A 72089-nucleotide genomic window follows, 5' to 3' on the forward strand; every position below is an offset into this window, starting at 1 on the left:
GTGAAGCTTCTTTTGATGAACCTTCTCGTCTCGCAAGGACTCTGGAAGTTATTCAGAAGAACCAGGCTGAGCTATCTTCTCGCATGGATGAGCAACGCACAATCAATGCTGAATTCCGCACCTTCATGGAGAGGCAGACTGAGAGCAACAATGGGATTCATGACATGCTGGCCAAGATCATGTCCAAGCTAGGGTCATCTTAGTCTTTGAGTCTTAGTTGTTTTCTTTGTTTGCTGCATCTGTTTTCCTAGCATCTCTCTTGTACTTCTATTAATTTCTCTTTGGCAAATTAATGAAATCTATCTTTTCTTCTCTCATATTGTTTGTCTTGTTTTTCATCTGAATCTTTATGTTTTTGATGTTATGACAAAAAGGGGGAGAAAGATGTGATAAATGATCTGATTTATTTTATCAGTTGCTGGGAGAAAGGCTCCACATTTCTAACAGAACTTGCAAAGTTCTATTTCTTTGAGTGTTTTGCAGGAATTGAAGATCCTCTTTAAAGCTCAACATGAGAAGCAAAGACATGGGGAAAAGCAATTCTGTATAGAAACAAGCTCATGGAACTTGAAGCAAGCTGAGTGCTACAAAGCTTCAAGATCAGAAGCAAGAAGGGAGAATGTTCTGATATTCTAACACATTCCTATTCCTTATATGTTCTGATGCATGTTTTTAGTTATAAAATATGCTCTGTAACATTACTTGTTTTTGCTCTGATACATAATTATATGTTCTGATACATATTTTATGTTCTGATTCATTCATGTTGACTTTTGTCGTTTAGCTTGTTCCGTAACATTTCAGGATGTAGAGATGCTCTGATGATGCTCTGGTACATTCAACAATGTTCTGATATAATCTAGCATGAAATGATTCAAGAAGAAATTCAAGCTCTGAAGCTGTCCAATGGAAGCAAGAATCAGAAGCTGAATGTTCTGAAGATCGAAGAAATTCAAGTTCTGAAGCTGTCCTATGGAAGCAAGAATCAGAAGCTGTGAATGTTCTGAAGATCTAAGCATATGTGATCGTCTCAACTGAAATGGAAAATACTCAGGGAAGTCCTTTATTATTTAAAATTCTTCCAGTATTTATTTCAGGGGGAGATTATTTATCTCAGGGGGGAGATTGTTAATCTCAGGGGGAGACATATTCACACACTATGTTTATATGCTTATGCTATAGCTGTGTAATTGTCTTTAGCCGTCTGATATTCTGATCGTAAATTCATATCATTTATGTATGTTTTTGTCATCATCAAAAAGGGGGAGATTGTTAGAACAAGATTTGTTCTGATCAATATTCTTATTTTTGATGATAACAAGCATATGAATTTTGTATGAGATAATGTGGTACTCTAATACTATGCAATTTCCATTTCAGGAATTATATAAAGAGTATGCACAAAATCAGCGCAAGAAGCACTGACTCGGAAGGTTCAGCATGCAACATCAGAACATGGTCTGGCAAGACATCAGAAGGTGGTGAAGCAGAATCAGAACATGGGTCTATGAAAGCATCAGAAGAACTTGAGATCAGAAGCAGAAGCACTGAAGTTCTCATGGTATCACGCTCAGAAGCACTTCAAGGTCAGAAGACAAGAAGATGCTCTGCACCAAGCTGTTTGACTCTGATGACATTCAAACGTTGTTTACACAAACATCAGATCAGAAGCAAATACTAGCTGGCAGGCTACGCTGACTGACAAAAGGAACGTTAGAAGCTATTAAAGGCAACGTCAGTAGACACAGCGAAAACAAGGCTCGAGGTAGTTGACAAAAGAGTGAAACATTAAATGCAATGTTGTACGGATTACGCAAAGCATTAAATGCTCCCAACGGTCATCTTCTCAAGTGCCTATAAATATGAAGTTCTGATGAGAAGCAAGGTTACAACTCACGAATTACAAACTCTGAACCAACTTGCAGAAACGCTGTCAAATTCAAAAGCTCTCAAACTTCATCATCAAACTCACTACATTGCTGTTGTAATATCTTAGTGAGATTTAAGCTTAAACTTAAGAGAAAATCACAGTTGTGATAATAGCTTTATAAGAAGCATTGTAACTCTTAGAATTTGTTTACATTAAGTTGTAAAAACTAGAGTGATCAGGTTGTTGATCAGTATACTCTAGAAAGTCTTAGAGGGTATCTAAGCAGATTGTTCCTAGAGTGATCAGGTTGTGATCAGTATACTCTAGAAGACTTAGCAGTTGGCTAAGTGGAAAACCATTGTAATCTTGTGTGATTAGTGGATTAAATCCTCAGGTGAGGTAAATCACTCCAAGGGGGTGGACTGGAGTAGTTTAGTTAACAACGAACCAGGATAAAAATCATTGTGCAAATAATTTTTATCTTACAAGTTTTAAAGCTACACTTATTCAAACCCCCCCCCCTTTCTAAGTGTTTTTCTATCCTTCAGGCATTGCATGTGTTGTTCATTACTTAATTCCATTTCATATTGAATATCTCATCTTGATTGTGATTTTTTCATATGTATGTGATATTGTTAGCTTCCATGACATCAAAACCTATGTCATTTACTCTCATGAAATTGGCATAGTTTAAAGAATGGAGGATGATCTTGCTTGAGATTAGGCTGATGAATCCTTTTCCATATGGTTGATTTCTACTTTATTAAACACTAATTCATGTTAGAATGTGTTTACGGAAGGATTGGTATGTTTAAATGATGATATTAGGGTGTTAGAATGGTGAATTTTCAGAGTTTCATGCTCATGAATCGATTCAGGCACCCTTCGAATTGATTCAGGAAGTGTTAAACGCAGAAAACTAGATTTTTGCATGCTCGTCACTCGAGTCAATATTCTTGTGAATCGATTCGTGAAGTGTCTTAGAAAGTTCATTTTGGTTTTGTTTGCTCAACTCGATTCAGGTTTTCTTCTAAATCAACTCAGAGACCTTGTTTTGGCTTGAAACTTGATTTTTCTTCATTCTAACTCCTCCTTTCTTATATTTAATGACTCTAATAATTTATGAGAATATTTTTACATATTTTTCCACTCCAATCGTAATGAACTCATACCAAACCCTAATCCAGTCGATTCATCGAAAACATTATTGGTTGATGATAATACCATAACCCTAATTGACTTAATAAAGGAACTCTTAGGATGATAATAATAATAATAATAATAGTAAATCCTAATGTATGTGTATGTGTATATGTATATGTGTACTTTCCTAAAAACCGGTACTTGGTGAGCGAATAAACCTAGGTATCCTGATAACCAGAAATAAGTAAGCGTAGAAGTGGTTACTCTTCATAACTGATCGAGTACAATCCACCAATCCAAGTTACCAGAACTACTATAGTTGTGAGTTTAGGAAGTAGGTTGTGTTGAGCTTGACCTTTTCATTTTGCGCGTTTCTTCGAGCAACAACTCAGTGTAGTCAGTTTCTCAAGTCATTCAATGTGAACAATGTTTAAGTTGATCAAGTATTAGTGAACTTCTGATAACTCCAGTGGAGAATGCTGCTTAACAGTAGGGAATTCTTCTTTGCTTATATTAGGCATATGGTTAGTGTATCACAACACAGTGGATTATCACATACTAAGTATGTGTTTCCTCTTGTGGAACTTCTGATGCATGGTTTCTTGAAGATTCTTATATGCTTTTCATGCTCAGCTTCTTTTACTAATTTTCTCTCAAGATCTCTCATTTTCTTGCTCTCTGTAGATGTATCCTAGATACATACTTTGATGCTCATTCTGGATGCATACTTCAGATGCATACCCAGACACATACTAGAACGCATACCTTCACATTTTGAAGCTTGGTCTATTTATAGAGCTTGGTATGTTACCGTTTGGATCTAGCCGTTGATATTTGTTTGAATATTGCTTTGAATGCTTCGTCTAGATTGAGCCTTTTTTGACAAGTGTTGTTCTCGGCAGAACCTTATCTTTAACTTGATGATTATAGTGGATGGCGTGTTTCTTTTGGTTAAGATTGTCTTTCCAATGCGCTGCATGTGGGTTGCTTCTTCTTTTCACCTTGGGAGTTGTTCCTTTTAAATCGCTGCAACTGTTTTGCATGTGATGATGTTTCCAACGGCTCTCCCTTAGATTCTAAGCTCTTTGTGTTTGACTCAAATTGTATGTTGAGCTGTAGATTCTTCATTGGTTTGTATATGACTTCAACTGATGTTTGTATCTGAAATGTCGCAGTTTTGTGTCTTCAGAACTTGTAACTTCAGAACTTCTGATCTTCATACTTGTGTGATCTTCTGATGTTTTCAAAGCTTCTTGTAGTTGATCTTTGTTGTTTATTTCCTTGCAGCTTCTGATGTACTTTCTGATTGAGACTGTTGTATGTAGGCCTTGATATTGCTTGTTCTTCTGAACGGTCTTGTTCTTCATTATTGCTTCTTTACTTCAGATTTGCTGATCTTGACTGGTTTGACAAATTCTTAGTCATGACATTTGATGAATGATGTTTAGTTTTATCAATCTCCTGGATGTAGTTGTTGTATTCTTTTTTTGATGAATCCTGTATAACATAGTATCTACACACTAAATGAAACCATTAGTAGTAAAATTGTTATTCACAAAATATATGCTTGTTATCATCAAAACTAGATTATGAACATAGATTCTCAATCTTGTTCTAACATTATCGAGCTCACTTTCAAAAAAAAAACTTCTTTTCCCATCCCCACACTCTCTTTAAACAAGTTCACATATGATTTTCAAAATACATGTACACACAAACAATAATATTTTCAAAGAGGTTCCCATGGAGTACCATGGATATGAGGGGTGCTTAAAACCTTCCCCTTGTATAACAAACCCCTTACCCAAATCTCTGATAAGTTTATTAGTTTTGATTTTAAAACTTATGTGGGTTTTATTCGCTCTTTCTCCCATTGCTTTTGGAAAAAATAAAGCGCGGTGGTGACTCTATTTTAAAACAAATGAGCTAAGTCTTTCCCATGGATTTAGTCTCACCAATTTCACCGATATAGCTAGTGAGCTTCTAAACTTTGAGAATTAGCAGTGCATAGTTGTCATTCGAGATATCCAAAAAGAGAAGACATGAGACATCAGTAGAGTGCGCTTAGACGAGCGGTAGCACGCCAAGTAAAGATAGGAGGACGACGAATAACCAGCCTGGGTAGGGTACAACGACTTACAAAGCTTCATAAGCTCATTACAATGAGGTAAATGTTCCTTAACCAATCAGATCATGGTGGCGCACCAAAAGAGGTTGAATTTGTAGAAAAGTGGATACCCAAAAAATCATCAAAAATAGAAGAATCGATAAGACCCAGAAGGATTCAAGGAATTGTGTAGGAGTAGAGTTATCTAATGAGGAGGCATTAGAATACAAGTATATCAAAGGTTGTTTAATTGGCAAAAATTTCATCTAGGCGGGGTCACGTGTTATCCAAATAAGGAAATGTAAGAAGTGTTTCACCCTATTGTTTAGATGAAATTTGAGGACGAATTTTAATTTAAGGCGTGAAGGATTTAATAAGCTAATCCTATAAACATATATATCATTCCAATTAGTGATTAGTGGTAAATATTATGATTAGAAGGATTATTCTTGAGAAAGGTATTATAGTAAGTCCCATTAGTTAGCAAGGGCAAAACTGGAAATTTTCCTAGAGGTTATATAAACCCATCACTACAAGGAGAGCTCGTTTTCTTCCTTACATTTCTCTCACTAACAAGAATAATTTTCGGAGAAAAGGGAGAGCTAGATTGAGGGATAAGGGGCCATATAAGAAGGAGAGAAGAAAGGGGAAAAATTCTTGAATCAACACCATGTCCCTTGTTGAATTTCAGGCTTTAATATTCAACAACTACCAATTTCAGGCTTTGACTCAAATGTGGGTTCCATTAGTTAGACATAAGGGTTGGGATTAAATGTATGTATGTGGGAATAGGGGCATTGCATGTGTTGTTGATTACTTGATTCCATTTAATGTTTAATATCTAATCTTGATTGTGATTTTGTCATATGTATTTGATATTTTTACCTTCCATGACATCAAAACCTATGTCATTTACCCTCATGAAATTGACATACATTCAAGAATGGAGGATGATCTTGCTTGATATTAGGTTGATGAATCCTATTCCATGTGGTTGATTTCTAGTGTATTAAACCCAAATTCATGTTAGAATGTGTTAATGAATGAATTGGTATGTTTATATCATGAAATTAGGGTGTTAGAATGGTGAATTTTCAGAGTTTCATGCCCATGAATCGATGCAGGAACCCGTCGAATTAATTTAGGAAGTGTTAAACGCAGAAAACTAGATTTTTGCATGCTCGTCACTCGAGTCAAGATTCTTATGAATTGATTCATGAAGTGTATTAGAAAGTTCATTTTGGTTTTGTTTTCTCAACTCAATTTAGGTTTTCTTCTAAATCAATTCAGAGACCCTATTTTTGCTTGAAACTTGATTTTTCTTCATTCTAACTCCTCCTTTCTTATATTTAACGAGTCTAATAATTTATGAGAATATTTTTACATGTTTTTCCACTCCAATAGGAATTATCGGTTGATGATAATACCATAACCCTAATTGACTTAATAAACGAACTCTTAGGATATTAATAATAATAATTATAATAAATCCTAATGTATGTGTATATGTGTACTTTCCTAAAAACCGGTACTTGGTGAGCGAATAAACCTAGGTATCCTGATAATCAAAAACAAGTAAGTGTAGAAGTGGTTACTCTTCGTAACTGATTGAGTACAATCCACCAATCCATGTTACGAAAACTACTATAGTGGCGAGTTTAGGAAGTAGGTCGTGTTGAGCTTGAATTTTTCATTTGTATGTTTCAAGTGTTTTGAAGGTTTGAGGTGTTTTAACACATATGCCATGCCTAAGGTTTTGGGTTGCTTTGACATAAATGCCATGCATAAGGTTTTGAAGTGTTTTAACACAGATTCCAAAATTAATTACTTAAGGTGTTATGATACAGATGCCATGCCTAGGATATTGAGATGTCGTAACACTAATTCTGATCCTATAGTTTTGAGGTACCATAATAAAAAGGCCAAGTCTAAGTGATGTAATAGGAGTATGCCTTCACTTGAATTTACTTGTTAATCATGATCGGATAATGTACACTCATGAATAATTTTAGTCGAGGGGAATTACACGTAAGAAAAGGGATAATCTTCATGGACTGGCTTCCACCAATCGAAGTTTCGCGCATTTCATATGGTTGTTGAAAAAATGGTTACAGTGGTAAGAAAGCCACGACAACCATAAGGGTAAGCCTATTAAGATATGTCCATTTGGTGAGTGAGCCACCCTAAAACATAATGAACTCTAGTAATGAATGAGAATGTTAGATTAATACGTTAACTGCCTGATTTTCTAAACCTCAATCAGATAAGTCCCAAAAGTAGAATTAAGAGTAAGAATTATTCCTAATCGTTGTTGGGAATGATAAGTCTTTAGATTCTGCATGGTTAAGGAGTTTCAGATGCCTCCTGAGAATGGTATGCCTTCAAAGGAGATGGAATTGAATCACTTAGTACTTATTCCTTGAGGGCAACGCATAAAGGTTTACTCAATCGTGTTACAATTATGAATCTACAAAGCTTCCTTTGATAAGTCATTCATTATATAATAATATAGTGACATATAGGTACCAATGATAGCCTTCCTAGTAGAGTCGGGTGACCTATAAGATATAGGAACCCGCTGAGATTTAGTAATCTCACCCTAATCATGTTGTTGTTTTTTAGGTACACTATAGAATCTGGAGGATTCACTAAAAGGCTTATGGAGTGGAAGCTTTTGTGTTTCAATGGCATGAAGATGTAGACCTGACTTCTGTTCTGCTATTCATTTCTTTGTATCTTTGTGTAGACATTTTTGTTGTATACATATATTAGCTGTAGTTTTGTAATGTATACGTTTTGAAATTTCCTTTATTTGTTTTTGTATGTACTCAGTATCAAAATTTTAATATCTTACTGATATGATTCTAGACACATATTGGTTGGATATTACATATATAGCCAACCCATTTTCCTAAGACATGTCATTTCTGTTCTAACTTATACATTTTATTTCTCTTAAGAACAATACAACATTAAATTCCTCTAATATGCACCATTGACTTTTACTTCTATCAAATCCATCCATATTTTCCCATTTCTGTCGCTACAACATTAGGAATACAAATTTACTATGTAAACAAATGTTTCTTCCATTTTACACTAACACCTAAAATCCATCTTTTGAGAAACTAAAATTCAAGTTAATTAATTGAGATTTCCACTTGGTAATTAATTCTACATAGAGCTCATCTTGTGGCTTAAAGGCTTGCTTCACATCCTTATTTTCCCATAGGTTTTCTACCATATAATCTTCAAAGAGTTGTTTTTTATTTGTTGAAATAAAAACATATCAAAATTAATTGTTTCGATAAAGTTTGATAGTCTTCTTCTCTTTGAATTATCCTTTCTCTCATGTTAAAGGTTGTTATCTTCATAACGCAATGTTTGAGTTTCACTCCCTCTTTTCCTTGACTTTTTGGTCTCATTTTTCTACTTCTTCAATCTTTGTGAATTGTGAGAAAGGCCTACATCTTCCTTTTCTTTTACACCTAGTTATTAAGTCTTTCTCAATATATTTGTTATTTTCTCTAAAAAATTTCTACTCCAAAATTTTTTGTTTGCCATGGCGATGTTTGATGAAGAGATTGAATTGCAACATTAAATTGCTCCAGTGGACTTGATTGAGCTTTTTTTAGATGAAGATTTCAATGTGGAAGTTGCAACATATTTCGATAATGAGCAGAGGTGGTAAATTTCCCTCTTTTCCCCTATTTGTTTCGAAGGAATGTTATTTTATCTACATTTGAATTGACATTTTTGTTTACTCCAAAATATCTCTTGTGGTAATATCGTGCTCTCTTCGTTTTTGCACATATGATTAGATATTACTGTTTGTTTTTAGAATATGTCATTTGCTTCATCCTAATTTACTGACCCAGTGACTTACCTATTATTTTTTATTGGGGGCGTATCTTCCTTTTTACTCTCATGATTTTTTTGGTAAGAATTATTCTAATGATTTGTTTGACTATTAATATTCATGTTTTAAGTATATATTAAATGCTCCTAATTTGTTATCACATTAATAGGAATGAATGTAGATCCTCCATACTCGATTTCCTTATTTTTCTCATCCATTTTTGCGTATACTTGATTCATTGCTTGGTCAACTTATTCCACTTCCACACGCGTCTCCTTTTCAATTTATTTTTTGAAACGGAAAAATAATACTATACTAATGCAAAGCTCTTCCAAGCACAAGGCATGCTAAGAGAATCTACACATTAATTCAAATTCTTGTTATACTTTATAGAAAACATCACAAACCAATAAAAAAAGGAGAAAAAAAAAGGAGACACCTAATGTCACATGAAATCTAACATCCTAATCAAACACATAAACTCCAAACTCGTACAAAATAAATAGAAAAACAATCAACATAAACATATGTCTCTCCATTTTTATTAAAAGGTCCTCTTTTTATCTCCCTTTGATAAATTGGTATTAAATTTGATGATATGACTTCCTTGTCCCTATTAACAGATTCATCTAGTTCTTCCTGCAGATTTTTTAAAACACGCATGTTTCATCTTAATCATCTTTCGATTCATCATCTCACACAGAAATAACTGTTCATTTTTTCTCATACATTCTTACTTGACATCGTGAATGTTCATTGTAGTAACTCTATCTATAACTACGTGACTACAGAATCTGACAAGAATTCGATCCATTTTCATTGTACTTTTCTTTCATTTTTGTAAGTCCTCAATCATTCATTAAGTCCTTCTTTCTTTGATCTTCACTCACACTCTTTTGAAATCCTGGTATGTTTATAAAGATTCATTCCCTTCCAATAAAATTGTCAAGTTTTACTGCAAATAGTAAGATTGATACCATAAAATCTTACAAAGCCGGAATATTTACCTATTTTGTCCATTTTTGAAAGGATGGTTATTTCTCTTTCATTTCCATATTTTTAAATATGTTTAGCATAGACTTAGCCCAAAAACTTTCAAGTATTTCAAACAAAAAAGAATGTTGATTGTCCTTCTTTTCCACTCTCCCTTCCTTCATTGGTGGAATTTTTTAGGGACAATTTGTTAGCCTGGATTTTCGACCACGGTAACCTCGGTGTATGAAAGAGAGGTTCAGAAAAAAATTAAGTAACAATTGGAGAATCAAAGGAGCATTTCTACGTAACCCCTTAAAATCAAGAAGTTTAAGTTTAAAGCATAAGATAGAAGCGAGGACTTAGCGTTTTCCTCAAGAGTAATTGTCCAAGGATTTCGACGACGAACAAGGCAGTCAAGATTTTGACGGAAAGGTTGGCATGAGTTTTTGAAAGCAATGGATTGACACAGATAAGAGTAACATAAGTGTTTTTGGTCTTATCCAAAAGTACACATGGAAATAAATCCAAGGGTGGAATGCACGCAGCGAAGACGTGTCGAAATCTAAGGAGAAAGTTGTTGAAGACAATTAACTCTTGTATTAGTATAAATATGATTTTTAGTTTTAGGATCCGGGGTCTAAAAATATTTACAAAAACTCACAAACTCAAAGTATCTAGGTGTCAAGCGAGAAAAGAGTCAGTCAAGCGAAATGTATGATCTTGAACACCATGTTCTTTTACATTTTAAGCAATTTTCCTTTATTTTAACTTGTCTTTTTCAGCATTTTGTCTTTACCTTTTTTCCTTACTTTTTACTAAGATTTCGACCAAGTCAAAATCCTTCATTTTCTACAAAAACTTTACATTTCAAACTTAGTTCACACCAAACACTCAAACAAAGTCACACGTATTTATGCACATATATCTTAGGATCAACTAGTCGATCATGCAAGTAACCATTTTAGAAGACTAGCGCTTGCTTACTAAATTTCACGGTAAACAAAGACAGATCAACCAAATCCGACTATGATCTGATACATCTATATCACCAACCCATTTTCTTGAGACTTGTCATTTTTTTCTATTCTAACTTATACATTTTCTTTCTCTTAAGAACAATACAACATTAAAGTCCCCTAATATGCATCATTCACTTTTACTTATATTAAATCAATTCATAATTTCCCTTTTCCATCACTACAACATGAGAAATAAAAATTTACTATGTAAACAAACTTTTCTTGCATTCTACACTAACACCCAAGACCCATCTTCCGAGAAACTAAAACTCAAGTTAAATAATTGAGTTTTCCACATGGTAATTAATTCTCCATAGAACTTAACTGCTGGCTTAAAGGCCTATATCACATCGCTATTTTCCCATAGGTTTTCTATCATATAATCTTCAAAGAGTTTTTTTTTGTTTCTTGAAATAAAAAATATTAAAATTAATTGTTTCGGTAAAATTTAATAGTCTTCTTCTCTTTGAATTACCCCCCCCCCCCCCCACTCTCATGTTAAAGGTTGTTATCTTCATAACACAATATTTGAGGTTCACTCTCTCTTTTCCTTGGTTTTTTGTCTCTTTTTTCTACTTATTCAATCTTTGGTTTTCACTAACAACTCTTCCCAACTTACCATTTTGTTTGTCCCAAAACAAAAATTCACAAGAGTAGCAAGAGCAACACAACAAGAGAATGATGACAAGGTAACCGGACACTCAAATGGCTCAAAAGTATAAGTTCTTTCGAAGTACACCCACCACAATACTAAAACAAAGCATGAGAAAGAATGATGGCAAAGTGCAAATTATTATCAAGAAATTCCAATAAGACATGTCAAAGTTGAATCAAACCTACACACACATCATAGTAATGATGAATACAAGAGGGTTTACTTTCACTCATCCGGGCATTTAAATCAATAATAACTTAAATAATGCGTTTACCACAACAAGTTCAAAAATTATGTGCAAAGTGAGAATCAAGAGGGCTTTCATAGGTTGTAATGTGGCTTGGGTTACAAAGAAAGGGTTTTATTAGAGGGAAATTAAACAAAAACGCCTATCCTAAGGGAGCACTCCTATCAATTCACTTAACAACAACACTTGGTTGAATCCCCTTTTCTTTCTTTTTCTTTTCTTTTTCTTTTTCTTTTTCATTATTTTTCAACAACACATAATGGGAATGATTTTATTTCTTTTTCTTGCTCCATAATTCCAAAATGTGGTGTTGTTCTTTTCTTATTACCACAAAACTCATAAGTACCACTTTTTTATTTGTTTCAATCAACTCTCCCCAACTTTAGGATTCAAACCATATTAGATACAACAATGCTCACTACATAGACATAGGCACAAGGCAAAATTGCAACCATAGTGGTTGAAGGTTTCAATGAACAAAAAAGATTAGGATTCACATATAAAACATATTCAATAATCACATGAATCCTAATATAAGCTCAATGGGGTTAACTAAGAATCACTCCTCACAAGGTTAATTGACTTAACTTTTTGGTCAAGTGGTTTTTCTCAAATTCAAACAATGCCTCTATCACTTTCACACTTTTCACAAACAAGAATAATGCATGGTTTAGCATGATAAAAATGAGTTAAAATAAATTCCGGTATCCCGCATTTAGTGTACAATGGAAAGTTTACTTACAATTGGTTAAGTTCTAAATTTTGATTAAAAAATGACATGTGACTCAAGGAATTTATGCTAAGCAATTTGCACACACCATCAACTAACCATGTTAAGTCTAGAGAGCGATAAAGTGTACCTTAATTTACCTTGATATCGATTCTCATCATTGCCACTCGAAGTGTTCACAACATCATCTCTTGTCCGTGCCCATTGATTCCTCATGCTTCTCTTTGTAACAAGAACAATTAAACAAAAACAATTTGAAAAGTTGGGCTAATCACTTTCCACCCAAACACACAATTAAACTACAATAATAAAAATGCAATTGTAAAGTTGTTCAAATGGTGAAACGAGAGCCACCCTAAAGTACACAATTAAGAACTGAAAAGTGCAACCATAAATAAATAAATCAAAAGAGAATTAAGACTAAAATAAAATAAAAATAAACTACAAAAGTGCTACAACACCACTTCAATCTTCTTCTTCATCACCACCACCAACTGTCCCGATCACATCTTCCATTGTGTCATCCTCATTTCCGGTACCGCTGCTGTTGAAAGTATTTTTGGGTAAATATTTTCGGTATATATCGTATCCACAGAGATTGGTTTAATATTACTACCGTTCTATAGTTGTTTATTTTGAGTGAGAAAAATAGTTGAGTTTGCTTGTTTGTTCTCAAATTGCATCTAACAGAATAATAATTGACTGATAAAAAGCTTAAAGATGATTAACAATGGTAAACGAATATGTTGAGTTCTAGGGTTCATCAACCTATTCCTATACAATTTATTAATTAATCCTTATTCGAACAATCATTTGACTTATTATCTTCACTTATCCTCAAATATGATTCCATGTCTGCAAATCAAATTAGATAAATTTTTACCGGTATGAGATTCGATCTCTCCAAATATCAATATCGATAATAGTAATAAAGAACGATAATTATGAAAACCCAATCACAATTCCATCTCTGAAAATTTAGATTGAATCAATATAGTAACCTAGGGCAAAAGTTAGAATCCTTTCTTTCAATCAATGACTCCACGATGATTTAAGATAAAATCAAGGTTTCTTATTGATAATAAATTCAAACAATTGTTCATAATAATTAACAACGGTATTGTATATTCATAAGTTAACTACTACCTTAAACTCAACAAGAAGGATTTAGCTCTCCATAGACATGAAGAACAAACAAGGTTTCATGGATGGATTCATCTTCATCAAGGGAATGTCTTCAATTGATGTTGAATTCTCCGTCGGATGTTGTTTGCTGTTCTGGATTAGGATTGCTCTCTGAATTTCGCTCACAAAAAGTCTCTCTTCCAAAGTTATGGTTTATGAGGATTAGGGCTTGTATTTATAGCATTTTCCGTTATAACGCAGTCACCGCGGCGCGACATGGGCTGGCGTGGCGCGAACCCAAGTCAGAGGGTTCTCGCGCGTCTCGCCTATGATTGGCGCGGCTCGCCACTTGCTTTAGCTCAAATCTTTGTGATTCCTCTTCTTCAGAGCTTCTCCGCTTGCGTGTTCCTTCGTCTTTGCTTCTTAACTTCAATATCTGCACAAATAACACCCAAAGTGACGCAAGTCGTTCTACAATTAACATCGAACCTCGAAAGTTCAATTCTAACCATAAAACCCTTAAAAATCATAAGATATATTCACTTTTAGCTCAAAAGGTAGTTAATGTAACACATGAAAATACCATTAATTCACTCCTAACAAACTCTCCCCAACTTAGAGTTTTGTTTGTCCCTAAACAAAATTACTTACCTTAACAAAACAACAAAAACATACCAACAATCATGCCACAAGTTTTTCAAAAAGGTTTTTCAAATGGCTCAATTCAGCAGCCAAATCAGATACTCCTCATCTCCCTGCAAACTCAGAACACATACATGATACAGATTTTGAAAGAAAATTACCTCCAGAAGTTCAAAACACTACACAATTGCAATTGAATCAGCACTAATCACTCTCATCAAAAAGTATGATGAATAATAGAGGGGTTAAACACTCATCCAAACAATTAAATCAACAAAAATCCATATCATACGTTCACCATATTGTTAGCATCAAGTCCTGTGGAATCTGAGAATCAGAAGGTCTTTCCAGGGTTGTAGTGTGGTTTAAGATTCAAAGAAAAGAAGGCAAACGAGGGTTGTTCCTATTCTAGGGAAGCATCCGAATCATAACTCCTTTCCTTTTCCTTTATACCTCCAACTTTTTTTCACCCCTTCTTCTTTTTCATTCGTAGCTCGCTGTTTCTCTTTTTTTTTTTCAACAATTGTTTTCTTTCAAACATTGTTTTTCTTTTGTTTTTTTCTTCAAGCTACGAATCTCTTTCGTTCTTTGCAGATCACCACCTGCAGACTTACTCTTCTTTTGATTATGACTCTCCCCAACTTGGAGATCAACCTGTATTTAGATTATATGAATGCTCCCCTACTTTCTATGAAGGTCAAAAGAGAAAACACATCACCAAATTTTGTGGTTGATGGTCCACAACAAAAAATTTTATTGAGATCAAAACTCACCAGGTTTTTCCTTGGTGCATATGATGAAATTTACCTTACCCTCAGGCTCAAAGAATGATTAACAAAGGATCACACTCTCACAGAAGAAAATAAGTTTTAAGATGGAATCGGCTCAAAGAAACTCTCAGATTCAAACAAATGCCTAAATCACTTCCACAGATTTCCACAAACGATGCGACAGATGGTTTAGCATGATACAAACAAGTTAAAATAATCGATGGTTTCCTGCATATAGTAAACAATGGAAAGCTTTCCTCACAATGGTTAAGGCTAAGCTGATCCAACAAAAATAGTGTACCATAAAGAACTTTTGCCAAGTATTTACTAACAACCTACGTTTCATGCACACACTAGGAGTTTGAGTTTGAAAATTCATACCTGACTTGTTACTTATTGAAAATTCACTCACTACCATTTTCACACATGTTGCTCCATTGTTGGTACTTTGCTGGAGATTTTCTTTTTGTTGTGGTAGTACTCTTTCTAAATTGGGGACACATAAATAAAATAAAATAAAAAAATTTGCAAAACAAAATCAACAATAAGCAAATAATATCATCCTATCTGTTAGCAAACATAGAATCAATCTCATCCGCTTTCTCTTGTGCTGGGTTATTGGTTTCAACACCTGCACCCCCCTTACTGGACAAAGGTTGGATTCCAGCCAACCACAATATGTGCCTTAGGTGCAGCAGATTCACGAATGCTGAATTGCACATTGCCGCGGCTCGCCTAGTTACACCCGCGGCGCGCCAAACTCTCTGTTTGGCTTTGCGGCGCGCACGTTTACACTCTCGGCGCGCCAAACTGTCTATTTGGCCTCGCGGCGCGCCTATTTTACTCACAGCGTGGTTTTACAAATTAAAACTTATTTGCGAAGATATGATGATACATAGAAATAATAAAAGAAAAACAAAATAACTTATTCCATTGGGTTGCCTCCCAACAAGCGCTTCGTTTAACGTCGCATGGCTCGACGGTTGAGATCTTTCTCTTATGTGCTCAAAAGTGAGATTGTGCACACTTCTCTATCAAATTCTCCCCCAAGGTAGTTCTTTAACCGTTCTCCATTAACGGTCCAGCTTTCTTTAGTCTTACTATCCTCAATAGTAATGGCTCCATATGGTTTGACTTCCTTGATTACGAACGGTCCTGACCATTTAGACTTTAGTTTTCCTGGGAAAAGCTTGAGTCTAGAGTTGAATAGTAGCACAAGGTCTCCCACTTTGAACTCTTTCTTCTTGATTCTCTTGTCGTGATACCTTTTCATATTTTCTTTGTACATCTTGTTAGACTCATATGCTAGGTACCTGAATTCCTCAAGCTCATGGATTTGATTCTTCCTTTTCTTATAAGCCAAACTATCATCTCTATTGAAGAATCGTAAGGCCCATAATGCTTTGTGTTCCACCTCTACCGGGAGGTGACATGCTTTACCATAAACCATTTGAAACGGAGATGCACCAGTTGGTGCTTTGTATGCTGTCCTATATGCCCACAATGCATCATCAATTCTTACCGATCAGTCTTTTCGGGATTCTAACACAGTCTTCTCTAGAATATTCTTGATTGCTCTGTTTGAGATGTCTGCTTGCGCGTTGGTTTGGGGATGATAGGGTGACGTTATCTTATGGTTGATATGATACTTGTCCAGCACTTTAGCTACCTGCTCGTTAACAAAGTGAGATCCACCATCGCTTATAATCACTCTAGGCATCCCAAAACATGTGAATATGTTTCGATTTAAAAATTTTAGTACAGTTTTGGCATCCGCTTTTGGTGTGGCGATGGCTTCTACCCACTTGGAAACATAATCCACTGCAACTAGAATATATTCATTAGCAAAAGATGGAAGAAAGGGCCCCATAAAATCTATGCCCCAACAATCAAAAACTTCTACTTCAATAATGGTTTGAAGCGGCATCTCATCACGTTTACTTATTCCTCCAACTCTTTGACATTTGTCACAATTCTTTGCATGATGGTGGGCGTGTTTGAAAATAGTAGGCCAGAAAAATCCGGATTGGAGAACTTTTGTTGCCGTCCTCCATCCGTTGAAATGCCCACCACTAGGTGAATTATGACAGTGCCACAAAATTTGTTGAGCTTCTTCTTCAGTAACACATCTTCTTAAAATGCCATCCTTACCTATCTTGAACAAATATGGGTCGTCCCATACATAGTATTTTGCATCGGCTAACAACCTTTTCTTCTTGTTCCAATCAAAGTCTTCTAGTATGATACCGGTTGCTTTATAATTAGCAAGATCGGCGAGCCAAGGTCTTATTTGGAGTTGAAAAAGTTGTTCATCCGGGAACTCATCATTTATTTCAGCTTCTTGATTGGTGACATTTACATTGACCAAACGGGATAAATGATCTGCTACCACATTTTCTGAACCTTTTTTATCCCGGATTTCTATATCAAATTCTTGCAGAAGAAGAACCCATCGAATGAGCCTTTGCTTCGAATCCGGTTTAGTAAGCAGATATTTAATGGCTGCATGGTCTGTGTAAATTACCACTTTTGACCCAATGAGATAAGATCTGAATTTCTCAAGGGCATACACTATAGCTAACAATTCCTTTTCTGTGGTGGCATAATTGACTTGAGCATCATTTAGCACCTTACTTGCATAGTGTATGACATGAAATATCTTTCCTTTTCGTTGGCCTAATACCGCACCTATGGCATAATCGCTAGCATCACACATAAGTTCAAAATGGTTTTTCCAATCGGGTGCTACAATCACAGGTGCAGTGGCTAGCCGTTCTTTCAAGTCATTGAAAGCTTGTACACATGATTCATCAAAATTGAAACCTGTACCTTGGTTGAGTAAGTTACTCAAAGGCTTGGCAATCTTTGAGAAATCTTTCACAAATCTTCTATAGAAGCCTGCATGCCCTAAAAAGCTTCTTACTCCTTTGACATTTATTGGAGGTGGGAGTTTTGAAATTACCTCCACCTTGGCTTGGTCCACTTCAAGTCCTCTGGAAGATACTTTGTGTCCGAGTATAATTCCTTCAGTCACCATGAAATGGCATTTCCCCCAATTTAATATCAAATTGGTGTCAATACATCTTCCAAGTGCCACATCCAAATTATTCAAGCACATATCAAAAGTTTTTCCAAATACTGAGAAGTCATCCATGAATACTTCAATACTTTTTTCAATGACGTCTGAGAAGATGGCTTGCATACACCATTGGAAAGTAGCTGGAGCATTACATAACCCAAATGGCATCCGTCTATACGCGGAAATTCCAAATGGACATGTAAAAGCTGTCTTTTCATGATCTTCTGGGTTTACCACAATCTGATTGTACCCGGAATACCCATCTAAGAAGCAATAGTAATTCTGCCCTGATAACCTCTCAAGCATTTAATCCATGAACGGTAGGGGAAAATGATCTTTCCTCGTAGCTTTGTTGAGTCTACGATAATCGATGCACATTCTCCACTCGGTTACTGTTCTTGTTGGTATGAGTTCATTCTTGTCATTACGGATTACTGTCATGCCTCCCTTCTTTGGCACAACATGTACTGAACTCACCCATGCACTATCAGAAATTGGGTAAATCATACCTGTTTCTAGAAGTTTGATCACCTCTTTCCTCACTACCTCTTTCATTGTTGGATTTAGTCTTCTTTGCGGTTGAGCTACCGGTTTGAATTCTTCTTCTAACATAATCTTGTGCATGCAATAGGCAGGACTTATACCTTTCAGATCCGCCAATACCCATCCAATTTCAGCTTTGTTCTTTTGGAGAATATGAATGAGTCGTGCCTCTTCGTTTGGAGTTAACTTAGAACTGATAACGACAGGTTTATTTCCTTCTTCATCTAGAAAGACATACTTCAAATGAGGTGGGAGTAGCTTTAATTCTATCTTTGACTCTTTAACTCCCTTTTTTAACTCCGAATCTTCTATCTTGTCCTCCTTTGTGACCGTGTCGCCACCTTTCTCTAATTCCTTTAAAAACAACTCAATTTCTTTTTCTTCTTCTTGAGTAAGTACATTGAATGATTCAACAAGAGATCTCTCTAAAGGGCTAGATAGATGAATTTGGTTTGCCACTTCCACTACACTCTCTTCAGTAACATCCATGCGAAAACAGTCATTCTTGTCTTTTGGTTGCTTCATGGCATCGAAGAGATTAAAGCATACCTCTTCATCTTGAACTCTTAACTTCATTATACCATCATTAATATCGATCACCATTCGGGCTGTTTTCATGAATGGTTTCCCAAGAATGATAGGTGACTCCTTGTCTTCTTCCATGTCAATCACAACGAAATCTACCGGAAACAAAAATTTGTCAACTTTCACTAACATGTCTTGTGCAACACCATAAGGGAGAGTGGTTGATTTATCTGCTAATTGTAAAGTCATTCTTGTTGACTTCATCTCAATATTTCCCAACCGATTCACTATTGATAGAGGAATTAGATTGATACTTAATCCTAAATCGATCAGTCCATTCCCGATATTTTGATTGCCAATTGTAACCGGCAATGTGACTCTTCCGGGATCTCTCGCCTTTTGAGGAAGGCGTGATATTATGGCACTACATTGTGCATCAAGTAGAACAACTTCTTCTTCTTCCGGTCTTTTCTTTGTCAAGATATCTTTCATGAATTTTGCATATTTTGGCATTTGAGCAATTGCTTCGGAGAATGGAATATTAATTTGTAGCTGTTTAAAAATTTCCATAAACCTTGCATATTGCCTGGCGTGGTCCTTCTTTGATGGAGCAAGGGGATATGGAAAATGTTGACTTGGTATCACGTTGCTTGCCATCTTTTCTCTACTGCTTTTTCTTTTCAGCTTTTCTTTCTTTTTAACTTCTTTATTCACATTCTCTTCTTCAGCATTAGTATCAATAATTTCATATTCTTCATCTTCTCCATCATGTTTTTCAACTTCCTCTTCCGTATCATCTTCAACTACATTCCTTTCAACTTCATTATTACTTCCTTTTTGCCCAGTCCTTGTCACCACCGCTTTACAATGCTCTTTTGGATTCTCTTGAGTGTTGGCTGAGAATGTTGCATTTGATTGATTAGCTGCAATTTGTTTAGCCTATTGGCCCACTTGAGTTTCCAGATTCTTTATAGCTGCCTCTTGATTCTTGTTATTCGTTATTGACATTTGTATGAACTGATTCATGGTCTCTTCCAACTTAGATTATCCTCCTTGTTGTTGTGGCGACGGTTGAGTGTAAGGTTGAAAGGCTTGTTGTTGATATCCTTGATTATGTGGCCTTTGTTGATAACCTTGATTGTTATTCCTTGGTGGATAACCTTGTTGATACGGAGGATTCTGATATTGATTCTGCCTTTGTCCTTGATTGTTGTTCATGTAATTGACTTCTTCTTCCAACACAGGCGGGCAAAATCCTGTCTGATGCTCTCCCTTACATAACTCACACTTCGCGACTTGATAAGAATTAGATACACCATTCAGCTCCTTGAGTTGTTGTGGTAATTTAGACATTTTTTGTTTCAAAAGTTCCACTTGCGATGTTAGTAACTTATTTTAGGCCAGCAGAGCATCACTGTTATTCAATTCCAAAATTCCGGCTTTCTTATCTCTGACAGTTCGATCATGATTCCCCTGCCGATCATTCAGAGCCATTCGCTATATTATCTGAGTAGCTTCAGCAGGTGTCTTGGACATAAGAGAACCACCAGCTGTGGCATCCAAGAGTGTCTTGTTTGTAGCTGTGAGACCATTACGGAACATGTGGATTTGATCAACTTTTGCAAAACCGCGTCCTTTGCACTTTCTCAACATAGCTTTATACCTTTCCCATGCTTCATTCAATGATTCATTACTGCCTTGAGAGAATACTTTTATTGCTGTTTTTGCTTCAAAGAATCGGTTTTGAGAGTAAAACCTTTCCAAAAAAATTTCTTCTAAGGTATTCCAGTCAGTCATCACTGTTTCGGGTTGATCCAGATACCAATCTTTTGCCTTAGATAACAAAGAATGTGGGAACAACCTCTTGAATAGTGTTTCTTCATCAGCTTGAGCTACACCAGTTGTACCCGCTAACTCATAGAACCGAGTAAGATGCGTGTACGGATCTTCATGGTCCAATCTGGCGAAAGGACTTGCACAAATCAATTGTATGATACCGGTCTTCAATTCTGTCGGTCGCCCGTTGGCGGCAGTTCTAGCGAACTGCGCGTTGAGTCTTGGACTATTTGCACATGGACCAGTAACAGCCATGTTGACAACAGTTGGTTGTATAATAACTCCCTGTTCTTCTTCAGCAAATAGTTCGTGAAAGAAAAATCCTTTTTGTGACTCGTCAATTGTTTCAAGTTGTTGTGACGATGTCGCGGTTTCGTTGTCTCTTGCTCTTGATATCTTTGCTCTTCTTCGTGTTTTGCTGTTTAACCTCCTAGCGGTCCTTTCGATCTCGGGATCAAAAAGAAGTTGATCACTGGGAACTTTACTGCGCATACACGAATTTCTGCAAAAACTAATAAACGAGTGAAACAACCAAATCGATATAATAGTAACAAAAACTCAAAATAAAAACTATTGCAATGCATGCAATATTGACACCAATCCCCGGCAACGGCGCCAATTTGTTGAAAGTATTTTTGGGTAAATATTTTTAGTATATATCGTATCCACAGAGATTGGTTTAATATTACTGCCGTTCTATAGTTGTTTATTTTGAGTGAGAAAAATAGTTGAGTTTGGTTGTTTGTTCTCAAATTGCATCTAACAGAATAATAATTGACTGATAAAAAGCTTAAAGATGATTAACAATGGTAAACGAATATGTTGAGTTCTAGGGTTCATCAACCTATTCCTATACAATTTATTAATTAATCCTTATTCGAACAATCATTTGACTTATTATCTTCACTTATCCTCAAATATGATTCCATGTCTGCAAATCAAATTAGATAAACTTTTACCGGTATGAGATTCGATCTCTCCAAATATCAATATCGATAATAGTAATAAAGAACGATAATTATGAAAACCCAATCATAATTCCATCTCTGCAAATTGAGATTGAATCAATATAGTAACCTAGGGCAAAAGTTAGAATCCTCTCTTTCGATCAAAGACTCCACGATGATTTAAGATAAAAACAAGGTTTCTTATTGATAATAAATTCAAACAATTGTTCATAAGAATTAATCAACGGTATTGTATATTCATAAGTTAACTACTACCTTAAACTCAACAAGAAGGATTTAGCTCTCCATAGGCATGAAGAACAAACAAGGTTTCATGGATGGATTCATCTTCATCAAGGGAATGTCTTCAATTGATGTTGAATTCTCCGTCGGATGTTGTTTGCTGTTCTGGATTAGGATTGCTCTCTGAATTTCGCTCACAAAAAGTCTCTCTTCCAAAGTTATGGTTTATGAGGATTAGGGCTTGTATTTATAGCCTTTTCCTTTATAACACAGTCACTGCGGCGCGACACGGGCTGGCGCGGCGCGAACCCAAGTCAGAGGGTTCTCGCGCGTCTCGCCTATGATTAGCGCGGCTCGCCACTTGCTTTAACTCAAATCTTTGTGATTCCTCTTCTTCAGAGCTTCTCCGCTTGCGTGTTCCTTCGTCTTTGCTTCTTAACTTCAATATCTGCATAAATAACACCCAAAGTGACGCAAGTCGTTCTACAATTAACATCGAACCTCGAAAGTTCAATTATAACCATAAAACCCTTAAAAATCATAAGATATATTCACTTTTAGCTCAAAAGGTAGTTAATGTAACACATGAAAATACCATTAATTCACTCCTAACAGCTGCCTCTTGCACCCCCCATGAAAGGTGGCCAGCCCACAGGCCAATTTGCGTAGGCATCATACTCTGCTTCCAAAGAGGTGCGCTGAAATTGTTGAGATAATGTTTGCACCAAGAACCGGTTTGATCTTTGAGTCGCCTCAAAGTTCTCTGCACAGTAGGTGGCAAAGGCCATGTGATCAAAAACAGGTGCTCGACCACCTCTGGACCTTGAAGTAGATAATCCTCCTCTTTCAGTTTTCTTTGTTTGGCCTTCACAAAACCTGCTCACAAAAGCTTCATTAATAACACTAGTGATTTTGAAATGTACCTCACTCGGGATGGCCACCCTTGCATTGTAACAAAGCCCCATGATTAGACCGGGGTAGATAAGGACACCGGCTTTGCCTCCATGTCTTGTTCCCATAACCGTTACCCTCCTCATTTCTTCAGAGATAATGCTGGCCAAATCAATTGGTACTCTATACAAAATGCAAAACAACATGTATCCTACTTCGAGTGAGATGTGTATCGTGTGAGTTCTTGGCCTGATGTTGTGTAATACCACCACTAGCAAAGCCTTAACCTCCACTTTAAAATCCTCTCTTTTCCATCCTTTTGGCGATCCCGCCTCATTCAACTCATAGGTCTTTCCTTCAAGGCATAAGGACTCACTAACAACTTGAATGTTCCTATCATTAGTGAGATACCTTCTGTGGTACTCACTTCTTACTCCTTCTGCTAGCTCCAATGGGGACCCCAAATATTCATTAATAGTGCTCCTCTTAAAAGAGATGGTCCTTCCCCTCACCACTGTTTTGTACATAAATTATGCCCCGTCTTCTACCGGAATGGCATTCGCATAGAATTCGCAAACGATATCATAATTGATCTCAGCTACCGGTTCGCATATCTTCCCCCATTTGAGTGTTTCCAATGTTCGAACCAAATCCCGCATTGGGTCATTCGGTTTGAACTGGATAAGCCTTTCAGCCTGGACAGTTCGGTTGCACAAGTAAGTATATTGCTCTCCTTGTTCCTCTCCAATGAACCGTGGTATGGAATGACTAGGATTGGTGCTTCTGGTTTTTATGCGCTTTGACATCTGTAACAAAATTTAACAACCCAACCATAGCAACCAGACTGTTAGTATTTAAAAATAGGAGCTTGTAAAACAAAACCCAGTTTGCGGCCCCATCAGTGTTTGCAGCACAAACCTGATGTTGCAAACCCAGTTCGCGGCGCAAAGGAGGGGTTGCGGCGCAAACTGTGTGAAACTCAACAAATATAGCACAGAACAGAATGTTTGCTTGCAACACATAAGAACCCACTCAAGAACTTTCAAACTCAGTACATTATGCAGTAAAATTAACACATGAAAGTTCAATTTTGACATTTGGTTTGCATCTACTATGTTAATCAACAAACCCTAACCTAGAATGATTTGAACAATAGAGATTGGAGAACAGAAAAATTAAAACCATACCTTGAACTTGAATTAGGGTGAATGTAGAAATTTAAGAGAGGTTGTGTGTGAAAGTGTTGGTGAGACTAGGGTTTGAAAGTGGGAGATGAGAGTTTAGTGAGAGAGATAGTGTTAGAGTGAGAGGAGAGAAGTAAGTTGTAGGAATAAAGGATAAAAATGAAAATAAACTAGGTTAAAATAAAAAAAACTAAGTGTAAGTGAAAATCCTGTCCCGCAGTGTTTGCGGGGCAAACAGGATAAATTTTCTTTGTAAAATGGGCTTACTCCCTGTTTGTGGTCTATTTGCGGGGCAAACAGTGATTGCGGCGCAATCACTGATGAAATTTCTTTTTCAATATTGGCTTACCTGTTTGCGGGGCAAACAAGTGAAATTTTCTTTGCAAATTTGGCTTACTCCCTGTTTGTGGTCCATTTGCGGGACAAACACTGATTGCGGCGCAAACAGACTTGAATTTTTGAAAAAAAACCAATTTTTACACTTAACTTTCACTTCCTTATAAAAACAAGTATCTAAATGTCATACCCCAAAATTTGCCCATATCATTCCTCTAATTCAAACTCAAATCAAAGTACAAAGCTCAAAGACATCTGTCGCACGCTCGCGAAAAATGAACAGAGTCGCCACCAATATATTTATCCCATAAGGGAAAGGAATATCAGAAAACCTAGCAAAGGAAGGAACAAGGTCTTGCGACTAGAGGATCAAGGTACGGAAGTCGGTTACGCAAGGGGAAGGTGCTAGCACCCCTCGCGCCCATCGTACTCGATGGTATCCACCTATGTTTGTTTCTATCTAAAGGGTGTATCTAATGTCTAAACCTAAATGCGAATGAATGCAAAAGAAATACGGGGAAAAGGAGGAATTATTTACAAGTGTGCTCGTTCAAGCCCCGCGACTTGATGCCTACGTATCCTTTTCAGGAATCAGAGCGTCGTAGTTCGGCTCACATGTTTCTGTTTGTTTTTGTGTTTTTTAGTTGGGCGGAGTTAACGCTCACGCTCTTGCATAAGGGATCGACCTAGGATGCAATGGAGCGGAGATAACAATGCCCTTAAGAAAGGAGAGGAGAGAGAGAGTTTGAGTGTTTCGAGGAAATCCCTAAAGCAAGGGAAACTCGAGTTACTCTTTGGTTTGTGTTTTTTAGAATTTGGGAACTTACGCCCGAATGGTTCCCTAAAGCAAGGGAGATCCAAGCACTCGAATGATTCCCTAAAGCAAGGGAGATTCAAGCTTCCATTCCCTTTTTAATGATTTTCACTTTTTTATTAATGTTTTAAGTGTTTTCTTTGTATTTTTTAAAGGGATTTTATTTTGATATTTATTAGATGTTTTAGGTGTTGTAAAAGAAAAGAATGAAAATGGGGGAGACTAGCCTAATTTCTAAATCTATGTTATGGATTATTCTAATAGAAAATGAGGAAGAAAAGTTTTAGATGGATTAAAAAACAAAATTAAAGACCAAGGGTATTCTAGACATTTCACAATGGAAAATATTCACAAAACAATTCAATCTATACAAACCCAAATATCAATTAGGAAAATTATTCACAAACTATGTCATTTTTATTTATGAAAGAAACTAATTTTTGAATTAAACTAAGAAATACTATGATTCTTGTTTATGGTCTTTATGTGAAAAAGTCTATTAAAAATTCTAAGGAATACTAATTAAAAGTCAATTAAAAGAAATTAAAGAAATTCTAAAAAATCTAATTAGTAGAAAAAATATTTGTTGGAGTTTTTATTTAAAAGAAAAAAAATAATTAATCAACCAAAAAGAATAAAAGAAAGAAAAAACTATTTTTATTATTGTTAGGAAAGGGGGGGTAAGAGTAAAAGGAATGAACTAAAAATCATTTGAAACATAAAATGGGCCAGAAATGGGGGTGTGGAAGTAGCAGGGGCGCCTGGCCCAACCCATGAAGCGCTGAGGTGTATCAACGAGTGGGGTGTGCATTCCAGAAAAATGCTGGGCCTATAGCAGCGCGGCCCAACACCATTTTATTCCCACTTGTTCTATTTTATTCATTTATTATGTGTCTTTCAAAAAGAAAAAAACGTGACATGACCTCATTATCAATTGGTCACCTTTGCTTTTTAAATGAGTAAGACAAAATAAAATTGCCAGACCAATCACAATAGCACACCGCACCCACTCATCATGATAAAGAGACAAGCCTAGGATAATATTTCATAAAAGGAGAGAGAGGCAAGCCATGCGGACGTGAACAGTACCATGGAGGTACTGTTCATCGTCTTCCCCAACTCGACGTCGTACTCTCCTCGCGGAAGCGCCGGCGCTCCAGCCACCACCACCACAGCGGCCAAGACCACCGTCCCCCTCGGTTTTGCGCACTGAATCTGAATACGAACTCTGTTCTTCCTAAAAACTGCTCTATCATGCAAACCGAGTTCAATCTTAAGACTCTAATGGAAATAAAACCTGAACGGATACCATCATTGCACTCACAACTGACATAGCAATCATCCACAAAATCCAAACACTGGAATATGGGTGCATTTCACGTGAACAGAATATGAAGCCATGAGTTGAATAAAGATCTCGTAGCAACAGCTTGTACACGAACCGCTACATGCTCTCTAAGGTGTGGAAGAGATCGAAAGACTAACCTGAAAACGCTTTAAACTCAGGGTCACACACGATCCATAACTGGATTCTACGATTCTTGGAGCTTATCCTCGAAGCTTTGACCTCAACTGTGGTGCGGGGCTGTAGAAGAAAGGAGCACGGTTGAAGGAGCTAAGATGATGATGATGCAGCTGCAATGGAAGAGTGAGACTTGAGGTAACTAGTTGGGGATCAATGAAGGTCGAGATGGATGAGGAAGAGAGGAGAGTGAGAAAGAGAGTAGAGAAAGAGAATAGAGAAGTGAGAGAGAGAGAGAAGAGAGTGAGGAAGAGAAAGAGAGTAGAATGAATGTATGTACTGAGAGTGTAGTGAGAAGTGGAAGTGTGTAATGATTGTTGTGCTGCTTTGTATTTATATTGCCAATCATTGGTTTGTGAAAAAGATTCTTGAATGTGGGACTTGGAATAGTTTGTAACATGCCCTTTTTTATTTTCTTTGATGTGGGACTTGCATGAGGTGTGCATGGTTGTAGTTGTTGCTTTTCCTCTTAAGCTAATGAGCAATCTTGCGACATGGAATAATTCTTAGGCATGCTTTCAATATGATAGTGTTTGCATGGCTTGTTATGGTATATGGATGGTATTTGTGACACAAACTCATGCATAATGCTGCAGCAAATGCGTTCTCTTAGGCATGCCCAAGGTAGCCACTTTATGCCCTCATATCTCATGCCATGGGTAACCAAATGATGCAACATTATTGTCATAGCAAAGAGGGCATGGAATAGAACAAGATTGGTGTTGGAAATATTTCAAGATGAAGCCTAGAAGTGTGATAAAAATGGCCTTGAACTCATGCAATTCCTACTGCACACGCCCAGCAAGGTGCTGTCCCATGCGTATGGTCAGATTGTAACTTTGTGAGGGTGGTACTTTGAGCCTCTCTATCTTGATCAATACATGTCCAAAATTAGTGATACTGGTCTCAATGAATAGAGGACATGGCAAAGAGTAGCTTAGAACCAGGCTTGTTTAAGATAGTGACTTGTGGAGGAAGAAAGAGGCCTTGACATTTGGACCACCACGTGTTTGCTGAAATGCCAGGTCATGACCTGAATTGTGACCTGGATTGTGACTTGGATAGAATGAGTTTTCAGCAACTTCCCAGCACTTTAACTCTTCATACAAGCTTCGAATGAAAAAGTTTCCAACTACAAAATTGTTCTCCTCCATGGGAGGAACAACTTTGATGTTGGAGTTTTCTTCAAAAAATGCCATTTGCCACGTGTAATCTAGCGCTGAAGTGGACTGCTCAACAAGATTTAAAGCATCAAAATTTTTCTAAGTGTTGGAAATTGTCTTTTTACTATTTTTTGCAACTTTTTGTCGAACTCTCGATTTTATCCATTCTTCGACTTTTCTTGATTGATTTTCCACCAATAGTCAATATTTGGATAATTTTCCCGATTTTGACCCGAAAGTCAACTGTTCCGATTTTTCCGACTATTGATGAAATTCCCGATTAAATCTCTTCCAATCAATTCCAGTCAAACAAACACCTCCACAAGGTCAGCATGAGAAGTTTTCCACACATAGAAGCCATTCCTGATTAAACGTTGACCGGAAAGTCAACTGGTTGACTTTGGTCAAAGAAACCCTGATTTAAGGAACCTGATGATTTGCAGGCCAGTATCCTTCAATCAATGCCTTGACTTGAGATTGAGAAAAACCCCAATCTAGGAGGACTTCCTTGAACATGGAACCACATGATTATACCTCAGTCTCCTTATTTTCTGGTCAAAATTCTTTGCCATAGAGCTTTTTCTTGCTAGTCTTTGATTGACCAATGATATGCATGCATGGGTGTGAGTTATGACCTAAGTGACGTATGTACATGAATGCAAAGCCTAAGCCAGATAGAAGTTAAGGGGTAGGATAAATTTGGGGTATGACAGCTGCCCCTATTTAATCGTCTTAGACTCGAGGGTGAGATTGGCGCCAGCCTTTCGAACGTTCGAAGTAGAAGAAGATTAAATACCGAAGACCTGAAATTTGTCCCGAGGAGGTGGAGTGGTCTTTATTCTTTTATTTTTGTTTTGATATCTGCTGGGGAAAGAGAATTTTTGTTTTTCTGATGGAAATATTTACAGCGAATCATGGGATGAATGGTGAGAGCTTGTAACGTAGCCCAAGGTGCCAATACAAGGTTCTCAAAGGGAATGTTTACTACATGGAAGTGGTCGGAGCGGAAGTATGTCTGGTGGGAAGGTAAGATAGACAAGTGTTTTAAAGGAGATACAGACGAGTATCGACAGAATGATACGTACGAGCATCAAAAGGGAGATACAGACGAGTATCGAAAGAATGACACATACGAGCATCAAAAGGAGATACAGACGAGTATCGAAAGAATGACACATACGAGCATCAAAAGGAGATACAGACGAGTATCGAAAGAATGACACATACGAGCGTCAAAAGGGGATACAGACGAGTATCGAAAGAATGACACATACGAGCATCAAAAGGAGATACAGACGAGTATCGAAAGAATGACACATACGAGCATCAAAAGGAGATACAGACGAGTATCGAAAGAATGACACATACGAGCATCAAAAGGAGATACAGACGAGTATCGAAAGAATGACACATACGATCATCAAAAGGAGATACAGACGAGTATCGAAAGAATGACACATACGAGCATCAAAAGGAGATACAGACGAGTATCGAAAGAATGACACATACGAGCATCAAAAGGAGATACAGACGAGTATCGAAAGAATGACACATACGAGCATCAAAAGGAGATACAGACGAGTATTGAAAGAATGACACATACGAGCATCAAAAGGAGATACAGACGAGTATGGAAAGAATGACACAGACGAGCATCAAAAGAAGATACAGACGAGTATCGAAAGAATGACACATACGAGCATTGGAAGATAATACAGACGAGTACCAAAGGAATGACACGTACGAGCATCAAAAGGAGATACAGACGAGTATCGAAAGAATGACACAGACGAGCATCAAAAGAAGATACAGACGAGTATCGAAAGAATGACACATACGAGCATCGGAAGATGATACAGACGAGTACCAAAGGAATGACACATACGAGCATCAAAAGGAGATACAGACGAGTATCGAAAGAATGACACAGACGAGCATCAAAAGATGATACAGACGAGTATCGAAAGAATGACACATACGAGCATCAAAAGGAGATACAAACGAGTATCGAAAGAATGACACATACGAGCATCAAAAGGAGATACAAACGAGTATCGAAAGAATGACACATACGAGCATCAAAAGGAGATACAGACGAGTATCGAAAGAATGACACATACGAGCATCAAAAGGAGATACAGACGAGTTTCGAAAGAATGACACATACGAGCATCAAAAGGAGATTCAGATTTAAGATTTTGGGCTATCGGATCCACTGGGGATTGGGAATTGGATTTGAAAATGGTGTGCCTGGACGAGAGGCGAGGGATGCACAACACAGGGGTTGGATCTGAAAAAATTTCCCGTACGAGGGGAGGAATCACGGAGACTAGGGACGACTAGGCTCGGCAATAAGATGACAGTAACCACGGGGGATTACGGGGATATTGATGCTGACGAAGCATAAGAGTTACATTGATCCCTCAGGCCAAAAGGCGGGGTGTAACTCTTCAAGAGTGGCAATCGTTCGAATCGCCACACACCAAGTATGATTATTCAAACGATTGAAAAATGAAATGGGTTGAATGCCCACCCTCATTCGCACTCTAATTTTCGCGCGGCACACAGGAAATAACCACGACAAGACTAGGGACGACTAGACTCGACAAGAAGATGATAGTAACCACGGGGATTACGAGAATATGGATGCTTGCGAAGCATAAGAATTACATTAATCCCTCAGGCCAAAAGGCGGGGTGTAACTCTTCAAGAGTGGCAATCGTTCGAATTGCCACACACCAAGTATGGTTATTCAAACGATTGAAAAATGAGATGGGTTGAATGCCCACCCTCATTCGCACTTTAATCTTCGCGCGGCACACGGGAAATAACCTCGGAGACAACGATTCTGACGAAGAAAGACATTGCATCCGATCCATATTGGGGAGATTTCTTTTGGGGTTGAGGACACCAGGTATCGGCACTATGGCTTGAGGAGATTTGTAGTGTAGTAGCAGATATCAATCGGAGTTTGTAAGGATAACCTTTTATGTGGGGAAGTATCGTCGGCTCGATTGGGTGCTGATTTATATTATCTGGCTTATGCTTTGTATGCATGTTTGAATTTTTCTATGGCGTAATGATCCGCTTTGACGGATATGCTACGCTTTTGAGGATGCAATGTTATATGCAGTGAACACTATATGCAGGATGCCAAATAAAGGCATTAGTGAGGTAAACACCAGGGAGAATCCCCTTAGCGTTAAGGACCATGTAGAGTTGCCAAAAGATATTGGACTTTGACTTGTAAGGGCACACTCTTGTTGTTGCCTTCCAGAATGTAGAATGACTTCGGACTTCTCACCATGTGCCACTGCTTGGAGGATTTTCAACTTGAGGAGATTCCCTCAATTCCCCATGTTGGGGATGAGAGATCCAAATAAGAAGCCCAGGTGGGGGAAGTAGAGCAACTCCTAGGAGAAATAAACTCCTATGCTTGAGGAATGGAACAAACTCTCGGGAGAAATAAACTCCATGCTTGGGGAGAGATCAAGGTTCCAGGAGGAATAAACTCCTATGATTAGGGAGAGGACAATAAAACTTAGACGATCGTGCCCCAAGTTTAATGACCCATGAAGGAAATTGCCCCACAGGATCCTTGGAGAGATTTGTCAAATCTCGACATAACTGCCCCAGATTGGTTGAATTTGAGAGAGATTCCTCGACTTGATTGCCCCTGATTAGGTACATCTTACTAGAATCCTTAAGCTTTCTTTGTTTTGAAGTTAAACAACGTGGAAACAACTTTACCACGCTCAACGGAGTCTTCAAACTCTTCCCCTCAAGGTAATCAAAGAAGGCATTAACTGTTCATGCCCAACGGAGTTTTTTAGAGAATCTGCCCCTTGATGGTCAACATTTGAGATGATTAGCTTTTACTCCTCGGAGTTCTCGAGTCTTTTGTACTTTGACATGATCAAGTTGCTCACTGATTCTCATTCTTGAAAATTTCCTTGATGTTAAGCGCATATTTTGTATGCAAAAGAATGTTAATTCTAAGAATGATAATTCTAATGCAAAGTGTATGTTAGTCTTGAAGTTTAAAGAAACTTTTTATGAAATGAGGTTGCGACCTCTTGTGACTGAATCACTAGTTGACACAACCTCGATTTTTGCATATGGAAGATAAAGCAAACATACGATACCAACATGGATATGAGTCTCGCTTCATTGGGAGTCAGCTAAGCGCTATCTCATCAGGGTGCGCTTTCAAAATAAACCCCACTTCAATTAGGACTTTTAAGGGTTGTAACTTGGGCGGGTTCACGGTTTTCAGAAAACAAAGGATTTTTAGGCTCCAAATTATTTGTACCCACCCCCTTCATGATGTTCTCCAGTCCTATGTTCAGTTAACTCGACACGGGTGTTCATCCCTCACAAGGAATTTTGAAATGGTTGAAGAATCAATGAGGTTTTTCGGACATGGCGGTCGCTCACCTTTTATTCTTCTGATTCATTATCACACGACTTTGTTCTCTTGCTTGGCAATTTCATCATATTTTTTCTTATGTCATTTTCGTTTCATCTTTTTTTATTATTTTTTCGCCATTTTTTTTTGCTCTTTTTTTTTTGAACAAGTCGTGTGACCTCGCATAGTCTTTGATTCGTTGGAGGTGATTGCGACTTCCTCGCTCCTTTGATTTGATGAAGGATTACCATTGTGGTATCGTCATCTCTTGATCTCTTGATGGAATTAGGATAATCATTGCGGTTTTGACATTCCTCAACCTTTGGAAGGATAACCCTTGTTGTATCCTTAGATGCACACCCTTTTGGTGAGTTTCGAAAGCTCGATCAAGTTAAATGAACACTACCCTGCCCCAAGGTTAAGATAAGGGTTTTTTATGATTAGAAAAGAAACTCCTACTTCAAGGCTCAAAGGGGTTGACGAGGGTCGCACTCCCTTATATCTCCGGTGCTTGGGGATTTGAAATAATGCCTGTACATCCTCAGTAGGGTTTTATTCAAAAACACACGATTAGAGATTTTGCATTTTTATTTTTCATCACTCTCCCTCGGCTCTTTGCCTAAGCAAGTGACTAGTAAAGTTGGTATCGTAATTCCAAAAACATTTTATGAGTGAAAACGAATGGGTTTCTTCAAGAAAAACATAAACAATGCATTATGATTTCCATTCAGAAATTAACAAGTTTTTACATGCCATAAATGCTTAAACAAACAATGAAATGTTACAAATGAGAATGCAATAAAGAAACTAAATGAATGTCATTGTTGAGGAGACTTGACTCCGTCTGGACTTCTTGATCTTGAATATTTTTTTGCAGTTCTTTCCAAACACTTCAGATTACTCCAAAAGAGAACTCCAACGAAGTCACCCATGAGTCGTAAACTTTTGCCTTGCTTTAGGGATTCGAGCAATGCGAGTGATGCAATGCTCAAGATAAGAGTACGTCTTGCTTATCCCTCGTGCGGGAGCCCCAAGCATAGTTGCTAGAGTAGTAATCGCCATCATAAATGGAAAGAATCTTGTATGATCATCAAACTCAAGAGAGCTACTTGTGGTGAAGAAGACCCAATACTAGAATCTTAACCAATTGGAATTCCAACAAACAGGGAAGCGAACGGGCACAAGGCAATAGAATCACATCCATTTGTCTCTCATATTCTTCTCGTCTCTGTTAACAAGCGGAGGCCACTAAGAAGGAAATTCTGAGAAGAGACAACTTAGATATGAAGTAGAACCTTGAGAATGAGAAGCATTGTGTAGAACACTTTTGATTACCACATGGAAAGAGATTCTGACAACGTCACCCAGGAATTTGTAATGCTTTTAAGGGATTCGAACAAAGCAAATGGCGCAATGCTCAAGATAGACCAGGTCTTGCTTATCCCTCGATCGTGAGCCCCAAGCAACTTCCACACATGCACAAGAGATGATTACCAACTTAGCTTCAATATCCAAACCATCTGGAGTGAGTAAATGACCCTTGAAGTTTCTTGACATCAGGCACTAGGCACAATCAAACAATGTCTAAATCAACAGAGTCACGACTTTTTTATGGCTTTCAATCTTTTCTCCAAGAGGTGGAACCTTTTGTCAATTTCAATAATTGGAAACTCGCAGACTTTAATGATGTGAATAGGAATCTCAACATTATTTCAAACATTCTGATACATAATACCTTCTCATGGGTGAGATCAACATTTGCATTTTACCTAGGAGGAACTCGTCTCAATTCTTCTTGTCAAAGAGAAAACGCTTGAATAACCCCCATACACTGATTCATGTCAGTCTCCATTTCTGTTCTCATCTCATTTAAAACCCACAGAGTTGTTCCAATATCAACATTTGAGCACGTAGCGGTGAGAAGTCAATTGTATTGTTGATGTCAAAGTCTGAATAGAAAGGCCCCCCACAAGCTTCTGATGGAACCATGAAATGCATGATAGTGTGAATGCATGTTTCATTTATGGAGAATCCTAAGGTCTTTTCACACTTTCCTTTTCCTTTTTTTTTTCTTTTGGAATCTAATCTTTATTTTGTATAGAGTATCTTTTCTTTTTTCTTTTGCTTTTCTATTTCCCTTTTTCCTTTTTGTTTTTTTTATTCTCCTTTTTTTTGGAAATAGACTTTAGGATCCCTCATAAATGGAGTGGATAAAGCAATGATGTTATGCAATGCAAGAGCAGGGGATCAAGGTCCACACAATCTGAGTGATATTTGAATACTCTCTGAATGACTGATATAAAACCTCCGTGCAGGCCAAATGTCACAGGATCAAAGGTTCGACGCCTTTTTGAATATCGGAATATCAAGCACCATGAGAACAGACCAAATAAAGGTCCGACCTCAAATATGGAGAGCCAATGGTATGTAGGAGTCAAGGTTTCCTGTCCCACCCCAATCTCACGGGTATGAAGTCTAGACACGGACAAGTGGTCCCTAATGGTCACCAGGGTCTACAGTTCCCATGGGGTACAAAGTGTTTGAGGCAACAAGCGTGCCAGACACAGTGTTCCATGAAAGAACCTCGCCCAGTTGTGGTACCCCATGTCAAGCTCGATCGTAGCAAGAGCCACGGGAGTCAACATGAGCATCCACGCTAATCCTATGTGTCACTGGCCTGGGTAGTGGGCCTTTTACCTCACAAAACCCCCCACCTGCAAAACAGAGCAGAAAAAATATGTGGCCCCCACGGGGACCCATAATATAGTCCAGATGCATGCGGAAAGTAAACATGATATGCAAGCAGGAAAATAGACATGATATGCAAACATATATACAAGATGTAAACATATAAACAAATAAATAAACACCCAATAAAAGAAACAACAAACAAAGGCTAGGATCGACTTGCTTAGGTTTCCCCAGCAGAGTCGCCAGCTGTCGCACGCTCGCGAAAAATGAACAGAGTCGCCACCAATATATTTATCCCATAAGGGAAAGGAATATCAGAAAACCTAGCAAAGGAAGGAACAAGGTCTTGCGACCAGAGGATCAAGGTACGGAAGTCGGTTACGCAAGGGGAAGGTGCTAACACCCCTCGCGCCCATCGTACTCGATGGTATCCACCTATGTTTGTTTCTATCTAAAGGGTGTATCTATTGTCTAAACCTAAATGCGAATGAATGCAAAAGAAATACGGGGAAAAGAAGGAATTATTTACAAGTGTGCTCGTTCAAGCCCCGCGACTTGATGCCTACGTATCCTTTTCAGGAATCAGAGCGCCGTAGTTCGGCTCACATGTTTCTGTTTGTTTTTGTGTTTTTTAGTTGGGCGGAGTTAACGCTCGCGCTCTTGCATAAGGGATCAACCTAGGATGCAATGGAGCGGAGATAACAATGCCCTTAAGAAAGGAGAGGAGAGAGAGAGAGAGAGAGAGAGAGAGAGAGAGAGAGAGAGTTTGAGTGTTTCGAGGAAATCCCTAAAGCAAGGGAAACTCGAGTTACTCTTTGGTTTGTGTTTTTTAGAATTTGGGAACTTACGCCCGAATGGTTCCCTAAAGCAAGGGAGATCCAAGCACTCGAATGATTCCTTAAAGCAAGGGAGATTCAAGCTTCCATTCCCTTTTTAATGATTTTCACTTTTTTATTAATGTTTTAAGTGTTTTCTTTTTATTTTTTAAAGGGATTTTATTTTGATATTTATTAGATGTTTTAGGTGTTGTAAAAGAAAAAGAATGAAAATGGGGGAGACTAGCCTAATTTCTAAATCTATGTTATGGATTATTCTAATAGAAAATGAGGAAGAAAAGTTTTAGATGGATTAAAAAACAAAATTAAAGACCAAGAGTATTCTAGACATTTCACAATGGAAAATATTCACAAAACAATTCAATCTATACAAACCCAAAAATCAATTATGAAAATTATTCACAAACTATGTCATTTTTATTTATGAAAGAAACTAATTTTTGAATTAAACTAAGAAATACTATGATTCTTGTTTATGGTCTTTATATGAAAAAGTCTATTAAAAATTCTAAGGAATACTAATTAAAAGTCAATTAAAAGAAATTAAAGAAATTCTAAAAAATCTAATTAGTAGAAAAAATATTTGTTGGAGTTTTTATTTAAAAGAAAAAAAATAATTAATCAACCAAAAAGAATAAAAGAAAGAAAAAACTATTTTTATTATTGTTCCGAAAGGGGGGGTAAGAGTAAAAGGAATGAACTAAAAATCATTTGAAACATAAAATGGGCCAGAAATGGGGGTGTGGAAGTAGCAGGGGCGCCTGGCCCAACCCATGAAGCGCTGAGGTGTATCAACGAGTGAGGTGTGTATTCCAGAAAAATGCTGGGCCTATAGCAGCGCGGCCCAACACCATTTTATTCCCACTTGTTCTATTTTATTCATTTATTATGTGGCTTTCAAAAAGAAAAAAACGTGACATGACCTCATTATCAATTGGTCACCTTTGCTTTTTAAATGAGTAAGACAAAATAAAATTGCCAGACCAATCACAATAGCACACCGCACCCACTCATCATGATAAAGAGACAAGCCTAGGATAATATTTCATAAAAGGAGAGAGAGGCAAGCCATGCGGACGTGAACAGTACCATGGAGGTACTGTTCATCGTCTTCCCCAACTCGACGTCACACTCTCCTCGCGGCAGCGCCGGCGCTCCAGCCACCACCACCACAGCGGCCAAGACCACCGTCCCCCTCTGTTTTGCGCACTGAATCTGAATACGAACTCTGTTCTTCCTAAAAACTGCTCTATCATGCAAACCGAGTTCAATCTTAAGACTCTAATGGAAATAAAACCTGAACGGATACCATCATTGCACTCACAGCTGACATAGCAATCATCCACAAAATCCAAACACTGGAATATTGGTGCATTTCACGTGAACAGAATATGATGCCATGAATTGAATAAATATCTCGTAGCAACAGCTTGTACACGAACCGCTACATGCTCTCTAAGGTGTGGAAGAGATCGAAAGACTAACCTGAAAACGCTTTAAACTCAGGGTCACACACGATCCGTAACTGGATGCTACGATTCTTGGAGCTTATCCTCGAAGCTTTGACCTCAACTGTGGTGCGGGGCTGTAGAAGAAAGGAGCACGGTTGAAGGAGCTAAGATGATGATGATGCAGCTGCAATGGAAGAGTGAGACTTGAGGTAACTAGTTGGGGATCAATGAAGGTCGAGATGGATGAGGAAGAGAGGAGAGTGAGAAAGAGAGTAGAGAAAGAGAATAGAGAAGTGAGAGAGAGAGAGAGAGAAGAGAGTGTGGAAGAGAAAGAGAGTAGAATGAATGTATGTACTGAGAGTGTAGTGAGAAGTGGAAGTGTGTAATGATTGTTGTGCTGCTTTGTATTTATATTGCCAATCATTGATTTGTGAAAAAGATTCTTGAATGTGGGACTTGGAATAGTTTGTAACATGCCCTTTTTTATTTTCTTTGATGTGGGACTTGCATGAGGTGTGCATGGTTGTAGTTGTTGCTTTTCCTCTTAAGCTAGTGAGCAATCTTGCGACATGGAATAATTCTTAGGCATGCTTTCAATATGATAGTGTTTGCATGGCTTGTTATGGTATATGGGTGGTATTTGTGACACAAACTCATGCATAATGCTGCAGCAAATGCGTTCTCTTAGGCATGCCCAAGGTAGCCACTTTATGCCCTCATATCTCATGCCATGGGTAACCAAATGATGCAACATTATTGTCATAGCAAAGAGGGCATGGGATAGAACAAGATTGGTGTTGGAAATATTTCAAGATGAAGCCTAGAAGTGTGAGAAAAATGGCCTTGAACTCATGCAATTCCTACTGCACACGCCCAGCAAGGTGCTGTCCCTTGCGTATGGTCAGATTGTAACTTTGTGAGGGTGGTACTTTGAGCCTCTCTATCTTGATCAATACATGTCCAAAATTAGTGATACTGGTCTCAATGGATAGAGGACATGGCAAAGAGTAGCTTAGAACCAGGCTTGTTTAAGATAGTGACTTGTGGAGGAAGAAAGAGGCCTTGACATTTGGACCACCACGTGTTTGCTGAAATGCCAGGTCATGACCTGACTTGTGACCTGGATTGTGACTTGGATAGAATGAGTTTTCAGCAACTTCCCAGCACTTTAACTCTTCATACAAGCTTCGAATGAAAACGTTTCCAACTACAAAATTGTTCTCCTCCATGGGAGGAACAACTTTGATGTTGGAATTTTCTTCAAAAAATGTCATTTGCCACGTGTAATCTAGCGCTGAAGTGGACTGCTCAACAAGATTTAAAGCATCAAAAATTTTCTAAGTGTTGGAAATTGTCTTTTTACTATTTTTTGCAACTTTTTGTCGAACTCTCGATTTTATCCATTCTTCGACTTTTCTTGATTGATTTTCCACCAATAGTCAATATTTGGATAATTTTCCCGATTTTGACCCGAAAGTCAACTGTTCCGATTTTTCCGACTATTGATGAAATTCCCGATTAAATCTCTTCCAATCAATTCCAGTCAAACAAACACCTCCACAAGGTCAGCATGAGAAGTTTTCCACACATAGAAGCCATTCCTGATTAAACGTTGACCGGAAAGTCAACTGGTTGACTTTGGTCAAAGAAACCCTGATTTAAGGAACCGGATGATTTGCAGGCCAGTATCCTTCAATCAATGCCTTGACTTGAGATTGAGAAAAACCCCAATCTAGGAGGACTTCCTTGAACATGGAACCACATGATTATACCTCAGTCTCCTTATTTTCTGGTCAAAATTCTTTGCCACAGAGCTTTTTCTTGCTAGTCTTTGATTGACCAATGATATGCATGCATGGGTGTGAGTTATGACCTAAGTGACGTATGTACATGAATGCAAAGCCTAAGCCAGTTAGAAGTTAAGGGGTAGGACAAATTTGGGGTATGACAACATCTCTCCTAAATAACAACCCTCAAACTAAGGTTTTGATCTCTTCAAAGTAAAATCAAGTTCTAAGGCCTCAAATGAATCTCATGGCCTCTCATACAATTCAAATAATCTCTATGCCAAGTTTTAAGTCCTGATTTAAAAGATTGCTCACTCAATGGCCCAAACGATCAACAATCGACTGGTTTACGTAAAAGTCAAACTAGGGTCAAAGTACAGTCAAAACTTATGATTTTTGGTCAACATCCTCATTAGGAAGTATGATTCATAATTTGATCAAGGATTGATCATGATTCATCAAGGAAAGTTCAGAAATCATCAAAAACCTAACTTTCTAAATTAAGGTTTTTGGACCTAAAGTCAACTGAACTTTGACCAGCCATAACTTTCACATGGAACATCAGAAATTTCCCAACCAAAGCCTATTCTCAAGGAAATTTCATTTTCTACAACTTTGATGTTGGGCTTAAGGTCAAGAAATGCTTCCGCATAAGAGATATGAGCCAATACATTACAGGTCCTTCTAGAAGCTCGCAAAAAGAAGTTTTTTGTCAGGAGCCATATCATCAAGATAAAATCTCCAAATGGAAAAAAGCTTCCAAAGTGGCTTATAAAGGACATCTGGGGCTTTCCAAAAAGTCCTGGAACACTTCCATACGATAAAGAATGAGAGAGATATGCTTGGTATAAGTTGGTCTATTTTTGAGAAATGTTTGAAACCCTAATTGACAAATTTCAAACTTTTGAATATTGGGCCTTTGATTTCAAGTCATCCACGTGAATACAAGCTCATGAGAGGCCCACAAGTCAAATATTATTTATTTGTTGGTTTTCTTTCATATTTATTAGAATTTATTCATTTAAATTCAATTTAAATCAAAGAAATCATAAACTAAATAATAAGAGATTATGTGATCAATATTCCAAATAAAGATCAAACCAAAATCACTCATATGGATTAGAAAAATCGTGCAAAAGGATTTGAGGCAAGAATGAGCCAAAATTAGAAAGATTATGTGTGATTTTTAGATCAAATATTCTTTGAGATTCTTTCCAAATTTCTAAACCTAAATTATCCCTCTATATATACCTAGTAATATTGGAGGAGAAGGGAACAAAAAATTAAGAGAAGGTGGATCAAGAACGCTAGGGTTCCAAGCGCAAAAAATCAAAGAATATGGGAAGATTGTGTTTTTCTTCCTAACAAATTTCAGAGCATCTTACTTGTTCCTTTTTGTTCCTGAGGTAGTTAAAGGTACATTCAAACCACTAGCCATGTCTGAGCATGCTTAAGATTCGTATCATGCATTCTTCATATTCACATGCCTTCTTTATTGTATATCTCACGATTTAACGTATTTAAATGAGAGTTAACCATATGTGCAAGTTCCTAGTGATGTTCAGATCAAGATTGATCCGTCATAATGAAGCTTGGGAGTTTGAATCACAAAGTACCATTGTTAGGTCATAAGACTCCATTCCTTCGAATCTCTTTATGTAGGAGCTTTTAGACCGAACCAGGGACGCCATCATGCTCATAGCATTCCAATTAAGCGATATGGGAGGTTGATTTTTCCTTTTAACGTTGTTTTTTTAAGTTCTTAGAATCTGCATGTTTTGCTACGAAGATCAATTGCAGAAACCGTAGCAAATTTGTGAGAAAATCGAAGCTAAATCTAGGGCTCGGTGGAAACGAAGAAGACAAGCATGGGCTGTACATGTGGCATCATGGTATTGGCCAGTCAGCGAGTGTGATCCCCCTTCCTCTCTCTCGTCACGCGTGCAGCGATGTGATTGGAGGGTCAAACATTCTCCAGCCTCTCTCCCTTTCCCATTGGTTCATGTGTGGGCCCGGCTATGATTCTGCTGACTTTTTCATTTGAATATTGATTTATAATAATTAACTTTTCTTTGGCAGTGTTATTTCACATTAACAATGCAGAGTGGGTGGTAGATTTAGCACGCTGTTGACTATAAAGTCCTGGGTTCAACCCCCAGGTTGCTCCATTTTATTTTCCAATTTGTTTGATGGTTGATCCAACACAGCACATCCACACGCGCCCATGGTACACCCTCAAATACCAGCCATCAGATCTCCTCAATGCCAGATCCAACGCCTTAGAACGCGAAGGCATACCATACCCCCTCAGGCCATTACCACACCGGATCCGAAGCTAAGTTTTTAATTTAATATTCTTTTTTTTAGTTTTAATTATGCAAATCCTTATTTATTTTTATTCTTTTATTTTTATTATCATAGTTTTTATTAAAACTTATACATAAATCACATGATAATTTTATAATTCATTTTTAATCGAAAACCAGATTTTTTACAAATTTATCAATAATTGTCTTTTAAACAATAAAAATTATTATTTTTGCATGTGCTTTTAATCGATTAACTTTTTTAGGTTTGTTAACCTCGATTTATTTTTAAACCCTAGAATCCTCATGTAGGTGTTGTCCACTAACGCATTTTTTAGCCTTATAGACCTTTTGGGTCACAATAAATTTTCTTAAACAAACCTTTTTAGGTTCAGGGTTTGTAAATTTTTAAAGGTACCTAATCAATTAGGGTTAGATCAGTTAATGCACTAACCTTTTCCTTTCTTTGTGCAAATTTTCAGGGTTACCTCAAGATCCTCCGATTACGCGCTATATCGGATCAAAAGCTAAGTTTCTAACTATACTTTTTAAATATCATTTTATTTTTTATTTTTTACCTTTTGATTAAAATAGAGTTTGTTCCGATCACCCATGAATTTCTCATACACTCACCATTATTATTTTCTTTTTTAATTTTCAGTGTTCGAGGAAGATCAGGGCTCAAGATTTTTACTAATTATTGATCCTCTTATTGTCTGCTTTTATTCCCCCTTCCCCGCAGGTGTTTATTGTAATAGCGTAGGAATTTAATTTCTGCCATTACTTCTTGCTTATTTTAAACTGCGTAGTTAGTAATTTAGGGAGTGCAAGCCTGAAATTAATCTAGAACCACCTAATTACAAGATAAATATCATTGAAGTTAACCACCTGATTGTGCCACACACACACCTTTAGGGTAATCCCTCTGTTGCCTTATTATTATTGCCTTGTTGCCTTATTGATTATGCTTAAAAATAGTCAAGTCCCTCGATTCCGAGGATACCTAAAGCAATGTTGCCTTCAAAGTTATTGAAACTCCCCCGAGGTTGCCTTATAAAGAGTGATTGTCCCTATTGCTAAGGTATCCTCGCATGATGCCTAAAAAAGATTAATGACTATTATATCCTTCCCTTAGACTACCTGCCCTCTTTATGGCAAGGGACAGTCTTATGGCGAACGATAATTCTCGATGACCCTTAACATCCAATTGAAAGACTTTCTGCCCTCTCATGGTATGGACAGACCCTTTCGCCCAGAAAAGCTAAAAGAAAAAATTTCTAAACTTAGGGTAGTTGCTATTAATTGCTTGCTTTTTTTCAAATTCAAATTGAAATTCAAAATCTTTTCCCACTTCTTTTCAAAGAAACTTTTCAAAAAGACTACGCTTATTTACAAGCTAAAGTTCTTATTCGTATTTCTATTCACACCCCACTTTTCAAACATTTCAAACAAACAAAGTGAGCTAAGCAATTAAGAGCCCATGGAAAACCATGGATGCAAAGGGTGCCTTATACCTTCCCTTTGTATAACTTACCCCCCGAACTCAAAATCTTTTAAAAGGTCTTTCCTGTTCTTTTAGCCTTTCCTAATTGGATAAAATAAAAGTCGGTGGTGACTCTTGCTTAGCCGCGACATTTCGATAAAAAGTCAGTTCATCGTATTACACTAACACCTACAAAATAGAAAATCCATGAAAATAACAAAGTCTACTTATGACGTTGGGTTGCCTCCCAACAAGCGTTTTGTTTAACATCGTTAGAGCTCGACGGTTCGATGATCTCTCACGGATCATTAAGTAAAATGGCACAAGCTTCGCGTACCACTACTCCAACATGATAAGGCTTGAGTCGTTGACCATTAACTGTCTAACTTTCCTTAGATTTGGGATCCTCGATCACAATGGCTCCATAGTCCCTCACCTCCTTCATCACAAATGGTCCAGACCATTTTGACTTAAGCTTACTGGGAAACAACCGAAGTCGCAAGTTGAATAGCAACACCATTTGTCCCTCATGAAAACTTTTGCAGCGGACTTTCTTATCATGGTAAGCCTTAGCTTTTTCCTTGTAGAGCTTGTTGGAGTGGTACGCATGGTCTCTTAATTCTTCCAATTCATGGAGTTGGTCTTTTCTTTTGTGGCCGGCTAGAGTGGTATCAAAATTCAGAAATTTAAGAGCCCAAAGTGCTATATGTTCCAACTTTACCGGAAGATGACAAGTTTTTCCGTAAACCATCTGAAAAGGAGTTAGTCCAATAGAAGCTTTGAAGGCAGTACGGTATACCCACAAAGCTTCATCTAATTTCAATGACCACTCTTTTCTAGAGCTAGAGACTATTTTCTCAAGAATTTTCTTTACTTCTCTGTTTGACACTTCCGTTTGACCATTTGCTTGTGGGTGATAGGGAGTGGTCACCTTATGTTTTACACCATAATGTTCTAAAACTTTTTCCAGAGGTGTATTACAAAAGTGTGATCCTCCATCACTTATCAACACCCTTGGCACACCAAAACGTGAGAAGATATTTTTCTTTAAGAATTTAATCACAGTTTTGGAATCGGCCTTAGGTGTAGCAAGTGCTTCCACCCACTTGGATACATAGTCAACGACAACAAGAATATATTCATTAGCGAAGAAGGGAGGAAATGGACCAACAAAATCAATGCCCCAACAATCAAAGACTTCTACTTCTAACATATTGGTCAAGGGAATTTCATCTCGTTTGCCTATTCCTCCGCTCCTTTGACATTTGTCACAACTTTTTGCGTGCTCATGCGCATCTTTGAATAGAGTAGGCCAAAAGAACCCCGATTGGAGTACTTTGGTAGATGTTCTCCATTATCTATAGTGGCCTCCATACGGAGAGTTGTGACAATGCCAAACAATATCTTTTGCTTCTTCATTGGTGACACATCTTCTCAAGATGCTGTCAACACCTTCTTTGAATAAATATGGGTCATCTCATACATAGTGTTTGGCATCCTTTAGAAATTTCTTTCTTTGATTTCTAGTGAGGTCTTCCAGTATCAAACCGGTTTCCTTATAATTTGCAAAATCGGCAAACCAAGGCCTCACTTGAATCGCATAAAGTTTTACATCCGGAAACTCCTCTCTTACTTCGATCTCATTCTTTGTAATCTCTACATTTACCAATCGGGATAGATGATCCGCCACAAAGTTTTTGGACCCCTTTTTGTCTTGGATTTCCAAATCAAACTCTTGTAAAAGTAAAATCCAACGGATTAACCTTTGTTTGGAATCCGGCTTGGTTAGCAAATACTTTATCGCCGAATGGTCGGTGTAGACTACAACTTTAGAACCGATCAAATAAGCTCTAAATTTTTCCAATGCATACACTATGGCTAGTAGCTCTTTTTCAGTTGTTGCATAGTTAACTTGAGCTTCATTCAAAACTTTACTAGCATAGTAAATTGCATGGAAAACTTTTGATCTTCCTTGGCCTAATACCGCACCAACCACATAATCGCTTGCATCACACATGAGTTCAAAATCCATTTTCCAATTTGGAGCAACGATTATGGGTGCGGTAACTAATTTTTCTTTCAGCTCAAGAAATGCTTTTAGATAAGACTCGTCAAAATCAAAATGCGTACCTTTGTTGAGTAAATTACTCAATGGCTTTGCTATCTTCGAAAAATCCTTGATGAATCTTCTATAGAAACCGGCATGTCCAGGAAAGCTTCTTATTCCTTTGATGTTGGTTGGTGGTGGAAGCTTCTCTATGACCTCCACTTTGGCTTTGTCAACTTCAAGTCCTTTGGAAGAGATTTTGTGTCCAAGAACCACTCCTTCGGTGACCATGAAATTGCATTTTTTCCAATTTAGCACGAGGTTGGTCTTCACACATCTCTCCAACACCACATCAAGATTCTTTAAGCATAGGTCGAAAGATGATCCATACACCGAAAAGTCATCCTTGAACACCTCAATACACTCTTCAATCAAATCCGCAAAGATGGCTTGCATGCATCTTTGGAAGGTAGTCGGAGCATTACATAGTCCAAAAGGCATTCTTCGATAAGCAAAAACACCAAATGGACATGTAAAAGCGGTCTTCTCATGGTCCGCCGGGTTCACCGAAATTTGGTTGTAACCCGAATAACCATCTAAAAAGCAATAGAAATTCTTACCGGCTAACCTCTCCAACATTTGATCCATGAAAGGAAATGGGAAGTGATCTTTCCTTGTTGACTGATTTAATCTTCTATAGTCAATGCACATTCTCCACCCAGTTACCATTGTTGTCGGGATCAACTCATTCTTTTCATTTCGGATAACCGTCATGCCACCTTTCGTAGGAACAACTTGCACCGGACTTACCCATTCGCTATCGGAAATAGGATAAATCATCCCGGCCTCCAATAGTTTAACTACTTCTTTTCTCACAACTTCGTTCATTGATGGGTTGAGCCGCCTTTGAGGTTGTGCCACCGGTTTGTAATCATCCTCAATCATGATTTTGTGCATGCAATAAGCTAGGCTAATACCTTTCAAATCGGACAAAACCCACCCTAGTGCACCTTCATGCTTTTTTAACACTTCAATTAAGCGCTTCTCCTCTTGAGTAGAAAAAGAATTACTAATGATCACCAACTTAGTGAAGTCTTCACCAAGAAAAACATACTTCAAATGAGATGGCAACATTTTCAACTCTATTTTTGATTCTTCGACTTTCTTCTCCACATTCAACTCTTCTAATTTCTCTTCATTATGATCAATCTCCCCACAAGATTCTAATTCATTCAAGAATGCTTCCATTTATTTTTCTTCAATCTCGGATAAGACATTGTATGCTCCTATAAGAGATCTTTCCAAAGGATTAGAGATGTGAACTTGATTAGCAACCTCCTTAATTTCCTCGTCGGTAGCATCAACTCGGAATGTATCACGTTTATCCTTGGGATGCTTCATGGCTTCAAAGAGATTGAAAGTAACTTCTTCATCTTGCACTCTCACCTTCATAAGACCATCATCTATATCAATCATCATCCGGGCTGTTTTCATGAAAGGTCTTCCAAGTATTAATGGTACATCACGGTCTTCTTCCATATCAACTACCACAAAATCTACTGGGAACAAAAATTTGTCCACTTTGACTAGCATGTCTTGCGCAACTCCGTAAGGAGAAGTGAGAGACTTATCGGCTAGTTGCAAAGTCATTCGGGTTGGCTTCATCTCGATGTTTCCTAATCTCTTGATGATAGACAATGGAATTAAATTAATGCTTGAGCCCAAATCAATCAAACCATTACCTATGCAATGACATCCAATTGTAACCGGCAAAGTGACACGTCCCGGATCGGCTTCTTTCTTTGGTAGTGTCTTTTGAATTATGGCACTACAACGAGCATCAAGTAGAATGGTCTCCTCTTCTGAATACCTCTTTTTCTTGGTGAGAATATCCTTCATGAATTTTGCATATTCTGGCATTTGTTCTAATGCTTCGGAAAATGGAATATTAACTTGGAGTTGTTTGAATATATCCATAAACCTAGCATGCTGCCTTGCATTATCCGTCTTTGACTTGGCATGTGGGTATGGTAAGTGTTGGGATGGGCTTGTGCTCGTTTGTGCATCTCTCTTTTTATTCCTCTTCACTTTTTTTGTTATTTTTCTCACTTTCTTCTTTTTCTTTTCTCTCTTTTTCAACTAATTCTTCCTCTATCTTCTCCTCACTCTTTTCTCCCTCATTTTCAACTATCAATTCCTCCTCTTCATCTTCAACTATTACTTCCTCCTCATCTTCCACTATAACCTCTTCATTCACGCCACTATTCACCTTCTTCCCACTTATTGTAGCAATGGCTTTGCAATGCTCTTTTGGATTGGTTTGGGTGTTGGCGGAAAAGGATGATCCCGGTTGTTGCTCGGACAATTGCTTTGCAAGTTGACCCACTTGATTTTCTAAATTCTTTATGGCCGCTTCATTACTTCTTTGATTAGCCATGGATGCTTGCATGAATTGTGTAAGAGTGTCTTCCAACTTTGAGCTTCCACCTTGTGATTGTTGATGTTGTGAATTTGGATTTTGATAAGGGCTTTGTTGATGATAGTGTTGATTGTTGAATCTTGATGGTTGAAATCCTTGATTGTTTCTTTGGTAAGGATTATTGTGAGGTGGAGGTTGCCTTTGATAGCCTTGGTTTTGATTGTTGACATAATTCACTTCTTCACCTTTGGGAGGAGGACAAAACCCGGTAGGATGGTCACCTTGACAAAGTTCACAACTTGCTACTTGAGAAGTCATTTGCATTCCATGAATTTCCTTCATTTGTTGTGGGAGCTTCGACATTTGCTAGGTGAGTAACTCAACTTGTTGAGAGAGAATCTTGTTTTGAGGAAGGATGGCATCATTGGTGTTTAATTCAAGAACACCCGGCTTTCTTTGTGATGGACTCCTATCATGTTGAGTTTGGATATCATTGAGTGCCATACGATCAATTATCATTATTGCATCCTCCGCGCTTTTTGACATTAAAGATCCACCCGCGGAAGCATCCAAAAGTGTCTTGTGAACCGGTTGAAGCCCGTTGCGGAAGATGTGAATTTGTGTGAGATCATCAAAACCATGACCCTTGCATTTTCTAAGCATGGATTTGAATCTTTCCCAAGCCTCGTTTAAGGATTCGTTGCTTCCTTGAGTGAATACCGCAATTGCCGTTTTGGCTTCCATGAATCGGGATTGAGGAAAATATCTTTCTAAAAAATTTTCTTCCAATAAATTTCAATCCGTCATCACATTTGGTAATTGATCAAGATACCATTCTTTGGATTTCCCAATTAATGAATGTGGAAATAGCCTCTTGAACAATGATTCTTCATTCGTCGCATCAACTCCCATTGAACTCGCAGTCTCATAAAATTTGGTGAGATGTGCGAAAGGATCCTCATGATCCATTCCGGTGAAGGGATTTGCATAAACAAGTTGAAGTATTCCGGTCTTCATCTCCGTATTGTCTCCACCTTGAGCATTGCGTGCAAATTGGGGGGGTGCTTCTTGGACTATTGGCGGACATTTCGGTTGGAACAACACCCGCCATGTCTCCTTCGAAAGTCTCTACAACTACTTCTTCAATGTGATTTTGTGAAGAAGTATATGCTTCTTCTCTTTGTCGCTTCTCTTGGGCCAACTTCCTTCTTCTTCGTGTCTTGCTATTGAGCTTTCAGAGTGTTCTTTCAATTTCTGGATCGAAATGAAATTGCTCTTCAGTGGATTTTTCTCGCATACACAAGAATCTACAAAACTAGCAAACCAAGTGAAACGCAAAAGAATTAAGAATAAAGTAACAAACTTAAAACAATGAACTATTGCAATGCTTGCAATATCAAACGCCAATCCCCGGCAACAGCGCCAATTTGTTTAATAGTATATTCAAGGAAAATATTTTTTGTATCGTATCCACAGAGATTGGGTGATATTACCGCCGTTCTATAGTTACTATCGCTTTAAGTTCAAATTGTAACAAAGTTGGTTTGAGTTAAGTTTCTATTTTTCTAATCAAAATATAAAATGAGCAATATAAAAGGATTTGATTTAATAATAAAAGAGTGACAAGATTGGTTTGGTTTCACTACCCCTATTTTCCATGTGACTTTAACACCCAATGCATAACTTCAATAGTGGTGAAATGCTCTAGTATCCTCTCAACAATGTTTATGTCTAAACAAAGTTGTGAAAGTTAATATATTAATCTTTAGATGATCTCTCACTCTAACTATCAATATACTAATCTTGATTGTTTGATACAAATAGAAAAATGGCAAATAAATCTATCTCTAGCATTTATTCACTACTTGATAAAATGTTGTAGACCAAGACTTGAAATATATTTCTCAATCATAAATTAAATCTAAATATAAAAGATAAAACAACAACATTCATCCATTTCAATACCAATGAAGTTCATACAAATGTGCTAGAGAAAATACATAGTTAACAAGGATAGCTACTACCTCCAATCTTGTCAAAGTGGGATTTAGCTACTCATCACCGTGGTTGACAGCAAAAGAAATGGAGAAGAAACTATGAGCATCAATCTCTCACAAAGTTGCAAACTTTTCTCTCCCAAAACCCTAGCCTCAATGTTTGGTTCACAATGAATAGAAAATGTCTAATTTCACTTTTTTTTCTCCCTAAATAACCCCCAATTCGTACTAACTTTTCATCTTTAAAAGATAAGCCCCTCTCTCATGACAAGTGGCAACAAAGTAAAAGAACAAATTCTGCAGCGCAGTGTTTGCGCGACAAACAATGTTTGCGGGGCAATCACTGTGTCTTTTGCCACATCATTTGTAATTCAAAACTGAACTTGTTCAGCACTCATCAGTTGGCGGCGCAAAGGTTGTTTGCGGGGAAAACTGGCTTCATCAGCACTTCTTTTGCTATTCCAAGTCTTCATGTAATTCCTCTTCCTTTCCATGATCTTCAAACCTTTTCCAAAAATACTACAAAACTAACAAACATGTGAAATAACTATTCAATTAAATCTAAAGCTAACACAATTGCAAAATTATTAAATTGTATGAATAAAAGTGTGATTATTGAGTAAAAAGTGGTTAAAAGGACCAAAAATATTTTTGAAAATTAGTACTATTTGGTCCCTAACAATCACCAATCCATTTTCTTGAGACTTGTCATTTTTTTCTATTCTAACTTATACATTTTCTTTCTCTTAAGAACAATACAACATTAAAGTCCCCTAATATGCAACATTCACTTTTACTTATATTAAATCAATTCATAATTTCCCTTTTCCATCACTACAACATGAGAAATAAAAATTTACTATGTAAACAAACTTTTCTTGCATTCTACACTAACACCCAAGACCCATCTTCCGAGAAACTAAAACTCAAGTTAAATAATTGAGTTTTCCACATGGTAATTAATTCTCCATAGAACTTAACTGCTGGCTTAAAGGCCTGCATCACATCGTTATTTTCCCATAGGTTTTCTATCATATAATCTTCAAAGAGTTTTTTTTTTGTTTCTTGAAATAAAAAATATTAAAATTAATTGTTTCGATAAAATTTAATAGTCTTCTTCTCTTTGAATTACCCCCCCCCCCCCCCCCTCTCATGTTAAAGGTTGTTATCTTCATAACACAATATTTGAGGTTCACTCTCTCTTTTCCTTGGTTTTTTGTCTCTTTTTTCTACTTCTTCAATCTTTGTGAGGTAGAACTACATCTTTTTTTCTTTTACGCCTAGTTATTGAGTATTTCTCAATATATTTGTTGTTTTATCTAAATCTTTTCTTGTCCAAAATTTGTTGTTTCCCATGGCGATATCTGGTAAAGAGTTTGAATTGCGATATTAAATTGCTCCGGTGGACTTGATTGAGCTTTTTTTAGATGAAGATTTCAATTTGAAAGTTGAAACATATTTTGATAATGAGCAATGGAACAAATTTTCTTTGTAGGTAAATGTTCTGGACTAGCCCAATCATTTCAATTGGCTCAATCCACTCCTTGGCCTAATAAGCATTGACCCAACACACACTGCCCACAGGCAAAGGCACGTCCCTTTCTGCCGGGCACGACTGGTGACCAATCGAGCACGCGGGGACCTTGTTCTCGGCAACGGCTAGTTCCCCCGGGCACGACTGGTCGGAACCCGACCTAATCGTCTCCTATATTTTGGGCCGCAAATAGCGCCCAAGCCTACGAAAGTAGGGGATCCAATCCAAAGGGACCGTTATAAATAGCCCTCTACTTCTAGAGGGCAAGGTAATTCATCTCTCACACCTAAAAGCTAATACTTTCTATTGTACCTCTTCGTTCCTTCACTTACTTTGGCATCAGAGTGCCTTGCAGGTACAACCCCCTTTTTTCTCTCAACCATCACCGAAGATCAAGTATATTGTTGCTGGCCACCAGTTCAACCGGAAAGAACAGTAAAGTTCCCCTCTTTCCACATTTTGTCTTGAAGGAATGTTATTCTCTCTGCACTTGAGTTGACTTTTTTGTTTACTTCAAAATATCTCGTATGGTAATAGTGTGCTCTCTTCATTTTTGCACATATGATTAGATATTTTTAGTTGGTTTTGGAACATGTCATATGTGTCATCCTAATTTACTGACCTGCTGACATGCCTATTATTTTTTATTGGAGGCACATCTTCCATATTATTCTCATGATTTGTTAGACTACTAATATTCATGTTTTAAGTATATATTAAATTTTCCTCATTTGTTATCAAATAGGAATGAATGTAGATTCTCCATATTTGATTTCCTTATTTTTCTCATCCATTTTTTGCGTATACTAAAGTCAATACTTGGTCAACCCATGCCACATCCACACGCATCTCCTTTTCAACTTATTTTTTTGAAACGAAAAAATAACAATGTACTAATGCAAAGCTCATCAAAGAATAAGGCATGCTAAGGGAATGTACACGTCAATTCAAATTCTCGTTTTACTATATAGAAAATATCACAAACAAATACAAAAAGGGGAAGAAAAAAAGAGACACCTCATGTCACATGAAAACCAACATCCTAACCAAACACACAAACTCCAAACTCGCCCAAAACAAATAGAAAAACAATCAACATAAGCATATTTGTATCCATTTTAATGAAAACGTCCTCTTTTACACCCCTTTGATAAATTGGCATTAAATGTGATGATATGACTTCCTTGTCCCAATTAACATACTCATCTAGTTCTTCTTGCAGATTCTCCAGGAACGCGCATGTTTCATCTTAATCATCGTTCGATTCATCATCTGACACATAAATAACTGTCCATTTTTTCTCATACATTCTTACTTGAAGCGTACCATTTATAAATTTTATTTTAAATTCAACATCGTGAATGCTCATTGTAATTACTCTAGCTTTAACTACGTGACTACAAAATTTGACAAGAATTCGACCCATTTCCATTGTACTTTTCTTTAATTTTTCTAAGCCGTTAATCATTCACAAAGTCCTCGATTTTTCACCTTCAGTGCACAAATTTTATTTACATAGTGTTGATCTCTAGGTCTGATTTCTTTTGGAAATTTTATCTGCTAATTGTTTTCTCCTTCTTTCTTTGATTTTCACCCACACTCTTTTGAAATTTTGGTATGTTTACAAAGATTTTTTCCCTTCCAATAATATTGTCGAGTTTTATAGCAAATAGTTTAATATTATTATACCATAAAACCTTACAAAGTTGAAAACATTGTCCTATTTTGTCCATTTTTGAAAGAATGGCAACTTCTCTTGTATTCCCATATTTTGAAATATGTTTAGCATAGTCTTAACCCTAAAACTTTCAAGTATTTCAAACAAAACAAAAAAAGAATGTTGACTATGCTTCTTTTCCTCTGTCCCTTCCTCCATTGATTGCATTCTCCATCCTTTGAGTATTTCTACTATTCAATATACTTCCTTTCTTCTAGCTTTGTGACCTTCACCTACAACGATTGAGCGTTCATTTTATTTTTTCTCACCCTCCATCTTTTTCAATTGGTATCTATCATTGCACCATCTCTATTTTGTCTTTAGATTCTCAAACCTATTTCTTCACTTCACTCTCCCATCTCTCATTTTGTGAATTCTTTGTGCTTGTGCTTGTGCTTGTATTTTAAGAAGTTATATATAATTTGTTACTAAATTTGTAGCGGTGAATATATTATTCATTGAAATAAAATAAAAACACATAACAATGTATATAAACTTAGAAATCAAATTAGAAAAAAAACATTTATGCACTGAACAATAAATATAAAAAAAACACTTTTAACATTGATATAGAGATATCGTAGAAAAATCGACACTAAAATAACAACTAATTAGGAAAGAAAATAAACAATAACACAACACTTGGGAGACCGGTATATAGAGTGATCTCTACTTAAAGAACTATTTGGATTTAGATTTTGCTCCCTCCGTTACAAAATAAGTTTAATAGTTGATACTTTCACACAGATTAAGAAAATGTGATAAATGAAAGAGAGATACTGACAATTTTACCAAATTATCCTTATTTATTATTAGTGTATTCTTATTATCATTAATGCAATTAGACAGAAATAATAAATTATAAGAGTATTAATTAGAGGATAGAATTGGAAGATAAAAATTAAAATTGCATTAGAAACTAAAAATAACACTTATTTTGGGATTAATTATTTTTACAAATATGACATTTATTTTGAGTTAAAGGGAGTAATAATATTTGTAAAAAAATTAAATATATGAATTGATTGATTATATATATTTAAATGTGTGTATTTTGAATTATTTAGATTCAGGCTAATACTCACAGCGTGAATATTTATCCTACTCATTATTGCGGATGTCTAATATACTTAGTCCATTGTTATCTCTAGAGGTATATCTTGAGTTATCTCAATTTTGATTATGATCTTACATCTCTAATTAATAATTAAACCTTTTTCCATTTATACCCTTATTTATTACTATTGTTTTTTTAAAATAAAATATCTGTTTAAGAATAGAGATAAATAGCATATATTACTTTATATAATATATTCTTTAATAGAATCTACTCACTGTTTTCCTTAAGAGTGGTCAAAACTTTGAAAGTAATACAATACTATAAGAATGGAGGGAATATTTGTTAATGTTAATTATTTATATTGATTTTTTCGCATTTAAAAACAAAAAATACCATGTTTTCATTTTTGCAGCCATATTTACTGTTATTTTTTACCATGTATTATGGATTGATATATATTATTCATTTAAAAAATTATATATACTCTCGTTAAAAGAAAGGATAAAATAGTATAATAGTATATAATATAAGAGGACTGTAATATTTAAGGCTTTATTATTCTTAATACTGTGAATTATTTTGTCATTTGTGATTCTTTAATTAATTATGACAACTAAATATTAATTTTCATTTGAGAGAATTGTAAATTGTATCTAAAAAATTATATATATATAAATATAATTTTTATTGAGTTTATATAAAATAAAATATATTTTTTTAAATTAACATTTTAAATTTTTTTTAATCTTCTACTAAATTTGAAAAATATTTTTTATTGAATTTAATTAACATTATTTACGGTAGTATGTTGTTTGTGAACATTCTAAATTTAATTTACATTCATTTCTATTTCATATCAACGATTGAACAACAATTCGAAAGAGCGGTGACTTGTCGCCGCCCAATGCTTAAATGACATTTTATTGTGAAAAATTAAAATATTAACCGAGAATTTTACCTCTATAATAAAATATCTAAAATTATAATTAATAACTTTGATCTCACGGCACATTTGATATTAACTGAGAATTCTTATCGCTAAAATAAAATTCAAAAGTTATTAATAATAACCTCGATCACACAGAACATTTGATATTATCAGAGAATTTTTATCACTAAAATAAAAATTATAAATTATAAATTAGTTAAGAATTTTTACCGCTAAAATAAACGCTATATTTAGCTAGACCGTTGGTTCAAATTTACCAAATCATAAAAAGAATTAAAGATAGTCAAAATGCATTATCATGATTCATGCACAATCTCCAAATTACATATATTATTCAACATTTTAGAAATTATTTACCTTGTATAGGTTATAGTAATATAATAATAAGATTCATGCACAATTAATATTTCTCCACCTCACCCTCCTTGAATATTTGCATATAAATAGAGACCAATAGATTAGAGTTTCTCATTCAAATCAAGTGAGTGAGTTCATAGAGTTCTATTAGAAATGGCATCCCTATGGCTCATCTTTGGTGCAATTGCTGCTGCTCTTTTGATCCTAAGATCTATCCTCAAGAAGGTGAATTGGTTCCTCTATGAAGCAAGCCTTGGTGACAAGCAATACTCTTTGCCACCAGGTGACATGGGATGGCCCATAATTGGGAACATGTGGTCTTTCCTCAGGGCATTCAAGTCCAATGCACCAGATTCTTTCATGGATTCTATCATCAAAAGGTAGCTATGCCTATAACATTCTCTATACATGCATGCAAGGTTTTCATTTTTGTTTTTTGCATTGTTTTTTTCCAGATTAGAAAACTCCATGACATGGTTTGTTTTTTTCATTGTTTTTTTCCAACACATAAATTTTTTTTATAATATTTATTATTTTATATTTTGTTTGTTATAGGTTTGGAAACACTGGCATATACAAGGTGTTCATGTTTGGATTCCCAAGTGTAATTGTGACATCAGCAGAAGCATGCAAGAAGGTTCTTACAGATGATGAACACTTTGAACCTGGTTGGCCACAATCAACGGTCGAATTAATCGGCGAAAAATCGTTCATCAAGATGCCGTTTGAAGAACATAGACGACTTAGGCGTTTAACATCGGCTTCGATCAATGGCTACGAGGCACTTTCGGTGTACTTGAAATATATCGAAGAAATTGTGATTGAATCATTGGAAAAATGGACTCAAATGGGTGAAATTGAGTTCTTAACTCAAATGAGAAAACTCACTTTTAAGATTATTATTCATATTTTCCTTGGCTCAGAAAGTGAACCTGTAATGGAAGCATTGGAAAGAGAATATACAATTCTTAACCTTGGTGTTAGAGCTATGAGGATAAATATCCCTGGATTTGCTTTCCATAAGTCACTTAAGGTAAGTGCATATTTCATAAGTGCTTATTTTAAAAGTACTTAATTAAACTATTTTTCTAACACATTACTTTGTTTTGTTATAGGCTAGGAAAAATCTTGTGGCTATATTTCAATCAATTGTGGACAAGAGAAGAGATGAAAGGAAAGGAAAAAAACCAGTACCGGGTCAAAAAGCGAAAGATATGATGGACTCTTTGGTAGATGCTGTTGATGAAAATGGAAGAAAATTGGATGATGATGAAATCATTGATATCATGTTGATGTACTTGAATGCTGGCCATGAATCTTCAGGACATATCACCATGTGGGCTACCTATTTCTTGCAAAGGCATCCTGAGTTTTTCCGAAAGGCTAAGGTATTATTATCGAAATTCTTAGCATGTGAATTTTCAATATTATGAATCACTTTTGCACTTAACTTTGCTTCTTGATAATGTTATTAACAGGAAGAACAAGTTGAAATGCTGAAAAGAAGGCCTCCATCACAAAAAGGGCTGAAACTAGAGGAAGTTAGAAAGATGGAATATCTTTCTAAGGTGATTGATGAAACAATGAGAGTGGTTACTTTCTCGCTTATGGTCTTTCGCCAGGCTAGAGCCGATGTCAAAGTGAATGGTTAGTACACATAAAAATTTTGCGGAGTTCATATGAATTCCAATCGATAAAAAAGAATACACGATAAAAATAATGTATTAGAGAGTCCACTGTAACGAAATTTTGATATTTCAGGCTACCTCATTCCAAAGGGTTGGAGAGTCCTTACCTGGTTCAGATCAGTTCACTTTGATTCTGAACTTTATCCTGATCCAAGGGAGTTCAATCCTGAAAACTTTAGTGTAAGTCTCACTCATTAATTGAATTAAAGATCAAATAAGTGCTTAATTAATTCTATACATTTGACAAATTTTTTGTGTTGATTCTTAGATGGTGCGTAAGGCTGGTGAATTCCTTCCATTTGGAGCAGGAACTAGATTGTGCCCTGGCAATGATCTTGCCAAGCTGGAAATCTCAGTTTTCCTTCACCATTTCCTCCTCAAATATGAGTAAATATTTTTTCACCATTTAAAGCTCCTATTGAAATTATCATAAAAGCACTTATATAAAACACTACTAGATAAATACTAATGTTATGTGTTATTTTTTGCAGACTTGAACAGCTTAACCCAAAATCTCCAATAAGATTCTTACCACACACAAGGCCAATGGACAACTGCTTGGCAAGGATCAAGAAACAAGAAGCTGCATGATTCAAAGATGGAGAAGCACACGCATTTCGACACTTTTCTTTGAATAATTTTATTTTCTGTACTTTGTTTGCGTTAAATAATACTCCACACTTCTGAACATTTACCTGGTGTGTACTGGTTTATGCGTTTGCTTGAATGAAAAAAAATTTAAGTACTATTATCACCCATCTTCTAGGATTATTATATATCATCGACATAAACAAGAATCGCAGTAAATAAAGAGTTTTTTGTATACGCAAATAAATATATTGGGTAAGAGGTACTCCAACTCAATACAGCAAAACAATCTGAACTCGGCTACCTGTGCCTAGTTTTCCTCCTTCCACGCAATAAAACCGCCATCCTCCACAACCTCTGATCATTATAGTCATTATAGTCATGAGTCTATTTGGAAATTCTTCCATTAGATCATCATTCGGTTCATTTTGAGTAAAGTGTTTGGTTCGCACTATCAAATAGACTGCACTGCCTGCCCTCCTTCAAATTCCTAGATTATATCAAAGTCCTGAACCACAAAATTATCAGATGAATCCATTTGGGTTCTATATGTATATAAATCTATTTCTATTGACTCCCTTGGAGACTTGTTTCCTTTCCATCTATCACTTTTCACAGATATTATGCACTTACACATATAGGCGCAATACTATTGCGTCTGTGAACCACGGGTACTCCGTTTTAAGTAAACTACCGGAACCGGGTACTGGTACTCGTACAGTACGCGTACGGTACGCACCGAAGCCGTACCAATTTTTTTTTATTTTTTTTTTTGCTTTGGTACACCAACCGGTACACATTTGGTTCACATACCCAATTTTTTTGCTTTTCCAATTTTAAATTTTTTGGATAACATAATTTGAGCTTAAGTAAAAATTATGTTATTTATTTATTCTATTTATAAATAAAAACTGAAAGAAAAATTAAGAAATAGGCTCATTGAAAAGAAATTGAAGCACGTATGGATTCATTCACTCATTGAAAAGGAATAGGCTCAATCCAAAAAGAATTAAGGATTTAGTTTTTGTTCATACAAATCTTCGTCTTCTTTCAAGAAAGAGTAAGATTTATAATGAAGGAGTAACAAAAATGTGGGATATTGGTGGAGATGAATTAGATCTATTTGATGGAGCTGCTATGTTGGTATTCTTGAAGTTGCTACTCTTTCTCTCGATGAACCTGAACTTGAAGCTGCATTCATTGGAGAAGAAAATATTGATATATTTTATGAATTATTAATACTTTTAAGTGTGATTTATTTAAGCAAACTATTTTTTAATTATATTACTTTATCATTATTTAAATAATATAATTGCTTAATTATTTTTATAATTATATTTTTAAAGCATTATACTAACGTACTCGTACCTTAGTTTTTCTAAAAATGTTGTACCCCGTACCAGTACCCGTACCGGGTACTGGGTATGTACCGGTACCTATGCAACGCAGCGCAATACTTAAGTGGTACAGTTGTATAGTTAGTTTAGTGAGATTATCCAGTTAGTTATATTAGTTTATTCACTTATTTTCCTAAACTATGTACATGAATATATACCTAACACCATTTTGCTAAAGCTAATCAATGAATCAGTTGAGCTTTCACCTTCTTGTGTAACAAACTCTCTTTCAATTGCTCTCTTGCTTCCATCATCTATATGGTTAGTTACTTTGAGATTTTCATCATTAACATGGTATCAGAGCTTAACGCGCGTTAAGCTCTGGTAGCCATTGTTACTCTTTCTTTGCAATGGCATTTTCTTGATTCTTTTGCTTTTGATTCTCAATGGCATACCAGAGTTTTACTGATTTATCCACAAATTCGTATTATCTTTATTCGAACGAGAATCCAACACTCGTTCTCGTTTCTCCCATACTTGATGATAAGAATTCCCATACATGGGCTCGATCGATGCAAATAGCGTTGACTTCTAAGAACAAAGACTAATTTATTGACGGAACTCTAACTAAACCTCTTGTTTCTGATCCTCCCTAGGCTTGTTGGATTCGCTGCAATATTGTGGTTCTTGCTTGGATTCAACGCTCAATTTTTGAATCTACTGCTAAATCGATGCTCTAGATCAATAGCGCATTTGGCGTTTGAAAAAGTTTGCCAATTCAATTCTCTCTTAATGATATCTTCCGCATTTCAGATATTCAAGAAGATCTCTATAAATTTCATTAAAGTACTCTATATGTTTCTAACTACTTTACTCAATGGAAGATTATGTGGGATGAATTAGAAAATTATCGTCCAATTCCTGCTTGCTCAGGCGATTTCTTGTTCTTGTGGTGCGATTACATCTGTTAAAAAGTACCGAGAGCAGGATTATGTAATACACTTTCTCAAGGGATTGAATGAAAAGTTCAGACATTATAAGTCTCAATTATGATGATGAATATTTTTAATAAAACTTTTTATCTTGTAATTCAACAAGAAAGAGAGATGAATGATTCTATCTGTGTTGTTACTACTACTATTGGCAATAATGAAGAAATTGCTTTCTCAAGCATGGATTTTCACCAGGATTCAAAGACAAAGATAATGCTCCAAATGCTAGAACAAATTCTCAACCTGCTATGGTTAATAATGCTTCTGATTCTTTCCAACAAGGATTAAATTCATCCTCTTTTGGTTTCACTCAAGAGAAGTACAACAACATCTTAGAGTTGCTTCAACAATACAAGCTTAATCCCAAAGCCAACTCAGTTTCCACCTCACCCTTTGTCCTAATTCACATTCATCCAATGTCAATAGTAAGAATTCTCATCTTTGAATTTTAGACATTGGTGTTATTGATCACATTTCTTTAATAAATCATCTTTTATTGCATACAAAAACATTGTTACTCTTTATGTTAGCTTACCTGATGGTTCCCAAATCACTGCTTCCATTTCTCGTAGTGTTGTTATTTCATCTTCTTTGAATTTACATAATGTGCTTTACATTCCTAGTATTCATGTCACTACAAGAAAATTATGGTTATTTTGTCAGATTGCGACCGTTAAAACCACCGCAATTTACAATCTAACGACGGTTGCAGTATCATCGAAGAATCGTGTGTCCCCAACCTATTTTGCAACGGTTGCCAAAACTGTTACACCAACCGCCGCGCTAGTTCACGACGGGTTGGAACTGACTTAAACTAGAAATGACGACAGTTAAAAACAATCGTGAATATGCCTTTGTTTTCGTTGTTATTCGTTACAGTTTAAAACTATCGTCGTGATTTATAGGATGTTTGGTTATTACTCTAAAACCGTAGGTAATATCGCATATATATTTGCAGGTAAATTCTTAGGAATTTTCAAATCTGTAGGTAAATCTGCAGTTAGTATATTTCTGAAATTTTATATATATATATATATATATATATATATATATATATATATATATATATATATATATATATATATATATATATATATATATATATATATATATATATACTTGTCATAAGAAATTTTTTAATTTATCAAAAAATAAATTTATTTAGAAAAGAAATACAAAATTTTAAAGGAAAGTATTTGTGTTTCGACACAATTGTATATGCAAGGTATGGCAAAAAAAAATCTAGTTACATTCCGATCTTTCACATACTCAAGGTACAAGAGAAAATTACTAAGTGAATATGGTAATCAATGCAATATCACCGACGACCTTTCTTAGACTTCTTATTTTGTTGACCAGATTTGGAGGCACCAGACTTGAAAAAACAATTCGAAATCATAATTAAATCATAATCTAACTAGGCATAACTACTCAGAAGTTTGTTAAAATCACTGGTTACTGAATTTCTAGGAAAAATAAATCATACTTGCTAGAGTTGGAAGTCTGGCCCTTTACAACATTCTGATTAAATTTCCAATCTTTGTCATAATAGTTTACACCTATAAAATTCTGCATTTTGAATATTTCATCAATGAATAGGAAGAGACTCAATGAATTTTCTAGTAAAACAATAATATCAAACATACCATAGGGTCGCATAAACAACACGTGATGTGCAACACCAACCATTGGATTTGACAAATTACTGCCAAAATGTTAATATTGTTGAGACACGTACAATCGTAAAATTAGAAAAGCAAACAAGTAAAATGATCAACTTCAAATGTTCATATTGCTAAAAGAGAAAGGGTGGGTAGGAAGAAAAAATATACTTACACTAGAATAATATGAGCGCGCTAGGTGTATATCGTTGTTACACGCGTATATATATTAGATTTACGACGGTTATCAAGTAACTGTTGCAATTTTTGTGTAGTAAAACCCTGATTTTTTTATAGGGTGTTAACCTTATTTATATTTCCAAACTTGTTAGTAGTAATGACTGTTCTGTGCAATTCAATGTTTGCGGGGCAATCACTGTGTCTTTTGCCACATCATTTGTAATTCAAAACTGAACTTGTTCAGCACTCATCAGTTGGCGGCGCAAAGGTTGTTTGCGGGGAAAACTGGCTTCATCAGCACTTCTTTTGCTATTCCAAGTCTTCATGTAATTCCTCTTCCTTTCCATGATCTTCAAACCTTTTCCAAAAATACTACAAAACTAACAAACATGTGAAATAACTATTCAATTAAATCTAAAGCTAACACAATTGCAAAATTATTAAATTGTATGAATAAAAGTGTGATTATTGAGTAAAAAGTGGTTAAAAGGACCAAAAATATTTTTGAAAATTAGTACTATTTGGTCCCTAACAATCACCAATCCATTTTCTTGAGACTTGTCATTTTTTTCTATTCTAACTTATACATTTTCTTTCTCTTAAGAACAATACAACATTAAAGTCCCCTAATATGCAACATTCACTTTTACTTATATTAAATCAATTCATAATTTCCCTTTTCCATCACTACAACATGAGAAATAAAAATTTACTATGTAAACAAACTTTTCTTGCATTCTACACTAACACCCAAGACCCATCTTCCGAGAAACTAAAACTCAAGTTAAATAATTGAGTTTTCCACATGGTAATTAATTCTCCATAGAACTTAACTGCTGGCTTAAAGGCCTGCATCACATCGTTATTTTCCCATAGGTTTTCTATCATATAATCTTCAAAGAGTTTTTTTTTTGTTTCTTGAAATAAAAAATATTAAAATTAATTGTTTCGATAAAATTTAATAGTCTTCTTCTCTTTGAATTACCCCCCCCCCCCCCTCTCATGTTAAAGGTTGTTATCTTCATAACACAATATTTGAGGTTCACTCTCTCTTTTCCTTGGTTTTTTGTCTCTTTTTTCTACTTCTTCAATCTTTGTGAGGTAGAACTACATCTTTTTTTCTTTTACGCCTAGTTATTGAGTATTTCTCAATATATTTGTTGTTTTATCTAAATCTTTTCTTGTCCAAAATTTGTTGTTTCCCATGGCGATATCTGGTAAAGAGTTTGAATTGCGATATTAAATTGCTCCGGTGGACTTGATTGAGCTTTTTTTAGATGAAGATTTCAATTTGAAAGTTGAAACATATTTTGATAATGAGCAATGGAACAAATTTTCTTTGTAGGTAAATGTTCTGGACTAGCCCAATCATTTCAATTGGCTCAATCCACTCCTTGGCCTAATAAGCATTGACCCAACACACACTGCCCACAGGCAAAGGCACGTCCCTTTCTGCCGGGCACGACTGGTGACCAATCGAGCACGCGGGGACCTTGTTCTCGGCAACGGCTAGTTCCCCCGGGCACGACTGGTCGGAACCCGACCTAATCGTCTCCTATATTTTGGGCCGCAAATAGCGCCCAAGCCTACGAAAGTAGGGGATCCAATCCAAAGGGACCGTTATAAATAGCCCTCTACTTCTAGAGGGCAAGGTAATTCATCTCTCACACCTAAAAGCTAATACTTTCTATTGTACCTCTTCGTTCCTTCACTTACTTTGGCATCAGAGTGCCTTGCAGGTACAACCCCCTTTTTTCTCTCAACCATCACCGAAGATCAAGTATATTGTTGCTGGCCACCAGTTCAACCGGAAAGAACAGTAAAGTTCCCCTCTTTCCACATTTTGTCTTGAAGGAATGTTATTCTCTCTGCACTTGAGTTGACTTTTTTGTTTACTTCAAAATATCTCGTATGGTAATAGTGTGCTCTCTTCATTTTTGCACATATGATTAGATATTTTTAGTTGGTTTTGGAACATGTCATATGTGTCATCCTAATTTACTGACCTGCTGACATGCCTATTATTTTTTATTGGAGGCACATCTTCCATATTATTCTCATGATTTGTTAGACTACTAATATTCATGTTTTAAGTATATATTAAATTTTCCTCATTTGTTATCAAATAGGAATGAATGTAGATTCTCCATATTTGATTTCCTTATTTTTCTCATCCATTTTTTGCGTATACTAAAGTCAATACTTGGTCAACCCATGCCACATCCACACGCATCTCCTTTTCAACTTATTTTTTTGAAACGAAAAAATAACAATGTACTAATGCAAAGCTCATCAAAGAATAAGGCATGCTAAGGGAATGTACACGTCAATTCAAATTCTCGTTTTACTATATAGAAAATATCACAAACAAATACAAAAAGGGGAAGAAAAAAAGAGACACCTCATGTCACATGAAAACCAACATCCTAACCAAACACACAAACTCCAAACTCGCCCAAAACAAATAGAAAAACAATCAACATAAGCATATTTGTATCCATTTTAATGAAAACGTCCTCTTTTACACCCCTTTGATAAATTGGCATTAAATGTGATGATATGACTTCCTTGTCCCAATTAACATACTCATCTAGTTCTTCTTGCAGATTCTCCAGGAACGCGCATGTTTCATCTTAATCATCGTTCGATTCATCATCTGACACATAAATAACTGTCCATTTTTTCTCATACATTCTTACTTGAAGCGTACCATTTATAAATTTTATTTTAAATTCAACATCGTGAATGCTCATTGTAATTACTCTAGCTTTAACTACGTGACTACAAAATTTGACAAGAATTCGACCCATTTCCATTGTACTTTTCTTTAATTTTTCTAAGCCGTTAATCATTCACAAAGTCCTCGATTTTTCACCTTCAGTGCACAAATTTTATTTACATAGTGTTGATCTCTAGGTCTGATTTCTTTTGGAAATTTTATCTGCTAATTGTTTTCTCCTTCTTTCTTTGATTTTCACCCACACTCTTTTGAAATTTTGGTATGTTTACAAAGATTTTTTCCCTTCCAATAATATTGTCGAGTTTTATAGCAAATAGTTTAATATTATTATACCATAAAACCTTACAAAGTTGAAAACATTGTCCTATTTTGTCCATTTTTGAAAGAATGGCAACTTCTCTTGTATTCCCATATTTTGAAATATGTTTAGCATAGTCTTAACCCTAAAACTTTCAAGTATTTCAAACAAAACAAAAAAAGAATGTTGACTATGCTTCTTTTCCTCTGTCCCTTCCTCCATTGATTGCATTCTCCATCCTTTGAGTATTTCTACTATTCAATATACTTCCTTTCTTCTAGCTTTGTGACCTTCACCTACAACGATTGAGCGTTCATTTTATTTTTTCTCACCCTCCATCTTTTTCAATTGGTATCTATCATTGCACCATCTCTATTTTGTCTTTAGATTCTCAAACCTATTTCTTCACTTCACTCTCCCATCTCTCATTTTGTGAATTCTTTGTGCTTGTGCTTGTGCTTGTATTTTAAGAAGTTATATATAATTTGTTACTAAATTTGTAGCGGTGAATATATTATTCATTGAAATAAAATAAAAACACATAACAATGTATATAAACTTAGAAATCAAATTAGAAAAAAAACATTTATGCACTGAACAATAAATATAAAAAAAACACTTTTAACATTGATATAGAGATATCGTAGAAAAATCGACACTAAAATAACAACTAATTAGGAAAGAAAATAAACAATAACACAACACTTGGGAGACCGGTATATAGAGTGATCTCTACTTAAAGAACTATTTGGATTTAGATTTTGCTCCCTCCGTTACAAAATAAGTTTAATAGTTGATACTTTCACACAGATTAAGAAAATGTGATAAATGAAAGAGAGATACTGACAATTTTACCAAATTATCCTTATTTATTATTAGTGTATTCTTATTATCATTAATGCAATTAGACAGAAATAATAAATTATAAGAGTATTAATTAGAGGATAGAATTGGAAGATAAAAATTAAAATTGCATTAGAAACTAAAAATAACACTTATTTTGGGATTAATTATTTTTACAAATATGACATTTATTTTGAGTTAAAGGGAGTAATAATATTTGTAAAAAAATTAAATATATGAATTGATTGATTATATATATTTAAATGTGTGTATTTTGAATTATTTAGATTCAGGCTAATACTCACAGCGTGAATATTTATCCTACTCATTATTGCGGATGTCTAATATACTTAGTCCATTGTTATCTCTAGAGGTATATCTTGAGTTATCTCAATTTTGATTATGATCTTACATCTCTAATTAATAATTAAACCTTTTTCCATTTATACCCTTATTTATTACTATTGTTTTTTTAAAATAAAATATCTGTTTAAGAATAGAGATAAATAGCATATATTACTTTATATAATATATTCTTTAATAGAATCTACTCACTGTTTTCCTTAAGAGTGGTCAAAACTTTGAAAGTAATACAATACTATAAGAATGGAGGGAATATTTGTTAATGTTAATTATTTATATTGATTTTTTCGCATTTAAAAACAAAAAATACCATGTTTTCATTTTTGCAGCCATATTTACTGTTATTTTTTACCATGTATTATGGATTGATATATATTATTCATTTAAAAAATTATATATACTCTCGTTAAAAGAAAGGATAAAATAGTATAATAGTATATAATATAAGAGGACTGTAATATTTAAGGCTTTATTATTCTTAATACTGTGAATTATTTTGTCATTTGTGATTCTTTAATTAATTATGACAACTAAATATTAATTTTCATTTGAGAGAATTGTAAATTGTATCTAAAAAATTATATATATATAAATATAATTTTTATTGAGTTTATATAAAATAAAATATATTTTTTTAAATTAACATTTTAAATTTTTTTTAATCTTCTACTAAATTTGAAAAATATTTTTTATTGAATTTAATTAACATTATTTACGGTAGTATGTTGTTTGTGAACATTCTAAATTTAATTTACATTCATTTCTATTTCATATCAACGATTGAACAACAATTCGAAAGAGCGGTGACTTGTCGCCGCCCAATGCTTAAATGACATTTTATTGTGAAAAATTAAAATATTAACCGAGAATTTTACCTCTATAATAAAATATCTAAAATTATAATTAATAACTTTGATCTCACGGCACATTTGATATTAACTGAGAATTCTTATCGCTAAAATAAAATTCAAAAGTTATTAATAATAACCTCGATCACACAGAACATTTGATATTATCAGAGAATTTTTATCACTAAAATAAAAATTATAAATTATAAATTAGTTAAGAATTTTTACCGCTAAAATAAACGCTATATTTAGCTAGACCGTTGGTTCAAATTTACCAAATCATAAAAAGAATTAAAGATAGTCAAAATGCATTATCATGATTCATGCACAATCTCCAAATTACATATATTATTCAACATTTTAGAAATTATTTACCTTGTATAGGTTATAGTAATATAATAATAAGATTCATGCACAATTAATATTTCTCCACCTCACCCTCCTTGAATATTTGCATATAAATAGAGACCAATAGATTAGAGTTTCTCATTCAAATCAAGTGAGTGAGTTCATAGAGTTCTATTAGAAATGGCATCCCTATGGCTCATCTTTGGTGCAATTGCTGCTGCTCTTTTGATCCTAAGATCTATCCTCAAGAAGGTGAATTGGTTCCTCTATGAAGCAAGCCTTGGTGACAAGCAATACTCTTTGCCACCAGGTGACATGGGATGGCCCATAATTGGGAACATGTGGTCTTTCCTCAGGGCATTCAAGTCCAATGCACCAGATTCTTTCATGGATTCTATCATCAAAAGGTAGCTATGCCTATAACATTCTCTATACATGCATGCAAGGTTTTCATTTTTGTTTTTTGCATTGTTTTTTTCCAGATTAGAAAACTCCATGACATGGTTTGTTTTTTTCATTGTTTTTTTCCAACACATAAATTTTTTTTATAATATTTATTATTTTATATTTTGTTTGTTATAGGTTTGGAAACACTGGCATATACAAGGTGTTCATGTTTGGATTCCCAAGTGTAATTGTGACATCAGCAGAAGCATGCAAGAAGGTTCTTACAGATGATGAACACTTTGAACCTGGTTGGCCACAATCAACGGTCGAATTAATCGGCGAAAAATCGTTCATCAAGATGCCGTTTGAAGAACATAGACGACTTAGGCGTTTAACATCGGCTTCGATCAATGGCTACGAGGCACTTTCGGTGTACTTGAAATATATCGAAGAAATTGTGATTGAATCATTGGAAAAATGGACTCAAATGGGTGAAATTGAGTTCTTAACTCAAATGAGAAAACTCACTTTTAAGATTATTATTCATATTTTCCTTGGCTCAGAAAGTGAACCTGTAATGGAAGCATTGGAAAGAGAATATACAATTCTTAACCTTGGTGTTAGAGCTATGAGGATAAATATCCCTGGATTTGCTTTCCATAAGTCACTTAAGGTAAGTGCATATTTCATAAGTGCTTATTTTAAAAGTACTTAATTAAACTATTTTTCTAACACATTACTTTGTTTTGTTATAGGCTAGGAAAAATCTTGTGGCTATATTTCAATCAATTGTGGACAAGAGAAGAGATGAAAGGAAAGGAAAAAAACCAGTACCGGGTCAAAAAGCGAAAGATATGATGGACTCTTTGGTAGATGCTGTTGATGAAAATGGAAGAAAATTGGATGATGATGAAATCATTGATATCATGTTGATGTACTTGAATGCTGGCCATGAATCTTCAGGACATATCACCATGTGGGCTACCTATTTCTTGCAAAGGCATCCTGAGTTTTTCCGAAAGGCTAAGGTATTATTATCGAAATTCTTAGCATGTGAATTTTCAATATTATGAATCACTTTTGCACTTAACTTTGCTTCTTGATAATGTTATTAACAGGAAGAACAAGTTGAAATGCTGAAAAGAAGGCCTCCATCACAAAAAGGGCTGAAACTAGAGGAAGTTAGAAAGATGGAATATCTTTCTAAGGTGATTGATGAAACAATGAGAGTGGTTACTTTCTCGCTTATGGTCTTTCGCCAGGCTAGAGCCGATGTCAAAGTGAATGGTTAGTACACATAAAAATTTTGCGGAGTTCATATGAATTCCAATCGATAAAAAAGAATACACGATAAAAATAATGTATTAGAGAGTCCACTGTAACGAAATTTTGATATTTCAGGCTACCTCATTCCAAAGGGTTGGAGAGTCCTTACCTGGTTCAGATCAGTTCACTTTGATTCTGAACTTTATCCTGATCCAAGGGAGTTCAATCCTGAAAACTTTAGTGTAAGTCTCACTCATTAATTGAATTAAAGATCAAATAAGTGCTTAATTAATTCTATACATTTGACAAATTTTTTGTGTTGATTCTTAGATGGTGCGTAAGGCTGGTGAATTCCTTCCATTTGGAGCAGGAACTAGATTGTGCCCTGGCAATGATCTTGCCAAGCTGGAAATCTCAGTTTTCCTTCACCATTTCCTCCTCAAATATGAGTAAATATTTTTTCACCATTTAAAGCTCCTATTGAAATTATCATAAAAGCACTTATATAAAACACTACTAGATAAATACTAATGTTATGTGTTATTTTTTGCAGACTTGAACAGCTTAACCCAAAATCTCCAATAAGATTCTTACCACACACAAGGCCAATGGACAACTGCTTGGCAAGGATCAAGAAACAAGAAGCTGCATGATTCAAAGATGGAGAAGCACACGCATTTCGACACTTTTCTTTGAATAATTTTATTTTCTGTACTTTGTTTGCGTTAAATAATACTCCACACTTCTGAACATTTACCTGGTGTGTACTGGTTTATGCGTTTGCTTGAATGAAAAAAAATTTAAGTACTATTATCACCCATCTTCTAGGATTATTATATATCATCGACATAAACAAGAATCGCAGTAAATAAAGAGTTTTTTGTATACGCAAATAAATATATTGGGTAAGAGGTACTCCAACTCAATACAGCAAAACAATCTGAACTCGGCTACCTGTGCCTAGTTTTCCTCCTTCCACGCAATAAAACCGCCATCCTCCACAACCTCTGATCATTATAGTCATTATAGTCATGAGTCTATTTGGAAATTCTTCCATTAGATCATCATTCGGTTCATTTTGAGTAAAGTGTTTGGTTCGCACTATCAAATAGACTGCACTGCCTGCCCTCCTTCAAATTCCTAGATTATATCAAAGTCCTGAACCACAAAATTATCAGATGAATCCATTTGGGTTCTATATGTATATAAATCTATTTCTATTGACTCCCTTGGAGACTTGTTTCCTTTCCATCTATCACTTTTCACAGATATTATGCACTTACACATATAGGCGCAATACTATTGCGTCTGTGAACCACGGGTACTCCGTTTTAAGTAAACTACCGGAACCGGGTACTGGTACTCGTACAGTACGCGTACGGTACGCACCGAAGCCGTACCAATTTTTTTTTATTTTTTTTTTTGCTTTGGTACACCAACCGGTACACATTTGGTTCACATACCCAATTTTTTTGCTTTTCCAATTTTAAATTTTTTGGATAACATAATTTGAGCTTAAGTAAAAATTATGTTATTTATTTATTCTATTTATAAATAAAAACTGAAAGAAAAATTAAGAAATAGGCTCATTGAAAAGAAATTGAAGCACGTATGGATTCATTCACTCATTGAAAAGGAATAGGCTCAATCCAAAAAGAATTAAGGATTTAGTTTTTGTTCATACAAATCTTCGTCTTCTTTCAAGAAAGAGTAAGATTTATAATGAAGGAGTAACAAAAATGTGGGATATTGGTGGAGATGAATTAGATCTATTTGATGGAGCTGCTATGTTGGTATTCTTGAAGTTGCTACTCTTTCTCTCGATGAACCTGAACTTGAAGCTGCATTCATTGGAGAAGAAAATATTGATATATTTTATGAATTATTAATACTTTTAAGTGTGATTTATTTAAGCAAACTATTTTTTAATTATATTACTTTATCATTATTTAAATAATATAATTGCTTAATTATTTTTATAATTATATTTTTAAAGCATTATACTAACGTACTCGTACCTTAGTTTTTCTAAAAATGTTGTACCCCGTACCAGTACCCGTACCGGGTACTGGGTATGTACCGGTACCTATGCAACGCAGCGCAATACTTAAGTGGTACAGTTGTATAGTTAGTTTAGTGAGATTATCCAGTTAGTTATATTAGTTTATTCACTTATTTTCCTAAACTATGTACATGAATATATACCTAACACCATTTTGCTAAAGCTAATCAATGAATCAGTTGAGCTTTCACCTTCTTGTGTAACAAACTCTCTTTCAATTGCTCTCTTGCTTCCATCATCTATATGGTTAGTTACTTTGAGATTTTCATCATTAACATGGTATCAGAGCTTAACGCGCGTTAAGCTCTGGTAGCCATTGTTACTCTTTCTTTGCAATGGCATTTTCTTGATTCTTTTGCTTTTGATTCTCAATGGCATACCAGAGTTTTACTGATTTATCCACAAATTCGTATTATCTTTATTCGAACGAGAATCCAACACTCGTTCTCGTTTCTCCCATACTTGATGATAAGAATTCCCATACATGGGCTCGATCGATGCAAATAGCGTTGACTTCTAAGAACAAAGACTAATTTATTGACGGAACTCTAACTAAACCTCTTGTTTCTGATCCTCCCTAGGCTTGTTGGATTCGCTGCAATATTGTGGTTCTTGCTTGGATTCAACGCTCAATTTTTGAATCTACTGCTAAATCGATGCTCTAGATCAATAGCGCATTTGGCGTTTGAAAAAGTTTGCCAATTCAATTCTCTCTTAATGATATCTTCCGCATTTCAGATATTCAAGAAGATCTCTATAAATTTCATTAAAGTACTCTATATGTTTCTAACTACTTTACTCAATGGAAGATTATGTGGGATGAATTAGAAAATTATCGTCCAATTCCTGCTTGCTCAGGCGATTTCTTGTTCTTGTGGTGCGATTACATCTGTTAAAAAGTACCGAGAGCAGGATTATGTAATACACTTTCTCAAGGGATTGAATGAAAAGTTCAGACATTATAAGTCTCAATTATGATGATGAATATTTTTAATAAAACTTTTTATCTTGTAATTCAACAAGAAAGAGAGATGAATGATTCTATCTGTGTTGTTACTACTACTATTGGCAATAATGAAGAAATTGCTTTCTCAAGCATGGATTTTCACCAGGATTCAAAGACAAAGATAATGCTCCAAATGCTAGAACAAATTCTCAACCTGCTATGGTTAATAATGCTTCTGATTCTTTCCAACAAGGATTAAATTCATCCTCTTTTGG

The 72089-nt window shown here is 35.7% G+C and overlaps 4 protein-coding genes across 4 annotated transcripts; 2 read left to right on the plus strand and 2 right to left on the minus strand.

Annotated features, from left to right (window-relative positions):
• Positions 1-23736: 23736 nt before the first annotated feature.
• On the minus strand, positions 23737-44400 carry LOC131635552 (uncharacterized). Its single transcript, XM_058906178.1, has 3 exons — positions 43575-44400; positions 24125-24174; positions 23737-24012 (listed from the first exon to the last, which is right to left on the minus strand). Exons 1-3 carry the CDS (start codon positions 44398-44400, stop codon positions 23737-23739), a joined length of 1152 nt encoding a protein of 383 aa, XP_058762161.1.
• Positions 44401-46482: 2082 nt separating this feature from the next.
• Positions 46483-47671, minus strand: LOC131635553 (uncharacterized). Its single transcript, XM_058906179.1, has 2 exons — positions 47401-47671; positions 46483-47165 (listed from the first exon to the last, which is right to left on the minus strand). The coding sequence occupies exons 1-2, from the start codon at positions 47669-47671 to the stop codon at positions 46483-46485; spliced, it is 954 nt and encodes a 317-aa protein (XP_058762162.1).
• Positions 47672-55379: 7708 nt separating this feature from the next.
• Positions 55380-57703, plus strand: LOC131635548 (ent-kaurenoic acid oxidase 1-like). The gene is made up of 7 exons (XM_058906175.1): positions 55380-55647; positions 55823-56300; positions 56383-56655; positions 56746-56914; positions 57029-57135; positions 57224-57342; positions 57447-57703. Exons 1-7 carry the CDS (start codon positions 55421-55423, stop codon positions 57544-57546), a joined length of 1473 nt encoding a protein of 490 aa, XP_058762158.1. The 5' UTR covers positions 55380-55420; the 3' UTR covers positions 57547-57703.
• A 9581-nt stretch (positions 57704-67284) lies between these two features.
• On the plus strand, positions 67285-69616 carry LOC131635549 (ent-kaurenoic acid oxidase 1-like). The gene is made up of 7 exons (XM_058906176.1): positions 67285-67560; positions 67736-68213; positions 68296-68568; positions 68659-68827; positions 68942-69048; positions 69137-69255; positions 69360-69616. The coding sequence occupies exons 1-7, from the start codon at positions 67334-67336 to the stop codon at positions 69457-69459; spliced, it is 1473 nt and encodes a 490-aa protein (XP_058762159.1). The 5' UTR covers positions 67285-67333; the 3' UTR covers positions 69460-69616.
• The last annotated feature ends 2473 nt before the right edge of the window (positions 69617-72089 follow it).

The sequence above is a fragment of the Vicia villosa genome, unplaced genomic scaffold (genome assembly GCF_029867415.1).
Source record: "Vicia villosa cultivar HV-30 ecotype Madison, WI unplaced genomic scaffold, Vvil1.0 ctg.001509F_1_1, whole genome shotgun sequence".
NCBI classification, from domain to species: Eukaryota; Viridiplantae; Streptophyta; class Magnoliopsida; order Fabales; family Fabaceae; genus Vicia; species Vicia villosa.

Coding starts and splice junctions, on each gene's coding strand:
- LOC131635552 (XM_058906178.1), bottom strand. CDS start 44,400: ATGTTAGAAGTAGAAGTCTTTGATTGTTGGGGCATTGATTTTGTTGGT. Junction 24,175..43,574: donor GGATCCCAAATCTAAGGAAA/GTTAGACAGTTA, acceptor AGTTTCACACAG/TTTGCGCCGCAACCCCTCCT. Junction 24,013..24,124: donor AACTGGGTTTGCAACATCAG/GTTTGTGCTGCA, acceptor ATTTTGTTACAG/ATGTCAAAGCGCATAAAAAC.
- LOC131635548 (XM_058906175.1), top strand. CDS start 55,421: ATGGCATCCCTATGGCTCATCTTTGGTGCAATTGCTGCTGCTCTTTTG. Junction 56,915..57,028: donor AGCCGATGTCAAAGTGAATG/GTTAGTACACAT, acceptor TTGATATTTCAG/GCTACCTCATTCCAAAGGGT. Junction 57,343..57,446: donor CATTTCCTCCTCAAATATGA/GTAAATATTTTT, acceptor TATTTTTTGCAG/ACTTGAACAGCTTAACCCAA.
- LOC131635553 (XM_058906179.1), bottom strand. CDS start 47,671: ATGGCTAATCAAAGAAGTAATGAAGCGGCCATAAAGAATTTAGAAAAT. Junction 47,166..47,400: donor TGAAAATGAGGGAGAAAAGA/GTGAGGAGAAGA, acceptor CATTTTCCGAAG/CATTAGAACAAATGCCAGAA.
- LOC131635549 (XM_058906176.1), top strand. CDS start 67,334: ATGGCATCCCTATGGCTCATCTTTGGTGCAATTGCTGCTGCTCTTTTG. Junction 67,561..67,735: donor ATGGATTCTATCATCAAAAG/GTAGCTATGCCT, acceptor TGTTTGTTATAG/GTTTGGAAACACTGGCATAT. Junction 68,569..68,658: donor AGTTTTTCCGAAAGGCTAAG/GTATTATTATCG, acceptor TGTTATTAACAG/GAAGAACAAGTTGAAATGCT.